This window comes from Columba livia, chromosome 28 (genome assembly GCF_036013475.1).
Source record: "Columba livia isolate bColLiv1 breed racing homer chromosome 28, bColLiv1.pat.W.v2, whole genome shotgun sequence".
NCBI classification, from domain to species: Eukaryota; Metazoa; Chordata; class Aves; order Columbiformes; family Columbidae; genus Columba; species Columba livia.
In genome coordinates, this window is record NC_088629.1 from 2962606 (window position 1) to 3033299 (window position 70694).

The 70694-nt window shown below is 52.4% G+C and overlaps 1 protein-coding gene across 2 annotated transcripts; it reads right to left on the reverse strand.

The window, feature by feature from the left end:
- Window positions 1-30148: 30148 nt before the first annotated feature.
- LOC102096521 (cytochrome P450 2G1-like) lies at window positions 30149-35638 on the reverse strand. Of its 2 annotated transcripts, none has more exons than XM_065042954.1 (9): window positions 35444-35638; window positions 34606-34768; window positions 34233-34382; window positions 33724-33884; window positions 32929-33105; window positions 32373-32514; window positions 32099-32286; window positions 31280-31421; window positions 30149-31211 (listed from the first exon to the last, which is right to left on the reverse strand). In XM_065042954.1, exons 1-9 carry the CDS (start codon window positions 35621-35623, stop codon window positions 31030-31032), a joined length of 1485 nt encoding a protein of 494 aa, XP_064899026.1. In that variant the 5' UTR covers window positions 35624-35638; the 3' UTR covers window positions 30149-31029. The 2 variants fall into 2 exon arrangements, with proteins under 2 accessions (XP_064899026.1, XP_064899027.1); XM_065042955.1 differs by lacking the exon at window positions 35444-35638 and adding an exon at window positions 35108-35132.
- Between the last annotated feature and the right edge of the window lie 35056 nt (window positions 35639-70694).

Sequence of the window (70694 nt, forward strand, 5' to 3'; positions counted from 1 at the left end):
GTTATAGTTCCTTTTATGTTTAGATTAGAGACAGTGATTGGGTAGCGTTACCAGTTAGGGAGAAAGGTTAGAGTTAGCGTTTGATGTTAGCGTTAGATTATGGGTTGGGCGTATTGTTAGGTTAGGGTTTGGATTTCTATTTATGTGATGTTAGTTTTAGGGTTAGAGTTAGGGCTTTGTCTTAAATTTTAGGATTAGGTTTAGGATTAGTATTTAAGTTTACATTTAGGCTTAAGTTTTAGGATTTGGTTTAGGGTAATGGTTGGATTAGGGTTAGTGTTAGGGGTACTGGAGCTGTCTTACGGGTAGAGTTAAGTTTTTGGGTTAGATTTAGGGGTTGGGTTAGATTAAGGTTTAGAGTTAGAATCAGGGTTAGGGCATTGAGTTAGTTTTAGAGTTAGGGTTAGAGTTTGGTCTTAGATTTAGCCTTTGGTTTAGGATTACAGTAAGTGATTGGACTAACATTAAAGGTTTAGATTTAGGGATAGGTGTTAGAGGTAGTGTTAGGGTTATTATTAGGGTTTGTTTAGGATTAGGTTTAGGGTTTATGGTTAGGGATGTGATTAGTGGTAAAGGTTAGTATTAGGGTTAGTGTTAGAGGTAAGGATTAAGGTTAGGGGTTAGGGAATAGTGTGGGGTTAGTGTTATGGGTTGGGGATACGGAGTAGTGAAAGTGGTTGGGAGTAGGTTTAGGTACTAGGGTTAGATTTAGGGTTAGGGTTTGGATTTACATTTGGGTTTGGTTAGTGTTCAGGTTAGAGTTAGGGTTAGTGGTTAGTTTTAGATTTACAGTTAGGGTTAGGTTTAGGGTTAGGGTTAGGGTTAGAATTGGGGTAAGGTCTTGGGGTTACAGTTAGATTAGTTTTAGGTTAGTGTTAGGGTTGGTGGTAGGGGTTTATTTAGGGTTAGGGGTTAGGGAGTAGCGTTATTCTAAGTGGTTAGGATTACTGTAAGGGGGTAGGGTTAGGGGTGGGGATAGGGTTAAGGTTAGAATGATGGGTTAGGGATGCAGTTAGGGTTTGGGATTGGGAGTAGAGTTAGGTTTCGGGACAGGGGTTTGGGGTTCAGATTAGATTCAGGGTTAGGGTTTAGGATAAGGATTAGGCTTTTGGTAAGTGTTGTGTTAGTGTTACCGGTTGGGGATATGGAGTAGTGGAAGTGGTTAGGAGTAGGTTTAGGTACTAGGGTTAGATTTAGGTTTAGGGTTTGGATTTACATTTTGGGTTTGGTTGGAGTTAGGGTTAGTGGTTAGTTTTAGATTTACAGTTCGGGTTAGGTTTAGGGGCCAGGGAGTTGTGTCAGTGGAAGTGGTTAAGGTTAGGGGTTAGTTTTAGGATTTAGGGTCTGAGTTAGGGTTAAGTTTCAGATTAGATTTAGGGTTAGGGTTAGATTAGAGTTAGGGGATGGTGTTTCCAGTTAGACTTATGGTTAGGGGTTTGGATGAGGTTTACAGTCAGGATTAGATTAGTGTTAGGATATAGTTAGTGTTAGGGCTAAGGATTAGGTTTCAGAGATAGGGAATAGTGTTAGTGTAAGCAGTTAGGGTTAGGTTTTAATATTAGGGTTGAAGGGTAGGACTAGGGTTAGGGTTAGAGTTAGGCTTATGGGTAAGTATTAGAGTTAGGTTAGGTTTAGAAGAGGGTTAGAATGTAGGGTTGTAGTTAGTGTTAGGGGTTAGTTTTATGTTTTGGGTTAGAGTTAGGATTACGTTTTAGCTTTAGATTTAGGTTAGAGTTAGGGATGGGGTTAGCATTAGGGTTAGGGTTAGCGTTAGGCAGTAGTGATAGTGGAATGGTCAGAGTTAGGTTTTAGATTTCTATTGGAGATGGAGGTTGGGTTGGCATTAAGGGTTGCAGTTCTGGTTAGTGGTTGGGGTAGTGTTAGTTTAAGTCGTTAGGATTAATGTAAGGGGTTAGGTTTAGGGGTTAGGGGTCGGGATAGCTTTAGGGTTAGGATAATGGGTTAGGGTTTGAATTAGGGTTAGTTTAGGGTTAGAGTCAGTCGTAAGAGTTGCAGGTTATGATTTCAGGTTAGGGCTTGGTTTAGTGTAGTGTTTGGTTTAAGGCTGGTGTTAGTATGATGGGTTAGGGTTAGTTTTAGGGTTAGGCTAGGGTTATGGGTTAGGGTTAGAGATTGCATTAGGGTAAGATTTCAGTGGTTAGAGTTAGGGTAAGGGTAGAGTTAGGGTTAGGGAGGATTTGGTTTAGGTTAGATTTTGGGCAAGAGGTAGGGTTAGGGTGGTGGTTGGGTTAATGTTATGGTTAGTTTTAGGTGAATGCTAGGTGTAGGGTAAGTTTTAAGTGCAGGGGTTAGGATTAGGGTTAGGGTGAGGGATGGATAAGTGTTAGGGTTAGGGCTTAGGGAGTGGTGTCAGTGGAAGTGGTTATAGGGTTGGGGTTTAGCTCAGGGTCCCAGGGGGATTTGTGAGGTACCAAGGCCTGGATGAAGAGCTCCCTTCTTGGTCGCGCACATCCAAAAAGACAGGGCCACGTCTGTGACTTATCTGCCTGGCGCTGTCCCACCAGCAGTGGCAGATGCATCCTGGAGAGGAGTGGAGCTGCCAGGCACTGTCAGAGGATCTCCCTGAGGTGCCACTCGCTGCCCACCCAGACTCACACCCTGTCCCTGGCTGTGACAGATACACCAGCTACAAGCTCTGGACACAGGACACAACAGTCCAACAGCAAAGACCATCTCTCCTGTCCTGAAAGACTCTTATGACCCCTGGAGCCCAAAGCCATGGACCACATGAACTCATTGGACATTTCAGAGGTGTGGCCTATAGACTGAGGAATGAGATCTGTGTGTATATCCAGAGATAGGAAAGTGCTGTTGATTAACTGGAATGTATTGGAGAGTGTGGGACCCGGGCACAACACAGATGGTACAGAATAAGGGGGGGCACTGTCCTGGTTTCAGCTGGGAGAGAGTTAATTTTCTTCCTAGTAGCTGGTAGAGTGCGGTGTGTTGGATTTAATCTGAGAAGAATGTTGCTAGCACAGGGATGTTTTGGTCGTTGCTAAGCCATGTTTATCCCAAACCAAGGACTTTTCAGCAAGGAGGCTGGAGATGCACAAGAAGCTGGGAGGGGCACAGGCAGGACAGCTGGCCCAAGTGGCCAAAGGGATGTTCCACACCGTATGATGTCATGCTTGGTGTGTAAACTAGAGAAAAGTTATCTGGGGGACCGCTGTTTGGGATCTGGCTGGGTGTCGCTCGATGGGTTGTGAGCAATTGCATTGTGCGTGACTTGGTTTATATCTCCTGTTATTATTATTACCATTTTTGCAATTACTACTATTACTACTGCCATCGTTATTATTATAATTACTATTACTATAATTATTTTATTTATTATCATTATTATATTATATTTGGTGTAGCTGTTGTAGCTATTGTAGCTGTTGTAGCTATTGTAGCTATTGTAGCTATTGCTATTGTTGCTATTGTTATTGTTTTGCCTTTCTGTCTCATTAAACTGTCTTCATTTTAACCCAAGATGTTTCTTTCTTGCCTGATTCCCTCTCCCATCCCACTGGGCTGGAGGGAGTAAGAGAAGGGCTGTGTGTGATGTTCAGCTGCCTGCTGCGTTAAACAAAACAGTCCTGGTAAAAGGAGTGATCATGCAAGGTGTCCCAGAGGAAGAGGTGAACCTGAGGAGGGCACAGGGTAACAAGGGCCCTTCAATGCCAGGACAGGCTGTGAGGAGCCAGCATGCCAAAAGATGTCAGACTGGAGGATGTTTCAGGACACCATCTTGGTTCAGCCCTCCCCTGCCCTTGGTGCCATGAGAGACACCCCATGGTCCTGCCCAGCCTTGTCCTGGGCTCCTGAGCCAGCTGGGAAGATGGCAAGGGCTCAGCAGCAGTGATCCTCATCCAGCTGGCTCTGTTTCCCAGCCCAACCAGCGTGGCCAGAGCGGAGTCAGCCCATGGCCCCAGGGCACCACAGCCCCTCGCTCTGCAGAGCAGCATCGCCAGCTCAGGGCCCTGTGGGGAGCACAGGGAGGGAACCAGGACCAGCCGGCCAGGCCAGGCTGGACACCCTCACCTGGGGAAAGGGATGTCCCTGGAGAAGAGCAAGGGAGCATTTCTGTGCCTGAAGGGAGGAATCCAGGAGGAAGAGAAACCTCTTTCTGCAGACACTCCTTTGGGTCAGGCTGCTCTGTTGCTGGAGCAGGACTCTTGTTCTGGTCTGGGGAGAGGGGCAGGGACTGATGGACACAGCTCATCTGTGGTGGGGATCTGCTGGAGTTGAACCTGCTTTTCCTGTCTGTCCACACCTCCTCAGGAGACACTCTGCATCGGTATCCATGGGGGAATTCTGCTATCACATCTTCAAAGTGCTCACTGCCGAAACAGTGTCATCCTCACCAACTTCTTTGTCATCCTCACTCACACAAGATAAATCAACCCATGTCATTGAGCAGCTCCATATATCTGAGCTGATCCTTCACACAGGGGGATCCCTCTGTCCTAGACTCTCTCCAGCAGACCCTGTATCCTTCAGCTGAAACACCACAGCTCAGCAAGCTGTCCCACCTCACCTCATATCATCCAAAAATGTCACAGTGCTTTGACAAGACATGGGGCACCTCCTGGCAGTGGATGTTTGGAAGCTTGTTCAGTGCTACACCACCTGGGTTTCCACCATCTAGAGGGACACAGATAGCCTCTGTGATAGCCCTCTTGTAGAGCCAGACCTAATGAACAGCATTTTAAACAATACCTCAGAGTCTGAGTGCATTTCTTTCTGGGTTCATACCAGACCAGCATCAACTGGGGAAAAACACTCTCCCAGCACTCTTGGATGCAAACCCTCTGGTCCCAAGGGCTGGTAAGGCTGCAGTTTGCTCATGAAACCCCTGGACTGATCCCCATCCACCACAGTTGTTGTCCTCCAGAGTCCTGGCAGAAAGCACAAAGGCCTGGAAGGCTTTGCTGGTGACAACTGATGCAAAGACATGGAGACATCTCAGGTCTACCTACACCTTGTCCTACTAAATTCAGTAGTAGTCTCACAGTATTTAGGATTATCCTTTAGCTGTTTCTGAAGTAGCAACAGCTTATCTTGATGACCTTCCATTCCTTTTGGAGTTTTACTTGTGTTTTGATGTGAACCATTGCTGTGCCTGGAGGATGCTGTCCTTGAAAACTAAATGTATCCAGGCATATTGTGAAAGTATTTGGTCTTTTTGTTGATTGTATCATCAAGAGACTGAGTGAAGATCCCTGTGTGATGTGCTGCTTGTCCATGCAATGCCTGACGCTGTTGGGTAGAGAAGAGACCAACCTTGCTTTTCTGATGACATCTGATGACTGATGTCCCTGGGAAAGTAATGGAACAGCTTATCCTCGGTGCCATCTCAAGGCATATCAAGGATAAGAGGGTTATTAGGGGCAGTCAGCATGGCTTTACCAAGTCATGCTTGACCAATCTTATAGCCTTTTAGGAGAATGTAACAAGGTGGATGGATGATGGCAGAGCGGTGGATGTGGTCTACCTTGACTTCAGAAAAGCCTTTGACACAGTCTCCCACAGCATCCTCACAGCTAAGTTCAGGAGGTGCGGTCTAGACAATAGAGTAGTGAGGTGGGTTGCAAACTGGCTTAAGGAGAGAAGCCAGAGAGTGGTAGTCAATGGTGCGGAGTCTAGTTGGAGGCCAGTATCTAGTGCAGTGCCTCAGGGGTCAGTACTGGGGCCAATATTATTCAATATATTCATTAACGATTTAGACGAGGGAATAGAGTGTACTATCAGCAGGTTTGCTGATGACACTAAGCTGGGAGGAGTGGCTGACACGCCAGAAGGCTGTGCTGCCATCCAGCGGGACCTGGACGGGCTGGAGAGTTGGGCGGGAAATAACCTGATAAAATTTAACAAGGACAAGTGTAGAGTCCTGCATCTGGGCAGGAACAACCCCAGGTTCCAGTATAGGTTGGGAAATTACATGTTAGAGAGCAGTGTAGGGGAAAGGGACCTGGGGGTCCTGGTGGACAACAGGATGACCATGAGCCAGCACTGGGCCCTTGTGGCCAGGAAGGCCAATGGCATCCTGGGGTGTATTACAAGGCAGGTGGCTAGTAGATCGAGAGGTCCTCCTTCCCCTCTACTCCGCCCTGGTGAGACCCCATCTGGAATATTGTGTCCAGTTGTGGCCCCTCAGTTCCAGCAGGACAGGGAACTGCTGGAGAGGGTCCAGCGTAGGGCAACAAGGATGATTAAGGGATTGGAGCACCTCCCTTATGAAGAAAGGCTGAGGGAGCTGGGTCTCTTTAGTTTGGAGAAGAGGAGACTGAGGGGGGACCTCATTAATGTTTATATATATATAAAGGGTGAGTGCCATGAGGATGGAGCCAGGCTCTTCTCGGTGGCAAACAATGATAGGACAAGGGGTAGTGGTATCAAGCTGGAACACAAGAGGTTCCGCTTAAATTTGAGAAGAAACTTCTTCTCAGTGAGGGTGACAGAGCACTGGAACAGGCTGCCCAGGGGGGTTGTGGAGTCTCCTTCTCTGGAAACATTCCAACCCGCCTGGACATGTTCCTGTGCGACCTCACCTGGGCGTTCCTGCTCCAGCAGGGGGATTGGACTAGATGATTTTTTGAGGTCCCTTCCAATCCCAAACATACTGTGATACTGTGGTTACTGGGAGCACTGCAGGGGTTAGTGGGAGGGTTTCTGGGAGCACTGGAGGGGTTAGTGGGTGTTACTGGGAGCACTGGAGGGTTACTGGGAGCACTAGAGGGGTTAATGGGAGCATTACTGCGAGCACTGGAGGCATCAGTGGGAGGTTTATTGGGAGCACTGGAGTGGTTAGTGGGGGTTACTGGGAGTACTTGAGGGGTTAGTGGGGGTTACTGGGAGCACTGGTGGGTTACTGGGAGCACTGGAGGGCTTAGTGGGAGCATTACTGGGAGCACTGGAGGGGTCAGTGGGAAAGTTACTGGGAGCACTGGAGGGGTCAGTGGGAGGGTTACTGGGAGCACTGGAAGGGTCAGTGGGAGCATTACTGGGAGCACTGGAGGGGTTACTGGGAGCACTGGAGGGGTTAGTGGGAGTGTTATTGGGAGCACTGGAGGGGTTAGTGGGGGTTACTGGGAGCACTGGAGGGGTCAGTGGGAGGGTTACTGGGAGCACTGGAGGGGTCAGTGGGAGGGTTACTGGGAGCACTGGGAGCATTAGGGTGATACTGCTGTGGGTGTCCATCACAACCCACCAACTCAGGGTGAGGACGTTGCCGAGGCCTCTCCAGGAGCTGAGAGCGGCCTCAGTCACAGGCCCTGCTTGTCGTGGGGGTTTGAACTCCCCTGATGTTTCTGGAAGGACGACTCAGCCAGACACAGTCAAGGAGGTTCAGCAAGTGCATCCATGGGAACTTCCTGATGCAAAGGGTGGAGGAGCCGACCAGGAGAGGAGCTGTTGAACCTCATCCTCACTAACAAGGAGGGGCTGGTTGAGGCGGTAAAGGTTGAGGGCTGCCTCGGCTGTAGTGACCGTGAGATTTTGGAGTTCAGGATCTTGTGTGGCAGGAGCAGGATAGCAAGCAGAATTGCAACCTGGATTTCAGCAGGGAAAACTTTGGCCTTTTCAGGCAATTGCTGGGGGAAATCCCGTGGGCAAGGCTGCTTGAAGGAAAATCCATACATCCATGGGTCCGGATGGGATGCACCCGCGGGTGCTGAGGGAGCTGGCTGATGTCATTGCTGGGCCGCTCTCCATCGTCTTTGCTAAGTTGTGGCAAATGGGAGAGGTGCCTGAGGACTGGAGGGAAGCGAATGTCACTGCAGTCTTCAAAAAGGGCAAGAAGGAGGACCCGGGGAACTCTAGACCGGTCAGCCTCACCTCCATTCCTGGGAAACTGATAGAATGACTTCTCCCTGGTGCCATCTCAAGGCATATCACGGATAAGAGGGTCATTAGGAGTAGTCAACATGGCTTCACCAAGGGGAAGTCGTGCTTGACCAACCTCATTGACTGTTATGAAGACATAATGAGGTGGATACATGATGACAAAACAGTGGATATGGTCTACCTTGACTTCAGTAAAGCCTTTGACACAGTCTCCCACAGCATCCTCACAGCTAAACTGAGGGAGTGTGGTCTGGATGAGTGGGTAGTAAGGTGGACTGTGAACTGGCTGAAGGGAAGAAGCCAGAGAGTCGTGGTCAATGCGGCAGAGTTCAGTTGAGGCCTGGATCTAGTGCAGTGCCTCAGGGGGCAGTGCTGGGGCCAGTACTATTCAATAAATTCATCAGTGACTTGGATGAGGAAATAGAGTGGTTGTCAGCAAGTTTGCTGAAGACACCAAGCTGGGAGGAGTGGCTGACACTGGAAGCTGTGCTGCCATCCCGAGACCTGGACAGGCTGGAGAGTTGGGCGGGGAAAATGTAATGAAATAGAACAAGGGCAAGTGTAGAGTCTTACATCTGGGCAAGAAGAACCCCAGATTCCAGTATAAGTTGGGGAAGGACCTGTTGGAGAGCAGTGTAGGGGAAAGGGACCAGGGGGGCCTGGGCACAACAGGATGACCATGAGCCAGCACTGGGCCCTTGTGGCCAGGAAGGCCAATGGTACCTGGGGTGGATTAGAAGGGGGTGGTCAGTAGGTCAGAGAGGTTCTCCTGCCCCGCTGCTCTGCCCTGGGGAGACCACACCTGGAATATTCTCATACCAATTTATTTTTTACTAGCAAGAATACAATGCTGGCAAGAAGTATCTCTGCAGAGCAGACACAACTAACATTACTGATTACTTGAGGTTGTCTCAAAGGATGTGCCCCTGGAGCCTGAGAGACACCTGGAGGAGCCCAGAGGGGACAGAGAAAGGGACATCAAGGGCTGCTCCTGTGCTGCTGAGCTGGGCTGGGCTCCTGGGACACAGGGAGCTCATGGCAGCGGCAGCGCTGCAGAGAGACAGCTCTGCCAGGAGCAGCTCCTCTGCACACACAGCAGGGCTGAGGGCTCTGCCTGCAGCACCGAGGGCACAGGAGCCAGGCACAGAGAGGGAAACGCAGCCTGGGGTGGGAGAATGCTGAGAGTTCACTGGAAATGAAATCCTCTCAGATATGAAGCCTGTGTCTGCAGGGCATTGCATCTGCAAATCATGGTAGGATCTCAGAAAGCTGTCACATTGCAGAGCCTGTGAGAGATGTAAGTACAGCTCTCAGAGATTCTCTGATCAGAGGGGAGGATTTGCTGCAGAGCAGGGATTGCCTTCTGCACTGTCAGAGTGACAAGACGTGAATGCTGGGTTCTCCCCAGGGTGGCTGTGGGGTGTAAATGTAAATGTGCAGGCAGGGGTGCCCAGGGCTGTCCTGCAGAGCAGGGTCCCTGCACCCCAGGGCTGTGCCGGGCAGGGACTCTGCCGCCTGCCAGGGTCAGCGCTCAGCCTGCCCGGGGAGATCCCAACAACACTGAGGGGAGAAGCTGTGGGGGGAAGGAGCGACCCCCGGTAGGGCAGGGTCCTTCTGCTGCTGGGTTCTCCGTGGGTCGGGGCTGCTTGCAGCTCCAGCTCATTCCAGAATATTGACAAGAGGAGGTTTCAAGGAGAAGAAGAAGACAGAGAGTACTACAAATATAAGGAACTTCCCTGAGTCTGTGTTTTCAGTCTCCTACGCTGGGGAATGGGTGGTGATTAAGGCCATTCTTAATTTTAAATAAATACTTGAGACACATGAACTGCAGTAGGTCTTCAAAAGAATCCTGACATGCCTTGCCTCTCCTCTGCCTATGCAGAAACAGCATCACCTTTGCTGGACACCTTACACTTAATCTGTAATCTGTTTTCCAGCCTGCAAACAGGAAGATGCCCCCAGGCAGTGCCCTGTGAACAGGCAGGATCTGCAGGGCCAGGGGGAGGGCACAGAGGGTGGGATGGTCTGTGAGCACTGACAGGGAAGAGACATGGACAGGGAAAGACCTCCCACGGGAGAATCTCCAGGCAGCAAGGAAATGATCAGAAATGAGAGGAAACCAAACCCGGAATTGTTATGGGAGGGAGAACAGAGAAAAGTCCCTGTGACCCCCTGCAGTGCAGATCCCTCCTGTGACCAGCCCCCTGGCCTCCTGTCCCACCCAGCAAAGCCTCTGCCCTCAGGGCCAGGGGCTCCAAGGCATGAAGCAGCTCCTGTGCAGCCAGAGCTCCAGTTCCTCTGCAGAGCACAGGGGCTGAGAGCAGCTGCCCAGCAGTGTTGGTGTCTGGGAGGTGGCTGCACAGCTGGGGAAGGGTGACGCTGTCTGAGTGCCCGGCTGCCTCTGCCCTGGCCTCTCTCACACCAACCCTCACCGCATTTTCCTTCTTGCTCCCCTGCTCTGGGTCACTGCTGTTGGGATCTTGTTCTTGCTGTCAGGCTCTCTGGGGATGGCAGTTTCAGCTGCAGAGTCACAGCCTGATCTTGTGGGTCCTTTCACAGAATCACAGAATCACAGAATCGACTGGGTTGGAAAAGACCTCAGAGATCATCGAGTCCAACCCTTGGTCCAACTCTAGTCCGTTTACTAGATCAGGGCACTAAGTGCCATGTCCAATCTCAGTTTAAAATCCTCTAGGGACGGCGAGTCCACTACCTCCCTGGGCAGCCATTCCAATGCCTGATCACTCTCTCTGTAAAGAATTTCTTTCTAATATCCAGCCTAAATTTCCCCTGGTAGAGTTTAAGCCCATGCCCCCTTGTCCTATTGCTAACTGCCTGGGAGAAGAGACCAATCCCCACCTGGCTATAACTTCCCTTCAGGTAGTTATAGAGAGTGATGAGGTCACCTCTAAGCCTCCTCTTCTCTAGACTAAACAACCCCAGCTCCCTCAGCCTCTCCTCATAGGTCTTATGTTCAAGTCCCTTCACCAGTCGTGTTGCTCTTCTCTGGACCCGCTCCAGCACTTCAATGTCTTTCCTGAACTGAGGGGCCCAGAACTGAACACAATACTCCAGGTGTGGCCTCCCCAATGCAGAGCACAGGGGAAGGATCACTGCCCTTGTCCTGCTGACCACGCTGTTTTTGATACAGGACAGGATACCGTTGGCCTTCTTGGCCACCTGGGCACACTGTTGGCTCATGTTGAGCTTCCTGTCAATTAGCACCCCCAGGTCCCTTTCTGTCTGACTGCTCTCCAGCCACTCTGTGCCCAGCCTGTAGCGCTGCAGGGGGTTGTTGTGACCAAAGTGCAGCACCTGGCATTTGGCCTTATTGAATTTCATCCCATTGGAATCAGCCCATTTTTCCAGTCTATCCAGATCCCTCTGCAGAGCCCTCCTGCCTTCCAGCAGGTCGACACTCCCTCCCAGCTTGGTGTCATCAGCAAATTTGCTGATGATGGTCTCAATCCCCTCATCTAAATCATCAATAAAGATGTTAAACAGGACTGCAGCTGTGTCCATGGGCACACGTGTCCCAGCTTTGCTCTGACCTGTGGGCTGTGGGCAATGCAGTCTGTGGGGCTGGGGAACGAGCCGTGTGTGTCTTGGACTAAACGTGGGGTGCTGAGACCTTAGGGAAGGGGAAGACATGTCATGGTCTGAGGTGGATCCCTCTGCTCTCAGCAGTGCCTGGTGGCTTTTCAGGGTAACATGGGAGTGTGATCACCCTCCATCTCATAAAGTGCCAGCCCAGAGCAGCTGGAGCAAGACAGAGGGACAGAGCAGCTGCCCTCACTCTGCACTGACCCACAGGCATCCTCTGGTCTCGCAGGACTCGCTCTGTTCCCCCTGAGTGCAGCAGAAATGCTGAGGGTTTCTGACACCCAAGAACACTCCCCAGGGTGGGAGGGCAGAAGGAGCTGTAGAAACACCAAACCTCTCAAAGTCAGTTTCTCAGGCCTGGGGGTACAGATGCTGACAGTCCCTTCTGCACCAGGAGCGGTTCCAGCTGACAAAGCTGAACCCCAGGACTGGCCCCTGCCCACCCGATCACACAGGGCCAGGCTGAGTCCTCAGGAGCCCCTGGGCAGAGACCCTGCTCTTCATTGCACACTTATCAAGCACCGACGAGGGCTCAGCCAGGACGTTCTCCTGGAAAAAGAAAAGTGTCTCTTTGTGGGAGAGTCTGTGGAAAATGGCTTTGGTTTTTCCCAGAGAAGTCTCATCTAAACCATCACTGTCTTTCCTCCTTGCACAGGTCCTCATGCCCACAGGCAGCAAATGTCCAACAGCAGCTCCATCACCCAGTTCCTCCTCCTGCCGTTCACAGACACACGGGAGCTGCAGCTCTTGCACTTCTGGCTCTTCCGGGGCATCTACCTGGCTGCCCTCCTGGGCAACGGCCTCATCATCACCACCATAGCCTGGGACCAGCACCTCCACACCCCCATGTACTTCTTCCTGCTCAACCTCACCCTCCTCGACCTGGGCTGCGTCTCCACCACTGTCCCCAAATACATGGCCAACTCTTTATGGGATAACTGGGCCATCACCTACACAGGATGCGCTGCGCGGACCTTTTTGTTTCTCTTTTTCGTTTCAGCAGAGTATTTTCTTATCTCAGTCATGTCCTACGACCACTACGTTGCCATCTGCAAACCCCTGCACTACGGGACCCTCCTGGGCAGCAGAGCTTGTGTCCACATGGCAGCAGCTGCCTGGGCCACTTGGTTTCTCCATGCTCTGCTGCACACGGCCAATACATTTTCACTGCCCCTGTGCAAGGGCAATGCCCTGGGCCAGTTCTTCTGTGAAATCCCCCAGATCCTCAAGCTCTCCTGCTCACACTCCTACCTCAGGGAACTTGGGCTTCTTGTGGTCAGTGCCTGTTTAGCTTTTATTTGTTTTGTGTTCATTGTGGTGTCCTATGTGCAGATCTTCAGGGCCGTGCTGAGGATCCCCTCTGAGCAGGGACGCCACAAAGCCTTTTCCACCTGCCTTCCTCACCTGGCCGTGGTCTCCCACTAAGTCATCACTGGCATGTTTGCCCACCTGAAGCCCCCGTCCATCTCCTCTCCTTCCATGGACCTGCTGGTGTCTGTTCTGCTGGTGTCTCTTTGGTTCCTCCAGCAGTGAACCCCCTCATCTACAGCATGAGGAACCAGGAGGTCAAGGATGTTGTGTGGAAACTCATATCTTAGTGTTTTCTGAAGCAATAAACTGCCCATCTGCTTCTGCATTGGAGTTTTAATGTAAATAATTACAGGCTCAGCCTGTCATCTGGATTTTCTGTTGTTGTTGGCTGTTTTTTAATTGAGATAATGTTGTCATCCCCTTTCTTAATTCTCTGTCTGCTTTTCTTTTATAACTACTGGCTGTGTAAATGAGGAGCTGTGCTCTCCTTGTCTTTAAACAGAATAAAGGGCTCTTTTTTACTCTTTTTCACTATATCCTTCCTGCAAGGCCTTTTTGGAGCTGCAGGGACAGTACCTGTGTACATGGGAGGAGGGAAAAGAGTCCATCATGGCAGCACTGCCAGGGAGCAGCAGCGTTTGTTCTTCCAGAGCTGTTCTGGTTCCACTGCCACACTCTCCTTCTCATCCTTGTGTTGGTGCAAGGCCTGAGTGCTCTGGCAGCTTGGTCACCGTCCTGCCGTGTGTCAGTGCTGTGAGCGCAGGCAGGGACAGGCAATGGGCACTGCTGTGACAGAGCTGGCCTCACAACAGTACTTTTATAAAGAAAAGTGATCTTCTTAGGGCAGTGCCTAAAGGTTTAGGTCTTCTTGCAAAGATTCTCCCAAGAACATGCCCAAGAAAGTGTCCCATAGACGAAACACCGGTGTACAGGTGAACAGTGTGTGTGTGCGGGGCTGGCACACAGCAGTGTCCTCTCACAGCCAGGCTCCTGCCAGAGACCTGCAGGACCAGCAGAGCAGGGGCTGGGCTGTGCCTCTGTGCACTGGACACCCCACAGAAGCTGCCCCAGGGCATCGTCATGAACTGCCCCTCTTAACCACCATTTCTAGCTCTGGCCTCTCACCCCCACTCACAGAGGTTGCTCTTCCCTCCATGGAGGGACACTGAATGAGCAGGTCAGAAATCCATGTTTGCATTGTACAGATGAGATGTGAGCACGCACATCATGAATGTGAGGTGGGATGTATCCAAGAGAGCACAAACAACATCAGCTCTTCCTGGGAGCTCCATGATGGCCTGTGGGACAGACAGTGTCTTGAGGTCACTTCATGTTGGCAGAAACATCCTATGGGAAACAGCCTGAATGCAGCACTGGGTTGTGCTTCCTTGAACTCAGGTCCCCATGTCCATTCCTAATGACGTGGGACATCTCAGCTGAGTGCGGAGCAGGGTGACACACCACAGGCCTGAGGTGCCTCCCATCCTTTGGAAGTGGCAACAGGAGGCCAGAGGGTAACCAAGGCTATGGCCTCTATGTGCAACAGGGAAAGATTCTGTCTCTGAACACCCCTGGGTGCAGAAGGAGTTCACGAGGCCAGCTCAGGCATGGATGCCTGATCTACCCTGACATTTCTGTGTGTGACTCCAGGAACAAATCTCAGTGGCTCAGTGAGATTCATCTCAGCTGCTGGAATGGCTCATTGCAAGTGCTCCTGTCTGCTCCGTCACCCTTGCCCATGATCCTGGGCTGTGCTCTCAAAAGTACCGGAGCACTCAGAGAGGTTCTGGGATCTTTGGAAAAGGCAGACATACAACCCAACTTCAAGAAGGGCTCTTTATTAAAATCCAGTTGTTTTCCTCAAGAAGAGCTGCTCCTCCATCTGGTTTAGCGCCAGCAGCACAGGGCTCGCAGGGTCCATCGAGATCTTGGCCGCTTCCATGAAGAGCAGACAATGACAATAGTCTGAGTTGCCAGGGAGCAGATGGAGGGTTCGCTGTCCTCCTCCAAGGGCTGAATGGCTGCAACAGAAAGAAGCAGAACCCAGATGAGCTCCTATGTCTGCAGAGACCCCCAGGCATCCCCTCCCAACCACGCTCCCTACTCACCTCTGCAGATCTCAGACAGACTCTCCTTGCTTGGGTCCCTCAGGTGCCGCACAGCCAGCCCTGGGCACAGAGCTCCATCAGCCCCTGCTCCCTCCCCTCATCAGGGCTGAGCCCAGGGGAGAGCAGGAGCTGAGATGGTGGGACTGAGCAAGGCAGCCACCGAGGCCACCTGCGTGGGCAGGGCTGGGAGGGGAGGCCAAGGCCCTGCACGGTGCAGCCGGGGCTCTGGCAGCCACAGGGCTGCTCCTTGTGCCAGGGCAGTGGCGTGGACTGAGGCCAGGCTGCCGAAAGAGGGACCCGGGGGCTGTGACTCACCGATGAACCTCAAGGCGGCCTCTCGCAAGCTGGCCTGAGCATCCCCCAGGTACAGCAGGCTCTGACTCAAGTATTCAGCCCTGCTCCTGTCCTGCTCCAGCTGGAGAGAGCACAAGGGTGTGAGCATGTCACTGTTCCTCCCCACTTGGCTGGATCAGTCTCTCCTCCCAGCAACCCATGTTCCCCTTCCCCTCTGGCCATTCCCGTGTTCCAGCCAGGAGCCCTGTGGGGCTGAGAGAGCGACACAGGCTGAGGAGTCCCAGGGGTGCTGAGAGCCCTCCCTCCTGCGAGGTGCGGGGAGGGCAATGGGACAGAGACAAGAGTCCTTGGGGGCTCTGTTCTTGAGGACAGGGAACAAGGATGCAGCTCGGGGCTGCAGCAGAGCAGGGGAGGCACATCTGCAGAGCCCACAGCACAGACATGTGGGGCAGCCCCCGTCCAGCCTGGGCCCTGGGCCTTGGGGGTTGTCCTCACCAAGCACTCTCCAATCCTCCATTTCTGCTGTGCCTGCACCAGATCTTTGAGCTGTTTCCACTTGAGGAGCTCTGCTGCACCGAGGAGGGCTTCCCTGGCAACCTACGGAACAGCAGAAGCTGGGAGATGGCACCACGGTTGGAGAAGGAGACCTGGCGTCACCCTGCTCTGGGCTTTGTTTCTGGGGTGATTCTGCCCTCAGGGAGCGGGGACATGCCCTGGCCCAAACACCCAGGGGTCTCTTCCCTGCATCACTGCTCGGCTTTGAAATCTGTACCTTGGCCACTCTCTGCACTTGGTCACTCATGTGGAAGAAGAGTGGGAGCAGGCCACATCGCACCGTGATCTTCGTCTTGCTCTTGTCATTCCCCACCACCACCTTCATCAGGTCTCTGAAGAGGCTGATGGAGCTCTCTCTCAGCTGGCTCAGCTCCTGGGAGGGAGCAGCACAGTAGGACCTGAGCACCAGCAGCTCTCTGCCCACGGGGAGCAGAAGCTCCTGCATGGCTGATGGGAGGGGAGACGCTCCAGGGTGGCATTCTGCACACTGGAGTTGTGGGCCAGATCTGCAGCCCTGGGTCCATGAAAGGCCACTCGTGAGACTTGCTCAGGCAGTGCCTGTGCCTCAAAGTGCTCTTCCAGCCAGCCAGCACCCCCAGCAGCCTCAGCACCTAGGTGGGGAGGAGCTGTGGGAGCAGCGGGCAGGGAGAAGCTGGGCTGGGCTGCAGAACACAGAAACCATCCCACAAGAGCCCGGAGGAGAACACAGAGGAGAAGCCGCTGCTCCACATGGCTGGGCTGAAGGGCAGCTGTCATTGCCCAGTGCCCACCCGCGGGGCTCAGGCTTATACATCAGCCTTACGTCATCAAAGAAGGGCAGGAGAAATTCTGCCAGCCGCACAGCGATGGGACTGGCCTTCTCCCTCTCCAGCTGAGCCATCACATTTCTGAAGACCACCAGAGCCTTGATCTTGATAGCCTTATTGCCGTACTGCAGGACCCACATCAGGTCTGGCAGCATGACCTTCATTTTTCTGGCCTATATGAAGAAGAGAGTTTCCGTCTTGGGACCAGGTCGATGCCTGGAGAGCTCCCCAGGCAGCCCCCAGACCCCACCATGGCAGGAAGGGCCTTTGGAGCAGGCACCCCAGCACCTGACTGCCCGCAAGGCCAAGCCCAAACCCACTGCCCCGGCCCTTGGCTGCCAACATGGCTGCCCTTGGCGACACCCCACTCACCATCTCTCCTCTCTGTGACAGTGTCATCATGGCCCTGAGCAACAGGGAGAGCACTGCTGGCCTTCGTTGCCTCAGAAACCTCATGACTAGGTACATTGGAGCAAACTCCTCATCTTGCAGGTCACTGCTGGCCAGTATCTGAAAGCAAGCCAGCAGTGAGCGACCGGCAGAGCTGCCGGGGCTCCTGGCACCGTGCAGCTCCTGGGGCACCAGGAGCTTTTTCCAGTAACTCACAGCCAAGCGAAGGATGGCGGTGTCCACCCAGTGTGTATATAAGACCCTATAGTGCCGGTCCTGAAGTTGCATGAGCAGCTCCTTCAACACGTTCTGCAGGGTGTGGGGCACGGAGAACATCACCTCCCACAGTGCCAGGGCAGTGCTGCAAGAGAGCGCTCTGTCAGCAGGGCAGCCTGGGCCACAGTAGCGTGTCCAGCTCCGCGCTGCAGGATGCTTGGGATGCCCTGGGCAGCAGCAGAGGCTGAGCTGGTGCTCCCATGGGGCTGGCAGGAGCGCAGTGGGGGGCTCTGGGCTGGCTTGCTCAGCTGTGGCTGCTGCGGGCCTGGCTGACCCCCAGCGCTGGAAAGCGTGGTGGGATGGAGGGTCCTGCTCCTCGGGGGTGTCCTGCAGGATTCCTTGGCGCTGGCAGCCAGAGCATCTCTGGGCCCCTCTCCCCACAGGGAACAAGCCCTCATGGCTTTTGGGGCCAGTACCTGTCTCCTGGTGGTGCGATTGTCAGCAGCGTCGACACCACCTCCCCAGGGCACTTGTCAGCCATCCAGACAATTAGGGACATCACACTCCGCCGGGCTGGTGCCGTGTTGATGCACCGCAGGGCTTTGTGGATGCAGCTTGTGATCTTTGGCACCTGGAGGAGACACAGGTGAGGATGGTGCTGCCATTGGAGTGCAGCCCTTTCCTCAGATGTCCTTCCCATCCCTCTCTGCCGCCTTCAGGTGGCTTCACTTTACTGGGATTTGAGAGGAAGAGATGGAGGGAGGGAGGAACAAGGCCTGACAGGGCTGAATGGCAGGACAATCCAGCCAAAGGCCACTTACATCCACCAGCCAGAAATCACAGTTTCTCTTGACCATGCCCAGCATGTTTCTGGCCGCCACCTTGTCAAAGGTGCTGGAGTCGCTCATCGCCTCGATGAACACCAGGACCATGTCTGTCCTCTCGGAAGGCTGGAGGTATTCTTCAAAGAGCTAAGGGAGGAAGGGAGGCAGCGAAACCAAGTCACACTGAGTGCCCCGGTGCTGCTGCGTAGCCGGGCAGTGCCAGCAGCCCTGCAGAGACGCCCGGCGGTGCTGCGGCAGTGCCCGCAGCAAAGCTGGCAGCAGGGGAGGCAGTGACTGCATGGGAAGATGAGAAGAGAGGCCCGGGGAGAGGGAGGAGGGTTGGGGTCCTGGGCACAGGCTGCTGGTCCTGCTGTGAACCAGGGCTTGCTGGTGGCCAGCAGGACTGGGGCTGCTGCTGGGACACTGGAGAGCAGCCCTCGCACTGTCCCTGCTCGGGGACAGCAGGAACCCTCTCAGCAGGGACAGGGAGGCCACGCCAGCCCCCTGATTGTGGAGGCCTTTGCTCTCACAAGTCCCCTGCTGATGCCACCAACAAGAGCGCCAGCAGGAGCTCTTTACCATGATGTTGGGTTTTAGCCAGTCCTCAGAGGAGCTGTCAGGATCTTCCAAGTGGGGCTGTTGTGCTTGATTCCTCCTGCCTAAACAGCGGGGAAACAGAGAGAACTCAGCAAAGCACAGCAGCTTTGTCAGCAAGCTTCCCAAAGCACCCTGAGATCTGCCCTCGTGATGGCAGGGCATAAGTGGTCAAGGAGAATTCTGGAGGGCATCAGGAGCAGCTTCTTGCTACAAGCACTGGAAGCTCTAGCCAGGAGGACTCAGAGACAGACCTGCTCTTCACTGGCAGGAAAGCCATAGCTTTGGGTTACGGCAATCAGCCGTATGTTTGGGTCTGGGAAGCACCGAACAGTGGGCTTCAGGATCCCGAAAGGAGGGAGGAAGGAGAGCAGCAGAGAACAGTTCCCAAACTTTGGGAAAGCGCTCAGCTGCTGCAGCAAAATGGCAGCTGGGATGCTATGGGAAGCAGCTGGGAAGGACAAAGGAGGTGAGGAACAGGAGCAGACCCATTGGGAGATGTCTGTGTGTAGAGGGATCGAGCCCAACACAACTTCTCTTACTGTTTTGTCCAGCCAAGAAGACAGCGAGGTGCTGCACTGCATCTCGAGCCAGAGTTCTTGTCTCTTCCCAGGAATACTGGAAAAGGAGGAGATGCCCCAGCAGCTGTCCCAGCTCTGGGATCTGGATGTCTCTATGGCTGACAGGGCCGTGTATGTCTGTCCTACAGCGGCACCAGGCCTGGGCGAGGGAGACAGAACAGCAGGAGGGTTGAGGGCAGGCGGCTGTGCCAAAGCCCTGAATCCAAGCGCGTGTCCAGGGCTCCATGGGGAGGCAGGATTGTCCAGGGCCGTGCCGGTCACAGCTCCCAAAGCAGCTGGGTGGGCAACAGCCCCGCGTGGGGAGAGCTGCAGGCTGCTCTGGGGTGCAGGGATGGGCAGACGCTCTGGCCAGAGGGTGCCTGGCTCCTTACCCCCAGTGTGGGATTCTCAGCCAACATGAAGCTCAGCCCCTCAATCCTCCCCATGGCCCTCTGCCGCACATGTTCTCTCTCGGAGCTGCTCAGAGTCAAGAGCATCTGGGGAGAGAGAAGCTGCTGGTGAGCCCTGGGAGCAGCCACCGCTCCAGCAGAAGCAGCACCGCTCAACTCCTGTGCTGGACTGGCCCGCTCCATTAAGGGTTCCCCAGGACTCGACCAAAGCCTGTAGCGAGGCTCTTGCCCTGGGGTCCCTGGCAGGCTTGGGGCACATGCCCCAGGCCAGCCCTGTGGCCAGGCAGGAAGGCAGATGCCACCCTCTGCGGCCACTGTGCTGCGGAAGAGCCTGGAGGGCAGCCCCTGGTTCCCCGGGGAGGTGGGCACCCTCCCGGCAGCGCTCTCTGCACGGCACAGGGTGGGACTGTCACCTCCAGAGTGGACACCCCGTCCCCAGGGTGAGGAACAGCCCTTGTGAAGCCCACTCTTCACACATCCCAGACCTGGAAGATATTCTGCAGCAGGTCGCTGACTCTGGAGGCACGAGAGTTCAGGAGCAACGCCTGCAGCATGTTGTCCATGGACCGCATGGTCTGCAAGAACACAACGGGTTGTGGTCCTGTTTCCTGCCATCCCTCTCACTCCCAGGAGACTGATGTGAACTCCCAGCACGGAGGGATGACTCCTGCCCTGCTGCGCTGTGCCTGGGAGAGACCCAGGGGCAAACAATCTGCTCAGGGCAGAGCAGCCTGCGAAACTGGACGTGGCCGAGCCCACAGGCAGGGGACGAAGGGATGAGGGTGGGACAGCAGAGCTGAGACCCTGCCCTGCCTTGGATCTCTGGTCATATCGCAGCACGGGGTGGTACGGGAGCAGACAGAGGGACCAGGGGCTCCTGTAGCTCACACAGCACTTACTTCTAAGTAGAGGTAACGGTCGATGTCCTCCACTTCTGGTGGAAGCAAGAAGACACTGGAGAAGCAGGCTTGGAGTAGCCTTGTCTCTTTGCCCTCCAGCACCCTCTCCACTGCGCTGCAAAGAGAGAGAACAGCCAGTCGCACGCTGGTACCTGGAGCAGCACCTCGAGGCCTCGTGCAGGCGTCCCCGGGAGGGATGGGCAGGTACCTCAGTTCGGCAATGGCACGCATGGCGATCTGCCGCAGCGCCGTGCGCAGTTGGTCCCTGGGCTCCTCTTCCAGCAGCACCTGCCAAGCACAGCCGGGATGGGACCTGCAGCTGCCAGCACCCAGCGCCGCCAGCCCCCGGCCCTGCCCAGCGCTGTCCTCACAGGGTGCCGGTGCCGGAGTCCTCGACCCCTTCCCCAGCGCTGCCGGGTATCCCCTCACCTCGATATTCTCCGCCAGCTTGTATCTCTGGCAGAAGACATCTAGGCCCCTTGGCGAGTGGTGGCGCCTGCTGGTGTCGCACAGGTCACGGATGTCCATGAGAAACCCGATCTTGTGGCTCTCCTCCTGGCAGCCAGGGAGCAGAGAGGCCAACAGGGAGCGTGAGATGGGGACATGTGGCCAGCGGCACCGCAGCATGGGGGTGCAGTGCCCATTAGAGACCTGGGAGCAGCAGCTCTGCCCAGCCAGCACCCTCCAGCACCCGCAGCAGAGCCCCTGTCAGCAGACGCCGGCACAGCCGCCTTTAAAGCGGCCGCTGTTACCTTTTCTGGGCTGCCGAGAAAGGACACGATGGAGTCCATGTATCCGCTTAGAAATGTGTTCACAGGTAACGCATCGGCATCTAATAAAGGGGGAGAGCAGGGAGGGCTGCAGAGAGGGTTTGCAGGCAGGACAGAGCAGAAGGAGCTCTGCCCCCCGTCCAGCCGCACGCTCACTGCCCCAGCACAGTCTCCCCGTGTGTGTCAGGGCTGCAGGGTGCCTGGCAGACAGGCTGTGATGCTGGAGCCAGGCAGGACGGGGAAAGCGCCCAGTGCAGCGGGTGAGGAACTCGCTTCAGACGGGCAGGAAAGGTCCCCGTCCCGCAGCACGGCTGCCTCCTGCCCGCCCAGCTGCCTCTCGCTGCCCGTGCCCTGCAGCAGGAGCTGGGTCCCCTCTGCCCGCAGAGGCTGTGCTGGCGCCAGCTCCCAGCTCAGAGCAGCCCTGGGCTTCAGGCAGCATAATCACCACCCATGGAACCCCCTGCCAGCGTGTGGGGAACCGTGACCCTGGTGTCGAGCGGGGAGCGATCGCTGGGCCCCACCCTGCCCAGACAACCAGGGCCCCTCACTCATCGATCTGTGGTGGCTGCGCCACATCCAGCTGGTTGGGCTGCGGTGGAGATGTGACCTCCTGGGGAGCCCCAACCTCCTCCTGCCAGGCCACCCTGGGGCGGCTGGGGGGTCTCTCCTGCCAGGCCAGCCTAGGTCGGATGGGGGGTCTTCCTGCCATTTTTCAGACAAAGGGAAGGACGAAAAATGGGGAAGGCAGACACTTTGTCAAAATGCCTCGGTATTGCAGCTCTGCCAGAGGCAGCGGTGAAGGGTGTGCGATGCGCCCGTGTGCTCCTCGTCGGGGAAAGACGTGAGCTCAGGAGCTCCTTGCTCCAAGTCTGCCGGGGGCAGCTAGAGCTGGGCTGTGGTTGGACTCGATGATCGTAAGGGTCACTTCCAACCAAGAAGATTCTCTGGTTCTCTGACAGACGTGCGCTACGCTCGGGGCTCTCGCCAGCTCCGTGCTCGCACCCTGTCCTGTCACCGTCCTGTCGGACAGTGTGGGCTGGGGCTGCAGCTGCACCGATCACATGCGGGGCAGTGGGTGTCACCAAGTGAGGTCACAAAGGGCCCCACTGTGACCGTGTGCCTGGGTGGGGAGGGTCAGGAGGTCCCCTTGGGAGGCTCAGGCCAGCTCAGCCCTGGGCACATGGCTGCTAAATTTCCATCCCAGTTTCTAAAAGTTCCCCCCCCATTGCTCTGAGCACAGTCTTGAACAGTCTGCTGCACCGCTCCATTTTCCCAGCGGCCGGTGCATGGTGGGGATGTCACAGACACACTCAGTGCCATCTCCTTGCTCCAGGCATCTCTGAGGATGTTGCGGAAAGGAGTCCCGTTGTCTGGCTCAGTTCTCTCTGGGCTGCCAGGGGTGGCAGATGCACTCGATCCCCCAGTCACCCCCGGCCAAACCCACAGCACTTGGGTCCAGGCTCTGGAGGAGGGAAGGGCCTGAGCCGTACCCAGGCCAAGAACTCCTGCCAGGAGACCCACAGGGAAGCAGAAGAGCAGATGAACGCCAGGAACTTGTGGGTGTACAAGTCTCAGACACTTTTACTACTGTGTGCGATGTGACTATGAGTCTATCACTTCATTCCATAAATACGACAGCGTGGATGAGCCACTATGAGCTCTCCCTGCTAAATAAGTGAGCGTGAACGGTTATCAGGTAGGCAAGAATCCTGACAGTTTGCTTCGTGAACGGGTACAGGCACCTGGAGAGACGGTCAGCAGCATTCGGCTTGGCATATTTCCCCATGCAGTAAATAACAGAGTGAACCTGCCGCTGAATTCTTGAAGTTGCACTTGTCTTTAAGAAATCTAAACGCTGTTCTGCAGCGAGCAGAACCCTCAGTTACTCCCCATGGTGTCCCATGTTGCCACAGAACTTGCTTTTCAAGGCCCAGGACGGTGTTGCGGGCAGTGCCGTGGGGCACGGTGCATGTTTCCAGCCATCCGGCGGTGGTTTCCACCATTGTAAGCACAGAGCTCTCGCCGTGGTGAGATTGTGGCTCTGTGATATAGACACTTCAGTCATCGCCCCCATACCACACAGGCCTTAACCGCTTAGCTTGCTTGATCATAGCACATGTTTCACAATGGTGGATAACCTGTTAAGTCCATGGTCAAGTCCACCCCTCGACCACGAGCCCATCTATGTGTTGCATCCCTTCCTCGATGACCTGGGGCATCGTGGGCCCAATGGGCCACCAATAAATCACCTTCATCTTTCCAGGGCAAATCTATCTCAGCCACTTTAACCTGGGCAGCTCGATCCCCCCGCTGGTTGTTCGATCGGGTTCTTCACTGGACCGACTCCCGGGCACATGGCTTCTCCGTGGCAAACTCTCACAGGCAGGTTCTCCAGCCGGGCAGCAATGTCTCCACGATTCAGCAGCCCAGATGGGTTGGGCTCTGCACAGCCAGCGGCTCCGCGTCCATTGCTGGGACCAGCGCCACGGGGCATTTCCCACCAGCCATGAAAGAGCAGAGATGGAGCTTCTTAGACACTGCGGCCTCTTCAGCCCCTGTCGCGATGGTGGTGCTGGGTCTGGGATTTCTCCCTGGCTCCTTGTATCAAATGATTGGTCAGACTTCTTGTCAATCATCCATGTGCTGCACTCCCACCAGGCGTGATTGGTGCAGCCAGCACAGCCCACCCCTCAACGCTGACAAGCTGGTCAACTCTCACCACCTTTCCTGCAGGCCTCAAAGCTTGATTGGCTGGTTACCTATCAGTCACATGACTCACTCTGCCTCCTCAAACATGATTGGCTGTCCTGGGTCCTCTGACTCCCCATAGATTTCTGGTTGGTTGTTGCCAGGCAACGAGCTCCACCTAAAAATGAAACTGTGGGCCCTGAACAAAGGCCGTGGGTTATAAAAGACACGTTGGGACCCTAAACATGAGGATTTGGCCCCAAGAAGGAGTCTCTGGGCACTCAAAGGGACGGGCAGATGCTACAGATGGCGCTTTGGGCCTGAACACGAGGGGACCCTCTTGGTTCCCACCTGAGCTGGGTTTGGTGCTCGTGACCCCACGGAACAGACACCTGTGCTGTCCGGAGTGGCCACGGAACAGACGGAGCCCAAAGCCATGGGCTCCATGGGCTCAACGGGTTGTTGTGACATTTCATGGACGTTTCACAGGGGCGGCCCATGGACTGATGGCAACTGTCTGTGTGTGACATCAAAGGGCGGGAAGGGGAGCGGTGGTTGGTGAGGACGTGTTGGATCGTGTGGGACCTGAGCCTGACGTCCATGGGGTGGAACAAGGGGTGCAGAAAGGGCCGTCGTGTTGAACCCCAGCCAGTAACTGAGCCCCACGCAGCCGCTTGCTCCCTCCCCGCAGCGGGATGGGGGAGTGAACTGGAACAGTAACAGAACACTCATGGGTTGAGTTAAAAAAAGTTTAATAATTGGAATTTTAAAAAATAGATGAATTTTTTTAAAATTGAAATCAAAATAAGCAATAATAAAAATTATACCTATGATAATGGAAAGGAAAATACCAAAGAGAAAGGATCATAGAATCGTATAATGTCTTGAGTTGGAAGGGACCCACAGGATCATTAGTCCAACTCCTGTCCCTGCACAGGACACCCCACAGGTCACACCGTGTGTCTGAGGATGTTGTCCAGTCTCTTCTTGAACACGGTCAGCTTGGGGCCGTGACACCTCCCTGGGGAGCCTGTTCAGTGTCCAACACCTCTGGGGGAAGAACCTTTTCCTCATGTCCAACTGACCCTCCCCTGGCACATCTTCTGCCATTCCTTGGGTTCTGTCACTGTCACAGAAAGAAGAGCTCAACCCTGCCCCTCCTGCTCCTGCTGAGGAACCTGCAGCCCCATAAGCTCTGCGCTCAGTCTCCTCCAGGCTAAACAAACCCAGGGACTTCAGCCGCTCCCCATAGGCTACCCGCCACACCTTTTGCCAACTTCATAGCCTCCTCTGGACACTCTCCAGTAGCTTTATCTCCTTTTTTTTTCCTGCGTCCCCAGCCCTGCACACAGTGAATGCTCCAGGTGAGGCTGCCCCAGCGCAGAGCAGAGTGGGACAATCCCCCCCTGCCCGGCTGGCCACCCTGTGCGGGATGCACCGGGACACGGGTCCCTCTTGGCTGCCAGAGACACTATTGGCTCACGTTCAACTTGCTGTTGACCAGAACCCCCGATCCCTCTTCGCAGAGCTGCTCTCCAGAACCTTGTCCCCCAGTCTGTCTGTACAGCCAGGGTTGCCGTGTCCCAATTGCAAAATCCAGCACTTGCTCTTTTTGAAATTTATGCGGTTGGTGATTGCCCAGTTCTCCAATTTGTCCAGATCCCTCTGCAGGTTTACTGTGCCCTCCAGAGTGTCAACAGCTCCTCCAATTTTGTGTCATCAGCAAACTTGCTAAGCAATCCCTCAAGTCCTGAGTCTAAGTCATTTACAAAGACATTGAAGAGTGCTGGCCATAAATGGATTGCTGTGGAACCTGCTAGTGACTGGTCACCACCCCGACATGACCCCATTTACTAGAACCCTTTGAGCCCAGCCTGTCAGCCAATTGCTCACCCACTGTGCTGTGTGTTTACCCAGCTGTGTGCAGGACATCTTGTCTATTGGGGGACTGTGTGAGACACTATCAAAGTTTTACTGAAATCCAAAACGACCACGTCAAGGCTTCCCTTGTCCAACTAGGTGGGTAACCTTATCCTGGAACAAAATTAAGTTTGTTAAGCAGGACTTTCCCCTCACGAACCTGTGCTGGCTGGGATCAATGCCTGAGCAGTTCAACAAGGGCAAGTGCAGGGTCCTGCACCTGGGGAGGAATAACCCCTGGCACCACTGAGGGTTGGAGTAGACCTGCTGGAAGGCAGCTCTGCAGAGAAGGACTTGGGAGTTCTGGTGGACAACAGGTTGACCACGAATCAACAATGTGCCGTGTGACCAAGAGGCCAATGGTACATGGCGTGCATTAAGAGGAGTGTGACCAGCAGGTCAGGGAGGTGAATCTTTCCCTCCTGCTCTGCCCTGGTGAGGCCGCATCTGCAGTTCTGGGTCCAGTTCTGGGCTCCCCAGTTTAAGAAGGACAAGGGCTAGGCCTATGAAGATGATGAGGTGTCAGGAGCATTTTTCTGATGAGGAGACACTGAGAGAGCTGGGGCTGTTCAGCTGGAGAAGAGAAGCTGAGAGGGATGTGATCAATGGAATCAATATCTCAGGGTGGGTGTCTGTCAGAAGATGGACCAGACTCTGTTCAGTGGTGCCCAACGCCAGGGTGCGGGGCAACGGGCACAGATTGAAGCACAGGAGAGTCCATCTGAACATGAGGAGAAACGTCTTTGCTGGGAGGTGCCAGAGCCTGGCCCAGGCTGCCCAGAGTGGGTGTGAAGTCTCCTCTGAGACATTCAAACCCACCTGGACCGACCCTGTGTGATCTGCTCTGTGACCCTGTGTTAGCAGAGCTTGGGCTGGGGAATCTACAGAGGTCCTGCAACCCAACCAGGCTGGGGTTCTATGATCCTGTGACACTGAGTCTGGTCCCACAGAGACAGGGTGTCCAGAACTTGGGGAAAGGGGGCACAACTGGGGGAGGGGTGAAGAGAGGAAGCAGGACCAGGATCTGGGGCTGCTCAGCCCTAGTGCAGCCCCATGGGCACCGTGTCCGAACTGGGACTGGCCAAGACAGAGCCACCACTTGCTCCCATCAGCCTCCACCAGCACAAGGCGGGAGGGCAGCCAGTCTCCTCGCTGGGGTGACGCTGCCCCGGATTGGTCCCCTGGGCTGTCATTCTGCCCTGTTTGGGACCCGCCCTTCCATGAGGGCAGCCTCTGATTGGCCCCAGGTGCTCAGGCTGCTGTGCTGCAGTGCCCGCCCCTCACCTGAGGTATGGTCTCTGATTGGCTCCCTGGGCTGTCACTCTGCCCAGCTATGTTGCCCCTCCATGTCATGGCCTCAACACAGGAGGATGCGACGGTGGGAGGCACCAAATGGATCTTCAGTGTTCGAGGATTTTCTCCTGATCTTGTGCTGACCACTGGCATTGGGACACGCGTGATCAGCTTGTGTTTCGGTACTTTTGGCGGCTGCTTCTTCGTGGAAACGGCTTCAGGAGCTGATGGAGTAAAAAGATTCTCAACCTCACGGCTAAATTGGAATGAACCTTCCTGGGCTCTCCTCAGGCAAACAGCGCTTCCAGCACTGCCGTTAGCACAAGGATGTTGCTGAGGTCCAGGGGCACCGCACAAGAGAAAAACATGTTTTTCACTTGAAACACTCCATCTAGAAGATGAATATCGGGAATAAAATGCCCTCAAGTAAATAATCGGTGGCAATGGGAAAACCCTGAGACACTTTCCCTTTAGGAACTCAGCTCCCAGAGAAGGTGTGTGTTTGGTTTTTTTCCTCTTGATTCTGCAAGTATTGCATTAAAAGGCTGCACCAGACACATCTATCTCCACATGCTGCTCTGAATCACATCAATAGTCAAACCCGCTGTATTTGCTCCCTAGAACAAAGTAAACACCTGGATTTCACTCTCTTTCCCAAAAAAGAGATTGTAGAAATTTACATTTACACATCCTAGGATAGAAAGAAGGGCAAGAGGAATAGGAGAAGCATTCCAGACAATGGGGAAAAAAAAATGAAAAACATTCCATAAAGAAACACACGTTGTCATCCACCTGTATTTAATAACAGAATAATAAATGCTCAGTGTCGATGTTTGCAACACTAGACGCACAATGTGGCATTCTCTGTACTGATTGAAATCTTTCTTCTAAATGGTATTACTACAGAAGTAAAACTATGATGAACTTGTATGAAACCTTTTTTTTTAATCAGAGTGTGCTCATTTTACTGTATTTCCTCTGACAAGCTGTTCAACTGGCTGTATGCAAGAGATTCCAAGATTATTTCTTGAGGAACCAGTGAGAAAGCTATTGGCATCTACAATCAAAATGTAGAAATTAACAGGCAGAAACAATATTATCTTTAGTAGAAAACTACTGTTTGTTTGCAACATTTCTCCATTAGATGTCAAACAAGCACTTTGAGTTCCATGCGCCACCTCCCCACTTCCCCCCCAAATACGCTTTATGAAACTTAGGAAGCGTTATTTCAGCTGGACTTCTCTCAAGTTGACATGATCTCGCGTGTCAGCTCAGCTCTGCACATTCTAAGGGGATAACAGCACAAAGTGTTACGATGAAGTTTGTGCTCTGTGTTTTCTCAGTATTTCACGTGACTTAGGAATATTAGGATGCTCCTGAATAACAAATACATGATAGGTGAGAAAGTCTAGATGGAACAAACACAACTCACTTTTCAAGCAACACATTTGTTTGGTCAACAGCAGCTGAACATGAGCCAGCGTGTGTCCAGGTAGCCAAGAAGCCACCAGCATCCTGGCTTGTATCAGCACTGGTGTGACCAGCAGTTTCAGGGCAGTGACTGTCCCTGTGCTGGGACCTGGGGAGGCCAAACCTCAAATCCTGGGGGCAGTTTTGGGCCCCTCACGCCAAGAAAGGCCTTGAGGTGCTGGAGCGAGTTGAGAGAAGGGAACGGAGCTGGTGAGGGGCTGGAGCACAAGTGTGATGGAGCGGCTGAGGGACCTGGGGGGTTCAGCTGGAGAACAGGAGCTGAGGGGAGACCTTCTGATCTCTGAACTGCCTGAAAGGAGCTTGGAGCCAGGGGGGTCGGGCTCTGCTCCCCAGGAACAAGCGCCAGGAGCAGAGGAAACGGCCTCAAGTTGCGCCAGGGGAGGTTGAGGGTGGATTTAGGAACAATTTCTTCCCCAAAGGGCTGTGGGGCATTGGAACAGGCTGCCCAGGGCAGTGCTGGAGTCACCAGCCCTGGAGGGCTGGACAGACGGACATGAGGTTCTCAGGACATGGGGCAGCCCCAGGGCTGGGTTAATGGTTGGACTTGGTGATCCTGGGGATTTCTTCCAACTGAAAGGATTCTGTGATCCTTTGGTCAGTCATTAACCCTGCCCCCCATCGTTAACTGGGGTAAACAATGGTTAACCAGAAATTGAAACGCAAGGGCAAAGGACATTGTGCAATTAGCAGCACAATTGTCAATAATTAAACACAGTGACGTCAATAATTGATGATTAAGCATGTCTGCTGATCGATTGCCACTAATTAAGCACACCTTGCAATTAATCAGAACTGATGCAGGCAGTAATTAACGATGAAGCATGTTGGGCGATCCATAATCAGTGATGTGTAGAAAATTAATGAGCACTAATGAAGAGCATCAGGCAATTAACAGTTGATGACAAAGCTCATAATGCAGTTATTGATTGTTAATTGAGAATGTTGTGGAATTAATGATTAATAATGATTAATCACTGTGTGTGTTGGATGATTAATAATCCAGGACATTGTGCAATCAAGCATCAAGGATTAATTGGGGTTGATTAATGAGGACAGAGCTAATGAGTCGGATGAAGCCAAGGGGGAACAGGGTGAGGACACACTGGGTTTCAGGGGTACGTTCTGCATACACTCAGGGCTTTGCACGTTCACTTGGGGCTTTGCACACTCATTTGGGGATTTCCGTGCTCTGTGCACGCTCACTCAGGGCTTTGCATGTATCTGCACACTCAGCTTGGGGATTTGCACAGCTCTGCATGGCTTTGCACACTCACTGGGGCTTTGCACAACTGCACACTCCCTGCACGCTTGCTCAGGTATTTGCACAGCTCTGTATGCTTGGCTGGGGGCTTTGCACGGCTGTGCACCGCTCTGCATGGCTTTGCACTCTCGTTGCACGTTCCCTGCACACTTGCTCAGGGCCTTGCACATTCCTTCAGGGTTTTGCACAGCTCTGCACCCCACTGGGTTCTTGGGGAAGGCAGGTTCTGTGCCCCCCACCCCATGTCCCCCCAGAATGATGATCAGGGTCCCCTGTGTCCCCCCGGCAATGACACAGATGCTGAGTTCACGAGAGACTTTATGGGGGGCTCAATGCTTGGAGGGGGTCCTGATGCCGGGGGGGGTTCCCAATGCGGGGGGATGGGTCCCAGTACCAGAGCGCGTTCCCGGTACTAGGGGTCCTGGTGCCAGGAGGGTTTCCTGCTGTGTGTCGGGCGGGGGGGGGGGTGTCCCAATGGTGGAGAGGGGTTTTCAGTGCTGGGATGGAGTTCCAAATGTCAGGGGTCCTACTGCTGGAGGGTCCCGATGCTGGGGGATCCCAGTGCCGGGGGGTTCTCAGTGCTGGGGGAGGGTCCTGGTGCAAGAGGGATTCCTGGTGCTCGGGAGGTCCCTGTGCCAGGGGACCTGGGTGCCAGTGGGGTCCCAGTGCTGGGGGTGTTTGCAATGCTCGGGGGATGTCCTGGTTCCAGGGGAGGTCAAGGTCCCACGGGGTGGTTCCCAGTGCTGAGGGTTTCTGTACTATGAGGTCCTGGTGCTGGGGTGGTCTGAATGCTGAAGGGGCATTCCAATGCTGTGGGGGTCCTAGTACTGGGAGGAAGTTCCTGGTGCAAGGGGGGTCCTGGTGCCCAGGGGAGTTCCTAATGCTGGGGGGGTCCCAGTGCTGCAAGGGGCTCATGGTGCTGGAGGAATCCTGGTACCTGGGTGGTGTCCCAATGCTGGGGGGGTCCTGATGCAGGGGTTCTCAATGCTGGGGGGGGTCCCAGTACCAGGAAGGGTTCCCAGTACTGCGGGGCTCCCTGTACCAGGGGGTCCTGGTGCTGGGGGGTTCCCAATAACAGGGGGATTTCCCAGTCCCGGAGGGGGTCTCAGTATGTGTGGGGGGCAGTCTGGGTGCTGGGGGGAGGATGTTCCTGGTCTGGGGAGGTCTCGGTGTGGGAGGGGGTCAGCGCGGCACCATGCGCAGCTGGTAGACGGGGGGGGTTTTGGTGAAGCCGAACACCAGTGGTTTCAGCGACAGCTGTTCTGGGGGCTGCAGTGGCTGCAGTCGCAGGTTCTGCAGGATGGTGCAGAGGAACAGGAACAGCTCCATCCTTGCCAGACCCTCACCCAGGCACAGCCGCTTCCCTGCAGGGACACAAGGGGGTCATAGAGAGCCAGGGGTGCAGGGCCCTCACCCTCAGTGCCGGGACTACCTGAGGAGAAGGGGACAAAGGCATCATTGCGCTTGAAGCGGCCACTCTCATCCAGGAAATTCGTGGGGTCGAAGGCGTTGGGGTGTTTGAAGACGGAGGGGTCATGCAGGACGGAGCTGAGCAGTGGGTACACGTCGGTGTCCTGGGGGAGTCAGAGGGGACACGCGGTGGGTGGGGGACACAGGGCAGTGTGCAGCAAGTGTGCACAGGGAAGCATGTGTGCAGCAAACGTGCATAGAGAAGCACGCGTGCAGCAAGTGTGCGTGGGGCAGCATGCAAAGGGAAACGTGCATGCAGCAGGAATGCATGGAGAAGCATGCATACAGCAAATGTGCATGGAGCAGCATAAATGCAGCAGCAGGCATGGAGCAGCACTCATGCACAGGTGTGCACAGGGCAGTGTGCACAGAGATGCACATGTGCAGCAAGTGAGCATGGAGCAGGGTGCACGGGGAAGCGTGCCTGCAGCAAGTGTGCATGGAGCATGCAGCACACTTGCATGGAACTGTGCAAATGGGGCAGCATGCACAGAACAGCACATGTGCAGCAAGTGTACATGAAGCCGTGTTAGCGGGGGATGAGCACAGGACAGTGCAAACAAGGCAGAGTGTATGAAGAAGCAAGTGTGCACGGGGCACGCAGCAGGTGTGCGGGGAGCCGTGCAAACGAGGCAGGGTGCACAAGGAAGCATACATGCAGCAAGGGCGCATGGGGCAGTGCAAACATGGAAGTGTGCAGAGAGCACTTTGTAAAAGGCAGTGTGCACAGAGAATGGTGCATCCAGAATCGTGCACAGAGAATTGTGCACACCACCAGCACCTTGGGGATGAAGTAGCCACGGAAGACGATGTCGCGGGTGACACGGTGGGGGACGTTGAGGGGGATGAGGTCGCTGCAGCGCTGGATCTCGTGGATCACGGCATCCGTGTACGGCATCCGGCCCCGGTCCTCCAGAGTGGGCGCCCGATCGCGGCCGATCACCTGGTCGATCTCCTCGTGCACCTTCTCTGCAGTGCCGAGCAGGACAGGGGGGTCAGGGAGTGACAGGGCCCCCATGGGTGAGTTGGGGCTGGGTGGGATGCGCCCCGCTCACCCTGCACGTGCGGGTACTTCATGAGCATGAGGAAGCCGTAGCGTAGGGTGGAGCTGACGGTCTCGGTGCCAGCAAAGAAAAGGTTGAGGGTGGTGAGTTCCAGGTTCTCCAGCGTGAACTCCGAGGAGGGGTTTGACTTTTCCTGGGGGGACACACATACATGGAATGTGGAGGTGCAGGGAGTGCCCCATAGTGCACAGGAGCACCCCAGGTTTTGCACGAGTGAGCTGGGTGCGCATGAACACCTCTGGGTGCAGGGCATCAGCCCAGGGTGCTCAGGGGATGTGGGTGAGCAGGAGCACTCTGTGTGCAAAGGAGCATCCCATGGTGCACGTGACCCCCTCTGGGTTGCAGGTGCCTCCCCCGGCGTGCAGGAGATCACCCCAGGCACACACCCCAGGCACACACCCCAGGCACACCCCAGGAGCACCCCAGGGTGGAGGGGATCTCCCCGTGTGCACAGGAGCATCTGAAGTTTTGCACAAGTAAACTGGGTGCAAAGGGGCCCCGCCGAGGTGCAGGTGACCCCCCCTCCCAGGGGGTTGGTGCCCCCCACCTTCTCCATGTGCTGCAGGAAGCAGTCGATGAAGTCGCGGGGGGCCCCGGGCTGCAGCGAGGCCGCATTGTCCCGCACCCTCCGGGCGATGAAGCTGCGCATCCGCCCCAGCATCATGGGGATGCGCCGGTGCGGGCCCGGCATATACTGCATCAGCGTCTCTTGCATGTCGAACACCTGGTCGGGGGGAGATGGATGTCACTTGCCCCACAGACACCACCCTGCACCCCAGGAAGCTGCCAGGCCCCCCCCAGCCACTCCTTGAATCCTGCCTGTCCCACCTGCACCCAGGGACTGGGAGGTCCAGAAACTCTTGATCATCATTGCACCCCCCAACCGCCCCCATTACACCTCCCTGTAGTCTCCCCACTGCACCACCGTGACACAGTCCCCCCCGCACTCCCTGGACACCCCCCAGCCACTCCTTGCACCCCTTGAGGTCCTAGCTGCCCCAGGGGTGCTGAGCTCCCAAAAAGTCATTGCACCCGCTGACACCTCCACCTATTGCACCCCCTGCAATGCACCCCTATCACACCTCCAGAACCCCCCAGCCACACTTTGCATCCCCCAGGTCTCACCTGCAACCAGGGTACTGAGCTCCCAAAACCCATTGTTCATCATCAAATCTCCCCTGACCCCCACCACCCAGCTCACGCACCCCCTGACCCCACATGCACCCAGAAACTGGGTGCTCCCGGAAACTCTGGTTCATCATCGCACACCCTGGACCCCCCAATTCACTGCCCCACTTCCGCCATTGCAGCCCCGTCATCACCCCCCATTGCAGCACCCCACCTGCGCCCAGGGGGTGCTCATCTCCCGGAAACTCTCGTTCATGAGCCGCAGCAGCTCCAGGAACTCGCTGTCGCGATAGTCGAAGCGGTTCCCGAACACGATGGAGCAGATGATGTTGGACACAGCGCAGCTCAGCAGGTACGTGGGGTCAAATGGCTTCTCTGGGGGAAATGGGTATTTTGGGGAGGCGGTCAGCACCCAAGGTTGACCCCCCACCCACTCAGACCTCCCCAAACCCCCTCAGCCCCACTCCATAACCTGAGTGCAGCTCAGCAGGTACAGGGGAGTTGAAGAGGGGGCAGGAGGATTTTTTGGGGGTGTCAGCACCCAGGGGTGTGCTCCACCCTCGTCACCCCACTGACCTCCCTCCAATCCCCCTGAGCCCCCCTACCCCAGGTGAAGCCCAGTGGGTACGTGGGGGTCAAAGCACTTCTCGGGGACAGCGGGTGCTGTTCTTGGGGAGTGTCAGCACCCAGGGGGGTGTCCCCCCCACCCTGACCCCCCCATACCCCGGGTGTCTCGCAGCTCCTTCAGCAGCGCTTGCGCCTCCTCCTGGATGCGGCTCTCGATGCTTTTCCGGCCCATCCCGAAGTCCCTCAGCACTGAGAGCGAGAAGCGGCGCAGCTGCCGCCAGCGCTCCCCGTTGGCGAAAACCACCCCTGGGGGGGACACGGGGGGGTCAGCACCGTTGGGGAAACAGCATCCTGGGGAGGGGACATGGGGGGGCCGGCACCCATGGTGGGGGGACAGGGGAGTCAGCACCCATAGGGGGTGGGTAGCACCCTTGGGTGGGTCAGCAGCCTGCACGGGGAGAATATCACGGGGGTCCAACCACTGTCAGTGTGCCACCATTGAGGTCCCACCCCCAGCGTCCCCACGCACCGTGGCCATGGAAGGTGCTCTCCATGGTGGGCAGGCGCCCACGCCCAGCGAAGGCCTCGGCGTTGTCCACCAGCGCCTCGCGCACTGCAGCGTGTCCACAGAGCACCAGCACCCGACGGGTCCCCAGCCACACCATGAACACAGGGCCATACTTCTCACTGAGCTGGGGACACCACAGACACTCGTGTCACCCACCGTGTCACCCACCGTGTCACCCACCCACCCACTGCGTCCCCTGCCACACTGTGAACATCGGCCTGTAGTTCTCACAGAGCTGGGGGGACACCAGGGGACACCTGTGTCACTCACCCACCTGCTGTGCCCCCAGCCATACCAGCAACATGGGGCTGTACGTCTGGCTGAGCTGAGGGGACACCGGGTGACACCCAAACCCCCCTGCTCCCCTCCCCTTGAGCAGCCCCTCCAGGGTCCTGGTTGGGGACAGCTGCAGCAGGTCCCCATGTCCCTGCCATGTCCCCCCATGTTCCCATGATGTCTCCACCTTGAGCAGCCCCTCCAGAGTCTAGGTTGGGGACAGCTGCAGCAGGTTCCCATGTTCCCCCACATCCCCCCATGTCTCATCATGTCCCCCCATGTCCTCATCTTGAGCAGCCCCTCCAGGGTCCTGGCTGGGGACAGCTGCAGCAGGTCCCCATGTCCCTGCCATGTCCCCCCATGTCCCCATGATGTCCCCACCTTGAGCAGCCCCTCTAGGATCCGGGTCGGGGACAGCTGCAGCAGGTGCCCATGTCCCCCCATGTCCTCACCTTGAGCAGCCCCTCCAGGGTCCAGGTTGGGGACAGCTGCAGCAGGTGCCCATGTACCCCCATGTCCTCACCTTGAGCAGCCCCTCCAGGGTCCTGGTTGGGGACAGCTGCAGCAGGTTTCCCAGCAGTGGCAGCGCGGGAGGCCCGGGGGGCAGTGGGTGCCCCCCCTGCCGCCCCTTCCCCAGCAGCAGCAGCAGCAGGAGGAGGAGGAGGAAGAGCAGGAGGAAGCTGAGGGACCCGACCAGCTCCATGGTGACACTTCTGTCACCGTGTCACCTGCTGACGTTGCTATTTATGCACTGATTGCAGAAGAAGGGACAGGCCCAGCAGGGCCACCATCCCATGGTGACTGGTGCTGTCCCTGTGGGTGGCACCAAGGGTGGACCCGTATGTGTCCCCATGGGTGTCCCTGTGCCTGGCCCTGTGCATGTCCCCAAGCTCTGGTGTGTGTCCCTGTGGCCCTGTGCATGTCCCTGTGCCCTGGTCTGTCTCCCCATGCATGTCTCCAAGCTGTGGTGTGTGTCACATGCATGTCCCTGTGCTCCTCATGCATGTCTCCAAGCCCTGGTGGGTGTCCCCATGCACATCCCCAGGCCCTGCTGTATGTCCCTGTGCCCTCTTCCATGTCCCCAAGCTCTGGTGTGTGTGTCCTTGCATATCCCCATCCATGTCCCCAGGCCCTGGTGTGTCCCCCCGCACATGTCCCCATGCTCTGTGCGTGTCCCTGTGCCCTGGTTTTTGTCCCCATGTATGTCCCAAGCCCTGGTGTCTGTACCCCTGCCCTCATCCATGTCCCCAAGCCCATGGGGCAACAGGAATGTGTCACAGTGGGGCGTGGGGACGCAGCCCCCACCTGCACCCTCTGCCCAGCAGTGGGGTCCCCCCCAGTGACACCAGGAGGCTGCAGTGAGGCATGGCCTGGCCTGGCCACAGCAGGGCTGGTGGGTGCTGATGGCCCAATGCCAAGTCAAGGCTGCCATCATCATCACCGTCACAGCACCATGACCATTCAACTGCTGCTGGACCCACTCGGGGACCCCCAGAACTCACAGCACCCCATAGCACCCCATGGGGACCCTATGGACACCCCACAGCACCCACAGCACCCTATGACATCCACAGCACCCCATGGACACCCCACAGTCCCACAGCACCCACAGCTGTGGACACTCCAGGGCTGGGAGCAGGGGGTGCCCAGGGGAAGGTGTGGGTTGGAGGATTGGAAGTGGTGGCCAGGGGGAATAGAACCTCTGTCCCTGTCCCCTTCCCTGTCCTGGTGCTGGCAGGGGGAGGTGACAGGATCACTGTCCCTGTGCTAGGGAGGGGCAGCAGGGAAACAATCACTGTCCCCATTGCAGAGGTGGCAGTGGCCACGGTGGGGATGACACGGTCACTGTCCCCAGATCCACCCCCCTGGCCTGGGGCCTGTGGTGTCACTAACAGCGTGGCCAATTCCCACCAGGGAGGGGACAGTGATGTGACACCCAGGGCAGGGACACCCCCTGGCCCCGGAGTGGCCTCCACAGCAGCTGGGGGGGGCCTGTCCCAACCCTGTCCCCACCTCATGTCTGCACCCTCTGTTCCCACCCCCTGTCCCTGCCCTGTGTCCCCCCCCGCCTCCACCCATGTCCCCACCCTGTGTCACCAGCATAGTTCCCTGTCCTAGCCCCAAGTGGCCAACCAGTGTCCCCACTGGGTGTTGAACTGGGTGCTGGGGGGGGCACTGGGTCCTGAACTGGGTGCTGGGGGTGCAATCTGGGTGCACCAGCCATGTGCCAATGCTGGTGCACGCCTTGGTGCTGTGGCCTCGCATGAGGTCCATTGGTGGCAGACGGGGCCCGTCAGTGTCGCACGGGTGTGCTGGCACAGCACAGGGTGTGCGAGGCTTGCAAAAGGTGCATGAGCCTCGCACGAGGCATTTTAGCATTGCATAGAGCGTGTCAGTGTTGCATGGGCTGTGCAAAACTTGCACGCAGCACGTTGGCATCACACAGGGCACACAGGACTTGCACAGGGTGTGTTGATGTTGCACAGGTTTGTGCAGACCTTGCACGGCGCACACTGGCTTTGGACAGGCTGTGCGAGCTTCACACCAAGTATACAAGCCTTGGATGAGGTACATTGGTATTGCACGAGACATGCAAGCCTTGCGTGGGGTGCATGAGCCTTGCACAGGGTATGCTGATGTTGCACGGAGTGTGCAGACCTTACACAGGGTGCACTGGCCTCGCATGAGGCATTCTGGCCTTTCCAAGCAATTGCTAGAGAAAATCCCATGGGCAAGGCTGCTTGAAGGTAAAGGGGCCCGAGATAGTTGGTTAATATTCAGGGATTTCTTCTACCAAGCTCAAGATCAGAGCATCCCCACACGTAGGAAGTCAAGGAAGGGAGCCAGGAGACCTGCGTGGCTTGACAGGGAACTGCTGGGCAAGCTCAAGTGGAAGAGGAGAGTTTGTAGATCATGGAAGGAGGGGCTGGCCACTTGGGGAGAATATCAAGCTGTTGTCAGGGGATGTAGGGAGGCAACTAGGAAAGCTAAGGCCTCCTTAGAATTACAGCTGGCACGAGGGGTCAAGGACAACAGGAAGAGCTTTTTCAAATACGTGGCAGATAAAACTAACGGCAGAGGCAACGTAGGCCCTTTGAGGAAAGAGGTGGGTGCCCTGGTGGCAGAAGATACAGAGAAGGCAGAATTACTGAATGCCTTCTTTGTCTCTGTCTACTCTGCCGGAGGCTGTCCTGGTGAGCCCTGTACCCCTGAGACCCCCGATGAAGCCAGGTCAATGGAGGAGTTTGCTTTAGTTGATGAGGACTGGGTTAGGGAGCAATTAAATAGTCTGGACAGCCATAAATCCATGGGTCGAGATGGGATGCATGCGCGTGTGCTGAGGGAGCTGGCTGAAGTCATTGCTGGACCGCTCTCCATCATCTTTGCTAAGTCTTGGGAAACGGGAGAGGTGCCCGAGGATTGGAGGAAAGCAAATGTCACTGCAGTCTTCAAAAAGGGCAAGAAGGAGGACCCGGGTAATTATAGACTGGTCAACCTCACCTCTGTCCCTGGGAAAGTAATGGAACAGCTTCTCCTTGGTGCCATCTCAGGACATATCAAGGATAAGAGGGTTATTAGGGGCAGCCAGCATGGCTTTACCAAGGGTAAGTCGTGCTTGACCAACCTCATAGCCTTTTATGAAAACGTAACAAGGTGGATGGACGATGGCAGAGCGGTGGATGTGGTCTACCTTGACTTCAGTAAAGCCTTTGACACAGTCTCCCACAGCATCCTCACAGCTAAGTTGAGGAGGTGTGGTCTAGCCAATAGAGTAGTGAGGTGGGTTGCAAACTGGCTTAAGGAGAGAAGCCAGAGAGTGGTAGTCAATGGTGCAGAGTCTAGTTGGAGGCCAGTATCTAGTGGAGTGCCTCAGGGGTCAGTGCTGGGGCCAATATTATTCAATATATTCATTAATGATTTAGACGAGGGAATAGAGTGTACTATCAGCAAGTTTGCTGATGACACCAAGCTGGGAGGTGTGGCTGACATGCCAGAAAGCTGTGCTGCCATCCAGCGGGACCTGGACAGGCTGGAGAGTTGGGCGGGGAATAACCTAATGAAATTTAACAAGGGAAAGTATAGAGTTCTGCATCTGGGCAGGAACAACCCCAGGTTCCAGTATAGGTTGGGAAATTACATATTAGAGAGCAGTGTAGAGGAAAGGGACCTGGGGGTCCTGGGGACAGCAGGGTGACCATGAGCCAGCACTGTGCCCTTGTGGCTAGGAAGGCCAATGGCATCCTGGGGTATATTAGAAGTGGGGTGGCTAGTAGATCGAGAGAGGTCCTCCTTCCCCTCTACTTTGCCCTGGTGAGACCACATCTGGAATATTGTGTCCAGTTCTGGGCCCCTCAGTTCCAGAAGGACAGGGAACTGCTGGAGAGGGTCCAGCGTAGGGCAACGAAGATGATTAAGGGATTGGAGCACCTCACTTATGAAGAAAGGCTGAGGGAGTTGGGGCTCTTTAGTTTAAAGAAGAGGAGACTGAGGGGGGACTGCAGAGAAAAGTCCCAGCAGAGATCCAGACCCGAGCGGACGGAGGAAGAAATGCGGCCGACCCAATATGAGTGATAAAGCATACTTCAACTTTATTGCCCGAGATAGCGTGCATTTATACCAAATACCATAATTATGCATACTTGTCTCTATCTAATAGGCTAAGCACATTTACTTACTCCACCTACTTGGGTTTAGCTAGCTATGCGCATCCCACATTCTTCTGACTCTTATCTCTTCAAAAATATCCTGACCCTGCCTTAGTTAGTACTTTTCCGTTCCCCCCTTTCCCACGGCCTAATAGACAAGCTAACTAAGGCCTACTTATGTCAACTAAAATGGGCTCTGCTCGTACAGTTGCTTGGTGGACTCATGTCTGTTCTCCTTGAGCCAATCCCCGACATCGGACCTCATTAATGTTTATAAATATATAAAGGGTGAGTACCATGAGGATGGAGCCAGGCTCTTCTCGGTGGCAAACAATGATAGGACAAGGGGTAATGGGATCAAGCTGGAACACAAGAGGTTCCGCTTAAATTTGAGAAGAAACTTCTTCTCAGTAAGGGTGACAGAGCACTGGCTGCCCAGGGGGGTTGTGGAGTCTCCTTCTCTGGAGACATTCAAAACCCGCCTGGACATGTTCCTGTGCGACCTCACTTAAGTGTTCCTGCTCCAGCAGGGGGATTGGACTAGATGATCTTTTCATGTCCCTTCTAATCACAAACATACTGTGATACTGTGATCTGGGATATTATATGTATGGTGCTGTATCTGGGATACTGTATCTGGGATATTATATCTATGGTGCCGTATCTGGGATGCCGTATCTGGGTTTCCCTATCTGGGATGCCGTATCTGGGTTTCCCTATCCAGGATGCCGTATCTGGGTTTCCCTATCCGAGATGCTGTTTCCAGGATGCTGTTTCCAGGATGCTGTTTCCAGGATGCTGTATCTAGGATGCTGTATTTAGGATGTTGAATCTGAGATTTGGTTTTTGGGACGCCGTATCTAGGACGCCGTATCTAGGACGCCGTATCTGAGATGTGGTATCCGGGATGCTGTATCCGGGATGCTGTATCTAGGGTGATATATGTAGGATGCTGTATTTGGGATGCTGTATCTAGAATGCTCTATTTGGGATTCTCTGTCCGGGGTGATGTATCCGGGGTGATGTATCCGGGGTGATGTATCCGGGGTGATGTATGTAGCATGCTGTATTTGGGATGCTGTATCTGGGATACTGTATCTAGGGTGCTGTATCTGGGATGCTATATCTAGGTGGCTGTATCTAGGATGCTGTATTTGGGATGCTCTATCTAGGATGCTGTATTTGGGATGCTCTATCTAGGATGCTGTATCTGGGATACTGTATCTAGGGTGCTGTATCTGGGATGCTATATCTAGGATGATATATTTGGGATGTTGTACCTAGGATGCTGTATCTGGGATACTGTATCTGGGATATTTTATCTAGGGTGCTGTATCTGGGATGCTATATTTAGTGTGCTGTATCCGGGGTGCTGTATCCGGGGTGCTGTATCCGGGGTGCTGTATCCGGGATGCTATATCTAGGTGGCTGTATCTGGGATACTGTATCTAGGGTGCTGTATTTAGGATGCTATATTTAGGGAGCTGTATCTAGGATGCTGTATCTGGGGTACTCTATCTAGGATGCTGTATCCTGGATGCTTTATCTGGGATATTGTATCTAGGATGCTGTATCTTGGATGCTGTATCTGGGATGTTATATCTAGGATTCTGTATCTGGCGTGTTGTATCTGGCGTGCTGTATCTGGCGTGCTGTATCTGGGATGCTGTATCTGGGATGCTCTATATAGGACGCCGTCTCCGGGATGTTGTATCTAGGATGCTATATCTAGAGTGCTGTATCTAGGATGCTGTATGTTGGATACTGTATCTGGGATATTATATCTAGGGTGCTGTAACTAGGATGCTGTATCTTGGATGCTGTATCAGGGATACTCTATCTATGATGCTGTATCTTCGATGCTGTATCTCGGATATTGTATCTAAGATGCCGTATCTAGGATGATACATTTAGGACTTTGTGTCCGGGATGCTGTATCCGGGGTGATGTATCCGGGGTGATGTATCCGGGGTACTGTATCCGGGGTGCTGTATCTGGCATGCTGTATCTGGCATGCTGTATCTGGCATGCTGTATCTGGGATGCCAACTCCAGGGTGCTGTTTCTAGCGTGCTGTATCTGGGATGCCAACTCCAGGGTGCTGTTTCTAGCGTGCTGTATCTGGGATACTGTATCTACAATGCTGTATGTAGGATGCTGTATCTGGGATGCTGTGTCTAGGATGCTGAATCTCAGACGTGGTATTTGGGATTCCGTATCTGGGATGCTGTATCTAGCATGATGTATCCGGGTTGCTGTATGTAGGATTCCGTGTCCAGGATGCTGTATATAGGATGCTGTATCTGGTATGCTGTATCGGGGATACTGTATCACTGAGAAAATTGAACAGCTGTCTGATTTGCCTGGTCTTTCAGATGATCCTTCTGTTGTAGGACTGCTGATGGTTGACAATCAGCAGGTGCCAATTGCTACCACGACGGTGCATCGCTGGCAATATCGCACCAACTGAGACTCTTTGTTTCCTATCCAGAAGGTGATCTGTCAATTGGAAAGCCAGGGTGTGATCAGTAAGACTTGTTCACCTTTTAACAGGCCAGTCTGGCCAGTGCATAAGTCTAGTGATGAGTGGAGGCTAACTGTAGACTATCGTGGCCTGAATGAAGTTACACCACCACTGAGTGCTGCTGTGCCTGACATGCTAGAACTGCAATTTGAACTGGAGTCAAAGGCAGCCAAGTGGGATGCTACAATTGACATTGCTAATGCATTTTTCTCTATTCCTGTAGCAGCAGAGTGCAGGCCGCAGTTTGCTTTCACCTGGAGAGGCATCCAGTACACGTGGAATCGCTTGCCCCAGGGGTGGAAACACAGTCCTACCATCTGCCATGGACTGATCCAGACCACGCTGGAGCAAGGTAAAGCTCCAGAACAATTTCAGTATATTGATGACATCATCATATGGGGCGACACAGCGAAAGAAGTCTTCGAAAAAGGTGAGAGAATAATTCAGATTCTTTTGGATGCTGGTTTTGCCATAAAACGAAGCAAGGTCAAGGGACCTGCGTGAGAGATCCATTTTTTAGGAATAAAAGGGCAAAATGGCCCTTGTCAGATCCCAATGGATGTGTTCAACAAAATTGCAGCAATGTGTCCACCTACTAATAAACAGGAGACACAGACTTTCTTGGGCGTTGTAGGTTTTTGGAGAATGCATATTCCTGACTACAGCCAGATTGTGAGCCCTCTCTATCGAGTGACTCGAAAAAAGAACCAATTTGAGTGGGGCCCTGAACAACGACAAGCCTTTGAACAAATTAAGGATGAGATAACTCATGCGGTGGCCCTTGGACCAGTTCGGACTGGACTAGATGTTAAAAACGTGCTCTACACCGCAGCCGGAGATAATGGACTTACCTGGAGCCTCTGGCAGAAAGCACCAGGAGAAACCCGAGGTCGACCCTTAGGTTTATGGAGTCGAGGATACAATGGAGCTGGGTGTGGCAGCCGAGCGCCCCCTAGGGGAGTGGGACCCTGTCAGCCCTGAGCCTGTCACTGGGCTTTCCTCCTCGTCTGAAGATGAATGTGCTAGAAACTATAAAGCAAAAAAATGTCCTGCAGCCTAGCCTTGCCTTGCCTGTCCTTGCCTGTCCTTGCCTTGCCTTATTTCCTTCTCATCCTGTTCTCTGTCCCATGCTCTCCCACTAACCCCTCGCCTGGCTGCATGTCTCTTCTTTCCTCTCTTCTTTCCTTTTCTCTCACTCTCCTGCTTCCTGCCTCTTTTCTTTCAATTCCTCCATCTCACTCCTGCAGCCCAACACTCCTTTTTATTCTTCCTTCCCTTTCTCCTGCTCCCTTCGCTTTCTCCCTCTGTCCCATATCTTTCTTCCCGACTTGTCTGTTGGAGACTTTGGGCCACTTTGGCCCCAAGTCTGGGGATGGTTTGACCAGTTTTCAGAGGCCTGGCTGGTGACAGGAGGGACAGCAGGCAGTGACAGACCCCGGGGCTGACAGGCTCCCCCTCCCCTAGGGGACGCTCGGCTGCCACACCCAGCTGACGTTGAACCTTTATCACAATGCCCGCTACCGTGGCGAGGATGCGGTGACTCTGCAGGTGACAGGGACACTGCAGGACTTGGTGTCAGCTCAGCAATTTCTCAGTTCCCCAAAGAAGTGCAATTCTGCAGATTGCTGCCTTTGCTCTTGAAAGGATGTCATCAGGTGGGTGTTTTGGTGTGATACACTGAAAACCAGAGCAGAAATGGTGAAATATTCCCATGCTTTATCTAGGATGCTGTATCTGGGATGCTGAGTCGAGGATGCTGTATCTGGGATGCTGTATCTGGGATGCTGTTTCTTTGATGCTGTATCTGGGTTGCTGTAACTGGGATGCTGTATCTAGGATGGTGTGTCTGGGTTCCTGTATCTAGGATGCTGCATGTGGGATGCTGCATGTGGGATGCTGTTTCTAGGATCCTGTGTCTTAGTAGCCAGACTAGGCCGCGGTAGAGGCTGCTGATTGCAGCAGAACTGGCAAGGACATGCAACCTTGTAATAACTTTGAGGAGGAGGACTATGCAAATATGACCTTTAGCACTTAAGGCAATCAAGAAGTGACTAGTTGGCATACTTATTGTTGTTTGTATAAATATGTGTACCCTGGACCAATGAAGTAAACTATGCTCTATCACTGACATTGAGTCGTCTCAGCTTGTTCCTCTGCCGCTCGCAAGGTTTGGTTTGGAAGACATCAGATTTGGAACGTTAAGGAAGCTGTAACTCCCTTAGTGTTTCCTTCTCCCCGCAGTCGCATTTCTGGTTCTGTCCGTCGAGTTGTGCTCCTCTCCCGCACCAAGTGCTGATCGTGGGGCTCAGCGTGGGGGGGGGTGCAGGGAGGGCGGGGTTGTCCGTGGGCTTCAATAAGTTTTGTCTGGGGTTTTTCAATCGCCTCTGTTGACACGTTGTATAAAAACTGATTGCTGCAGTGCTAATGAATGAACAGGAGGATGAGCAACAGACTGCAGAAACTGTTTGGGTTTTGCTTTATTGAAAAATTATTATTTAACTCAAAAAGGAATAAGATCTTGCAGTGGTCTTCTAATACCTAGTGACAGCTTTTAAATGTACTGGTTTGGAACTTTGAGATGATTTTTGATATGCAGTGGCTGTTCCATTGTGGAATAGTGCAGGAGTAAACTCTTGCATTTCAGCATTCCTGGTAGATCTGCAGCTTGATAAAGACCTCAGGCTGTTTGGTTTAATCAGATTTTTGTAGATCCCACCTTCACTGTTCAAAGCACCAGCTGCCAATGTGTTTTCTGGTGTTGTCACTTCTTTCTGAGCAAAGATGCAGAGGTAGCAGCTCTACTGGTGTTGTCTGTTTGATTGAAACATGGGATGCTGTATCTTTGATGCTGTATCTGGGTTCCTGTATCTGGGAAGCTGTATCTGGGATGCTGCATGTGGGATGCTGCATGTGGGATGCTGCATGTGGGATGCTGCATGTGGGATGCTGTTTCTAGGATCCTGTGTCTTAGTAGCCAGACTAGGCCGCGGTAGAGGCTGCTGATTGCAGCAGAACTGGCAAGGACATGCGACCTTGTTAGAGAATTGTAATAACTTTGAGGAGGAGGACTATGCAAATATGACCTTTAGCGCTTAAGGCAATCAAGAAGTGACTAGTTGGCATACTTATTGTTATTTGTATAAATATGTGTACCCTGGACCAATGAAGTAAACTATGCTCTATCACTGACATTGAGTCGTCTCAGCGAAAGCCACGCTTGGTTGGGCAGGGAGCTCCCGGGGTATTGCCTAGGCAGCCGTCCGTCAGACAGAGGGAAATCTCTGCGGGCTCGGCATCTGGTCTGGTCTGGTTATTTGTGCCGCAGGCTCGGCACCTGGTCTGGTTTGGTAATTTGTGTGCACCTGGTCTGGTTATTTGTGCTGCTCAGCACCTGGTCTGTAGTTCTGGTGGTTTAATCTGTATTTACTGTTGAAACCGGTGATTTGATCCGTGTTTACTGTTGTCCTGGTAAAGTTACCTGTGTTATCTTTCTGTGTTAGTTATCTGTATCCTTCTGTGTTGATATGTCCAATTCAAATGTATCGCAGTCAAATTGCTTACTGAAACATTAGAAGGAGGCTGGGTTTGGACAGTTTATGCATAAAAAGAAGTGTAATTGTGATCTGTTTGCATATTTGAACTCAGTATTTGGTTTGCGTGTCTGAGCTCAGTATTTTAGTTTGTATGTTTATATTTGGTACCAAAAGAATTTGTTTGGGGAAATAATTACAAAATAAGAACCGGTTCCGTTACTAAAGTGCCGCCTTGCTCCCCCTTCAGATGCATCTGTACACATGAAAGTAAACTGAGTTAGCTGTATTGCAGTTAGTGTTGTTCTGTGGATAGACTGATTTGGATCTAAAATTAATGTCGGGGATTGATGCTTAATATGCTGTTTATGGACATCTGTAAGAAGTTACAAAAGGTAGGAGCTGAGGGATGTAACTATTGTTCAGCTAATTGGAATTACATATAAAGTTTATAATCGCAGGAATTAAATGAAGAGAGAAAAAGAGCAAAAGGAGCCCAAACCTGTGCCCGGCAGCTTCTCCTTGATAAATTGCGGAGAAAAAAAAAAAAAAGGTGAAAAGCTGACTGTCTGCTAAAGCGGTGGGAAAGGTGGGGGGAGCGGCGGCTGCTAGAGCTGAGGCTGCAGCTCCTCTCCTCCGGGCTCGCCGCCCACCGGGGATGAAGCGGGGGGGGGGGGGATCATCAAACGTAATAGCACCCCTGCGGCAGGCAGTAGGTGTGGCGGGGAACCAGTCTATGTAAAAGTTCCGTTTTCGCCAGGGGATTTAGTAATCTGGAAGCAATCGGCTGGTCCTTATCGGGAAAATCCAGATAAGGTTGCAATAATTAAGATGATAATTAAAATGCAGAATCCTGATTGGGATGATTTACAAGTGATTTTGGATACATTAATGGACCCTACAGAAAAAGATATGGTTATACAGGTTGCGAGGGATAAAGTGAGAGAAGATATTCGGAATAGGAAAGTAGAGGCTAACGTTGATGAGAACTTTCCAAAAGAAGATCCCCGATGGAATTATAATACAGGAGGCGGGTTATGTCATCTCCGGAGGTATCAGGATTGGTTATTGATTGGCGTTCAAACTGCTATGCTGAAGCAAATGAATTGGTCAAAATTGTATAATGTGATGCAGGAAAAGAATGACTCTCCCTCGGCCTTTTTAGAAAGATTAAAAGAAGCTGCCAAAACCGGGATGTAAAATTTTTTGGTAGACACAGGGGCTACTTAGTCTGTACTGAATTCCTTACAGGGGACGGTAGGTCACAGAGTTACAACAATTGTTAGTGCCACAGGGAAGGAGGAAGTACGGCCATTCCTACAACCCTTGGATTTGTGTTTTGGAGAAAAGGAACTAAGCCACAAGTTCTTATATGTTCCAGACTGTCCAGTTTCCCTTTTAGGATGGGATTTATTGACCAAATTGGGTGCCGTAATAACATTTGAGGATGGAAACCTGGTAATGAAAATTTCAGAATCTAAGGTAGGACAAATTCTGTTATTAAAAGAAAACCTGGTAGTGAAAATACCGCAAGCAGTGGAGGAGGCTGTGATTCCTATGGTATGGGAGAATGACATACCTGGGAAATCAAAAACAGCCCAGCCTGTAAAAGTGGAACTGAAGGAAGATGCCAAGGCAGTACAGTTGAGGCAGTACCCACTGAAACTAGAAGCTAGGTTAGGAATAGTACCTCTAATTGAAAATTTCTTGAAATATGGTATTCTAGAGGACTGTGAATCAGAATATAATACTCCAATTTTTCCAGTAAAGAAACCTGATGGTAGTTATTGATTAGTCCAAAATTTGCGGGCTGTAAACCAGATCACTAAGGACATTTATCCGGTAGTTGCAAATCCATATACCTTGTTAACATCTGTGAAAGAGAAATATAAATGGTTTACTGTACTTGATTTAAAAGATGTCTTCTTCTGCATACCCCTTGACCATGAAAGCAAAAAAGCTATTTGCCTTTGAATGGGAAAATCCACACAATGGGAGGAAACCTCAGTTAACTTGGACACGCCTTCCACAAGGGTTCAAGAATAGCCCAACCATCTTTGGAAATCAACTAGCCAAGGAACTCGAGGAATGGACTACAAAAGGTCATATCATGATCCCTCGACAATGGTATTTGTTGCTACAATATGTAGATGATATTCTGATTGCGACTGAGACACGAGAACTCTGCATCCAGGTAACAATTGAAATATTGAACCAATTGGGAATGAACGGGTACAAAAGTATCGAAAAATAAAGCTCAGATTGCATCCGAGACTGTGATCTATTTAGGATGCGAGCTCTCTCAAGGACAGCGAAGGCTAAACCTGAACAGGATACGTGCTATTTATGCTATTTGTGCTATTCCAGAACCACAAAACTTACATGAGTTGAGATCTTTTTTAGGAATGACAGGACGGTGCAGACTCTGGATTATGGACTATGGGTTGATCGCCAAACCTTTGTATGAAGCACAAGGGAATAAAACGTTCAAGTGGGGAAAGCCACAACGTGAGGCCTTCCAAAAGCTAAAACAGGCTTTGATGCAGGCACCTGCTTTGGGCCTGCCGGACTTGAGCAAAGACTCCCAGTTGTTTGTACACGAGCGACAAAGACTTGCCTTGGGAGTATTAACCCAACGACTAGGATCCTGGAAAAGACCTGTTGGCTATTTTTCCAAACAGCTAGATCCGGTAAGTGCTGGGTGGCCGGCATGCTTACAGGTGGTAGCTGCTACAGTAATGCTGATCCAGGAGGTCTGAAAATTAACTATGGAAAAAAGGATAGAAGTGTTTGTATCCCATATGGTGACAACAGTATGGGAACAAAAGGGGTGCCATTGGCTTTCCCCAAGCAGAATGATGAAATACCAGGTAATTCTGACAGAACAAGATGATGTTGTTCTAAAAACTACTAACCTAATGAATCCTGCTGAGTTTTTGGGTGCAGGTACTGAAGAAGGAGATCTGGAACATGATTATGTGGAAGTCATCGAATACACCCATGCAAGTCGTCCTGATTTGAGAGACACCCCGCTGGCAGAAACTGACTGGGAACTCTTTACTGATGGCAGTAGCTTTGTGGAAAGTGGAGTACGGTATGCAGGATATGCGATCACTACTGTCAAGACAGTAATTGAGGCCAAACCCTTACCACCAAACACCTCAGCACAAAAAGCGGAATTAATCGCCTTAACCAGGGCATTGGAACTCAGCGAGAACAAGAAAGTTAACATATGGACTGACTCAAAATATGCTTTTGGAGTTGTTCATGTGCATGGAGCCCTTTGGAAAGAGCGGGGACTGCTCTCTTCACAAGGAACAAACATTAAATACCAGAAGGAAATACTGAACTTGATTAATGCCATTCAGAAACCATCGCAAGTTGCTGTAATGCACTGTAAAGCTCATCAAAGTGGAACATCAAAAATTATTGGGGGAAATCGGCTTGCTGATCAAACAGCTCGGTCGGTGGCACGGCAAGTGAGAACAATGGTGGGTCTTGTCTCCCAGAAGGTAAGAGCAATTGATTTATTACCTTCAGAGCCACCTAAATATTCCATAGAAGATGAAAAACTGGCAAGTCTAGTAAGAGCCAGCAAGAATAATTCTGGGTGGTATGTAACCACCAATGGACAAGTTGTGGTGCCAACCACAATTATGAGAGGAATACTTCAGACGGAACACCAGAAGTGTCACTGGGGTGCAGAAGCATTGGTAACTTATCTAAGAAAACAAATTATCTTGGTCCAGGTGTTAACAATGGCAAAGTCTATTACAGCTAAGTGTGAAATTTGCTTGAAAAATAATCCTCTAGTAAAAAGAAAAATAGAAATGGGGAAAATTAAGACAGGCATGCAACCCGGGGATTATTGGCAAGTAGATTACGCGGAACTCCCCAGAACTCGTGGATATAGATATCTACTCGTTGTGGTAGATACCTTTTCTGGATGGCCAGAAGCCTTCCCTCGTCGCACCAACCAAGTAAAAGAAACTGTGAAATGGTTATTAAAAGAAATAATCCCTAGATTTGAGGTACCAGTAGGAATATCATCCGATAGGGGGCCCCATTTTGTGGCACAACTGGTAAAGGAGGGTAGCAGATGTTTAGGGATTCAGTGGGATCTGCATACTCCCTGGAGGCCCCAGTCCAGTGGACAGGTAGAGAAAATGAACCAAACTCTAAAAAGACAACTTAGTACGGTCTGTCAGGAGGCAAAGATTCAATGGCCGCAGGCCTTACCAATAGCATTGATGCGTATCAGGATAAAACCTAAGAGCGGAATGTCAGTAAGTCCGTACGAAATTCTGTATGGCAAATGCTATGAAGCACCAAACCCAAATCCAGAGGTCCACATAAAGGGTAATCAGGACTTGTACAATTATGTGCTGTCTCTTGGCAGGACACTGAATGGACTCCGATCTGCATTAGTGTGGAATCGACCACTGGCACTTGAAAATCCAGTACATAATATAGAACCTGGGGACACTGTGTATGTGAAAAACTGGAACGAAGAGCCTTTGAGAGAACGTTGGGACGGACCCTACCAAGTACTCTTGACCACGTTTACTGCAGTTAAAGTTGCCGGAGTAGACTCCTGGATACATTACACCCGTGTGAAGAAGGTTCTAAGAGCATGGTCATCACATATCCTAGGTCCAACCACATTCAAGATTACATCGTAATAATGCCTGGTTTGCATTATCAAGCTTTGCTTTTGGTTATACCCCGAGTTTTTGTGCTTTTGAAAATTGGAGAGAGAAGTGCCACTCTATTCCACAAGGCCCCTGATAGACAGTGGGAAAGCTCGCCCGATGCATGGAAAAATTATAAATGCAAAAATGAGACTATTCATATGGAATTGCAAATTAGGCCACGAAGAGCAGTAGATAGTAATGAAAGTACCCAGATACCACAGGTAGTACAAAGTGTACAAAATCAGGCACAGAACCTAATGATAGGATTAATCTGAGACTTTGTTGGAACACAAAATATCAGTAGCATCACTGCCTGCCTTCCCATATCAAAATCAGCTGAGGACCCAGTACAGTGGGGAATAATCGCTACTACCTTACCATAAATAAACAGAACTGGTGAGATAGCATGTGAATCCCACACTAGAATAGAAGAAGTCCCAACTGAACAAGGGATAAGAGAACGACAAAAATGGAAAATGCCAGGACACAGGGCAGATTGTTTAAAATTACCTAAAGCAAGGTAGCAGTGATTACAGGCTGCATTTGTCGGAAACAATTAGACTCAGAGGCAGCCTTTAAAATTGGCATTGATAAAGACAAAATTGACTGTAAACGAGTTATAGGCAGTATGGGACATTTAGTTTGGGCCTTAAGTGATGGGACCTGGACTACACATTTGCCAATGGGAGGACCAAGTAGAGGAATTACTTTGGGGTTGCCAACATATGTCCCATTTGGAAAAGCTCTTGATTGTTAACACCGGGCCGTCCCGGGCGGGCGCCGGAGCCCTCGGTCCCGGGCCGTCCCGGGCAGGCGCAGCCCGAGCGCTCCCGGCCCCGCTGCCGCTGACCCGCCGGGGCCGGGGCCGCGCTGCGGGCGGACAGCGCCGCTCTGCGGCCGCCGGCGGCTCCGGGCCGGGAGGGGGGGCGGGGCCCGGTGGCGGGCGCGGTCGGGATTGGCTCCTGCGCGGGATGGGCGGGGCCACGCTGCAGAAGCGCGCGGGCCGAGGAGCGCGTGCTGCCGGTGCGGCGGCGGGAGCAGCGCGCGAGGAGCGGCGGGGCCGGCGGTGAGCGAGGGGCGGGCGGACAGCGGGGAGACTGGACGGGGCCGCCCCGGTCCCGGCTGAGGGGGGAGGCTGGAGGGGGAGGGACGGGCTGGGTTCGGCAGGAGGAAGGCGAGGGGCAGCCCGCCGCAAGAGCGCGGTCCCGGGCCGGGCCGAGAAAGGGGCGAGGGGGAACCACGCGGGCGGCTGTGAGGGAAGGGAGCCCCGGGCTGAGCGCTGCGCGGGGCTCGGGCGGGGCCGTGGGGCGGAGGGGGGAGCCCGTGGTGCCGCAGGGCAGAGGGAGGAAAGCGAGCGGGAGGGGGCGCGAGGGGCGGGGGCGGCGCTGCCGCGGGGAGGGGCCGGGAACGGGGGGAGCGGCGGGAGCGGCGGAGGAGCCTGAGGGCGGGACGGCGCGGAAGGAGCTTGGGCGGGAAAGGCTGAGGGAGCTCAGGGAGGGGGTGACATCGGGGAGGCTTTGGCGGGAAAGGCTGAGGGACCTCAGGGAGGAGATGGCGTCGGGGAGGCTGCAGTGGGCAATGCTGAGGTAGCTCAGGACGGGATGGCACTCAGGTGTGGTTTCAAAGGGAAATGCTGAGGTACCTTGAGGAATGGACGCTGGGCTGGGAACTATGAACACATCAGATTGGTTCAGAGAGTGTTCATGACAGAAATTTGTGCAGTGAAGTATTCCAGCAAAGAGAGGGAGAAGAGCCAAACTTAGATCAGGCCTCCTAGGACGCCTGCAGGTTTGGGGACAGGGATGACGAGGTTGTTAATCCGGTCCTAACTGTTTCTTCCTCTGTCCCTCTCTTGCAGCACCTGACTGAATGGAGGAGCAAGTGGACGGGAAGTTCCTGCGCCACACACGGATCACATTTGTTACTCTCGCCCTCAGAGACCCGGAGATCCAAACCGTTCGCATGGTGCCTTGAAGCAGCCTGTGCTCATGCGCTTCTCCCAGGGAGAAGGCGGAATGGCAGTGACTGGCCACGTTAAGCCACAGGGTGCACACTCTGCAGCTGTCAAGCCCAGCTCTGCGTCAGCTCACACCTGCGATTTTGCGCTGCACACGCGGATTTGAGTTGTCGCTGGTTGTTGCAGCGTTTGGCTTTGGTGAGGACAGCGTGTGTTTGTCAGCAGTTGGTGTAGGTGGAATCTTGAGCAGAAAGCGATATTTCCGTGCCAGAACTGGTTGGTGTTTGCATGGTATTGTGGCGGTTGTTCCCGCAGGCGTTGAGTGCTGGAGTGTTATTGCAGGATGAGGGGATTTTGGAGCTTGTCTGTGAGATGCACCAGAGGCAGCAGCTGAAAGCGAAAGGCTGAGATTTGGAGGGTTTGTGGGTGGGTTTTGGGCGGTTGTCAGTTGAAGAGTTGGCTGTTTGCAGGTGAGGTGTAGGGCAGAGGGTGAAGCTGACTTTGCCTGGGCGGCGCAACTGGCTGGGTGTGCAGAGCTGAGGAGAGCGGGCTGCTGCGGGTGACCCTAAAGCTGGAGAACCAGCCGGCAGCTCCAGAGGCTCCCGCTGCCGGGCAGGGCCGTGCAGGCCAGTGCCCTGGGGCACAGCGACGTGACCCTCCGCAAGTACCAAAGAGCAGGTGAGGGCCGTGGGCATTTGTACTGAGCTGTGACATCTCTAACCTGTGACATTGGGGTCCAGCAAGTACCAAAGAGCAGGTGAGGACCGTGGGCATTTGTACTGAGCTGTGACATCTCTAATCCGTGACACTGGGGTCCAGCAAGTACCAAAGAGCAGGTGAGGACCATGGGCATTTGTACTGAGCTGTGACATCTCTAACCCGTGGAACTGGGGTCCAGCAAGTACCAAAGAGCAGGCGAGGACCGTGGGCATTTGTACTGAGCTGTGACATCTCTAACCCGTGACATTGGGGTCCAGCAAGTACCAAAGAGCAGGTGAGGGCCGTGGGCATTTGTACTGAGCTGTGACATCTCTAACCCGTGACATTGGGGTCCAGCCTGAGCAGGGCACGTGCGGAAGCTGCGCTGCAGGGAGGGCAGAGCTGAGGGGAAGGGCTGTGTGAGGGGCTGGTGCCAAGGCAAGGTGGGCTCGCTGTGGGGTGTGGGGAGGTGTCAGCCCCGGACTCAGCCCCTGTCTGACTGTAGTGCCCTTGGGCTGGTGTAGCTCAGTCCTCCGTGTGTTTCTCTCCAGGTGGAGCAGCGTGCAAAGGAAAAGCAAGGAAGGAGGTGAACCCGTGAGGAAGAGTGATGGATAAAGAGGGTTGGAGCGCACCTGCCAGTCAAGAGGGATCAAGAAAGAAGACACCGATGGTGGAACCGCAGGTCAGGAGAGCTCAAGGAGGGAGAAAGGTGACTGTGTCCGTATGGGTTTTTCTAGCTCACACACCAATGATAACAGTTTGGATAAGAAAAGAAATGTATGCAAAACCAATAATGAAAGGCAGAGAATGTTTATATGCTATGTATTGGGTAGACCTGAAGGTATATTTCTTCCTACAATGAAGGAGAATTCATAATGTTAATTAACTGAAGATGTGAATTTCCAGATTGCACTGGCAACATACGCAGGGAACATATGAGTTTATTACCCTCAACATAAACTGTGGGCTGAAATTGGTAATTTACCGTTGTACGGCAAACGCTGCTGTCAGCAACGACCGGTAAGCGACAAGACTGTATTTACTGCTGCCTCTGGTCGCTCACGTAAAGTTGTAATGACGTGGCTAAACTCAGATACCCAGTGCTGCAAACACAAGGTAGAAAAAGAGACCAAGAGTTAAACAAGTTCTTGAGCTGACAGCTGTTAGGATCGCTTTGAGGTGTTCTGTAACAAACCTTTGAATGTGGTAACTGGCTCATATTATGCAGCTGGCATACTTAATGACCTGGAAGCTTCTTTTCTTAAGGAAGAGGATAATCCTCTGTTGATGGCTGAATTGAGAATGCTATGGTTTCTAATAAATCATAGACATCATGGTTATTACGCAATACACACCTGCTCTTGCAGCGGCCCTTCCAGGACCATTTGCGGAAGGCAATAGGAGGGCCGATGCACAAGCTGTGCTGCTTACTGTGCCTGAAGCCTTGCAGCAAGCTAAATTATCACATCAATTCTTTCACCAGAGTGCAAAGTCGTTAAAACGACAATTTCAAATTACGGTGGATCAGGCCAGGAGTGTTCTTATGTCCTGCCCTGATTGCCAACAGAGAGGGTGTTAATCCAGGAGGGATTACTGCCAGTGAAGTACGGCCAGTGTTAAAGAGTCTCTTTGCTGACTTTTTGGTATCATTTTCTGGCGACGAGGATGGGATGATCTGCCTGACCTCCCGTGGACCCCAGGATCTTTGGGACCTTGTGCCGGCACCGGGGAATTCCCGGAAGGGACCACAGATCCTCGGACCAGCTCGGGACGCAGGTAAAACCCCATCAATGAGATAAGGCGCTTTCATTGTCTGGTTGGGTTGGCACGCTGCCTGCGCGAGACGTGGGTGACACCAGCGCGTTGGGTCTGCGCATTCGCGTCTGCGCATTTTGGTAAACTGGGGAACTTAGAAAAAGAAAGAAAGAAAAAATTAAAGAGAAAAATGAGAAAACAATAAATGAAAGAGAAAAACAAGGGAACAGTAATTTGATAAATGTACCTTTAGTGATTTTGCTGTTTGTGCCTTAGCATTTGTATAATTGTTTGTGTCTTTAGTGGTTTGTTGTTGTTGTTGTTACTTGTGTCTTGGGTGATTTTATAGTCCAGTACTTACAGTTCACCAATTGTCTGTTATTGTGATTGTGAAGTAGGTAGTGGACAATCGGCAGGAGGGGTTTGGGAGAAATCCCCCCGGGCTGTATTTTCTGACGTTGGAAAAGGATCGTTTGCTGTTCAACAGGGAGTCAACCAGGGAGAATCTGATTGAATATTGTAATTAATGGCGGCCACTGTAAATAACATTAATATGCTGCACAGGTCTAGGTGGGTATACTTTGAGATGTGTAGTATAGTAATGTGCTTCATGTAGTACATAGTAAGATATATATTTTAAATCCTATATTGCCTATTACATAAGGCATATTACACAATACATAATGTTACATATGCATTGTCTTTATCCCCTTCAGATCCACTTGTTTTGAAAAAGGATAATCAGGGAAAGAAATGGAAACCAGTAAAAGGTTTTTGAAGAACAGCTATTGGTGTAGAATACACAGAGAACATGAGATCAAAATTGTCCCTCAGTCAGTCCAGGGTGGACGATTTAGACTGTATTTACCGTTGTAAAAACTAAGCTTTCCCCCCTTAATTTTTGTCACGTGTTGTAATTAGAATTAATAGAGATATTGGAGCCCGTCCTAGCTAAACTGGAAAAAAGACAGCAGCCATGTGTATTTTTAACTAAAGATTAAATCAAGTCTGCTAGCTCATTATCTTTAAGTGTTTTCCTGTGATCACCTCCCTCCCAAGGTTTTGTGTCTGTTGTATCAAGGCCTGACACCCACGGCCACAGTGGATGAATCACCATGGGCACAACACCAGGAACCTGCCTGTTTGTGTCCAGGATATCCACTCCAGCAGACACGTTTTAGTAAAAGAGCACATCATGAAACTGAAAAACCATCTAATTGTGTCATTATACACAATCACTGCTCTTTTTTCTACTTTATAGCCGTTGTAGGTTTTTAAAATTAAACAGTTTGAAAAGGGTTTCTGTTTTGGCTCTGCACACGGAGCCTGATTTTCCTTCTCTAGGGCCTTTCACCAGGTTCACTGCCCTCGTGTGATCATTGCGCTGCACGTGGGCAAAATCAGCCGTGCCCTGTGTTTCTCCTGTAAAATAGTAAGAACGCTAATATAATTGTGCCAGGAACTGCCTTCACAGGGAATATTTTAAGGAACCCACTGCTAATGTATTTTTAATTGGTACTTGCGTTACAGATTAGATGCAACAAAAATCCATAATTTCTTTTATCCTTTGCTATACAGGAAGTGGTTGAACTTTTCTATAGCAGATTCAATCACTTGTTGTAAAGCAATGAAATAAATAACTTAGGCATTTTCTATGGATAAACAACATTTAATCCAATTCCTTAATTGTATTCCTTAAACATGTGTTCATTAGAGCATAAGCAAAACAGCGCTGGGTGTGCAGGGGATTTGCTCCACCCAACACGCACACCTTGAAACAATAAGAGGTGTGCTTAAATACAGTAAGGTGTTACATATTCACAATGACCCCAGGAATGCCTGTACATATTCGTAACCTTTCCCAATTCTTATTAAAATGCGTCTCAGAGAACCAGTTCCATAGTCTCCTCCTTGTCCCTCCCCTGTTGCACCTGCGCAGGGTCTCTATGGGTCTCTATGGTCCCTGTGGGTGTCTCTGGGTCACTATGGTCTCTGTGGTCTCTATGGGTCTCCCAAGTTGCCAAGTCAACTGAAACCAGACTGGCGCCCCTTTTGCTGTAAATCTTGGCTGTCTTGTCTCCTCAAGGTTACAGCTGGTGCTGTAAAACTTCTGATCTCGGCATTTGATGAGATTCTGTTTTTTCTTAACGCAACTGGTTACATGTGGCTCTAAACTAGATACTTGTTATGTGGCTTCAAGTGTTAGTTCGTTAGTAGGCCCTTATTATGTGGTTGGTTAACCCTGAAAATGTTAGCTCCCTCTATCAATATAACCTCATAAACAAGTTACATAGAACTTAACCACCTTTTCCTTTTTCCAGGTTCAGAGCCCAAGCCTCATTTGGTTGTATCTGTAAATATCAAACATCTCAGCACGAATCACAACTGCATTTCTCACAGACAGAAGTGCCTGAACTCCACAGCTTGCCTGGCAGTGCAGAGCAGGAAGTGTGGTGAGTCCTGGGCCCTTGGGGACATTTCACCCTGTTTTGTGTCCCAGTCCCTCCCTGCTCCCTCCTCTTTCCTACTGTGCCCTTCTTCCTCTTCATCTCTTCTCCCTCTGTCCCTCTGCTGCTTCCTCACCTATTCCTCCACCCTTCTGAATCTCTGTGCAGGGTTTCTCGTATCTCACTCTCTGTTTCCACCCCTCTGTGTTCTCACCATCCCTGGTTTCTCTTTGTCGTCATTCTGGTCTGTTGCTCTGTCCTGCTCCGTGCCCCATCATTTCTCACGGTATCCCTCTGTCCTGCTCCCTGCGCCTATTCCTGCCCCTCTTCTTTTTTACTCCCTCTCCATCTTGCTGCCCACCCCAGGATTTTTTCCCAATCTCTATCGTACACCCAACTCTTATTGTTGTTTGTCTCTCCTGCTCCCTCTCTGTCTCTCTGCATGTCTTCCCTTTCCCTGCTGCTTCTTTCTCCATCTCTGTCCAGATTACTGCCCCTTTTCCTTCTTGATGTCTTTCTGTCCCGTTTGTCTTTCTGTCTTCCTTGCCTGTTCCCGGCCCCATCCCTTCTCACTATATCTCCCCTGTCCAGCTGGCTCTGCCTTTTACTTGTCTTCTCTTCCTCTTTCCTGCTCCTCAGCCCTCTTTTCCTCTTCCTCCAGCTCATTGCTGCATGTTTTCCTTTTCCAGTCTCTTCATTTTGATCTGAACTTTGCTTTGTTTCTCAGTCCCTTTGTTCTGTTCCCTGCCTTTCTTTTTGTCTCTCCATCTGTACATCCCCCTCCCTGTCTTTCTCTACCCCCTTGCTGCTTCTCCTCCTCCCCACTCCCCATCCCTCTGTCCTGCTCCTCAGCCCTGCTGTTTCTTCCTCCTTGTCTCATCACGGCTCCTTGTCCCTTTTTGCCTTGATCTCTCCATCTCTCCATCCTTTTCCCTGTGTGTTTCTTTCTCTCTGGGCTCCTCTGTCTTCTCTCTTGTCTCATTTGTCTCTTTCTAGTCCTCTGTCCTTCTCCCCAGCAGCTTCAACTGAATGACCAGGTGTCCGTTCACTCTGGTGTTTCCTCATCCCTGCCCTGGGGAAGATCTGTGTCTGTAGGGCTGGGGATCATTTAGGAGCTGGTCTCCTTGTGCAGACGGCAGAGCCGGGTGCAGTTGTGGCAGAGGTTGTTCTCAGCTGCTGCTCTGTGCAGCTTGGTTCAAGAGGCAGCTGGGGGCTTCTTTGGAAGGGAGGTTTCTTGTTCTGTGCTTACTGCTCCTTGGGACCCTGCACAGGAGCGCTGTTGGGGTCTGCAGGGACGGGTGGGACCTGCTGTGACTCCTGGTGAATGTGAACTCAACTTGTCCTGATGGCCTCGAATGAAACCAGACTGACTGTAGATGGTTTTCTTCCCAGATCACGTTCCAACCTTCGTGCTCAGTGCTAAAGAACAAGAGACCTTGTGCTCTTTTCCAGATGTCAGTGCCCGCAAATCAGCTGAGAACATCCTGCCTTAGGTAACAGGCAGGTGATCTGTGATCAGGGCTGTGGACTTGAATGGCCGTGCTTTCATGAACGTTTTCTGGTCTTGCCATTTCACAGCTCTTCCTTCTCCTGGAAATTTAAGACGGCGTTTCTTATCCTGAGGTTCAGACGGGAGATGGGCTTAGTGTTGAACGGCTGATATAATGTGCTCCCTGAGGAGCACATCTTGCTTTTTTGTTGTTATTTTCCAACACAGTCTGAACTTTGGTCAGCAAGAGAAAGAGTGGTGACAGAGTCTGTTATCTGAGAGTAATGTGTTCCTGTACCTTTCCCGTCGTTCTGTGGTGAAGGATTCCTTCCCTTGCAGAGAGGACTGCGAGACCCGCTCCTGCCAGGTTGGACTTTGCCTCCAAACGTGGCGCAGCCTCTTCCATGGTGACATCAGCCACTGCCATTGACGTCACAAAGCAGCATCAGCGCTGAGGTCGGCACAGCAGGGTATAAGACCAGGGGTCTCCCTGCGCCTCGGCCACTCTTGATCTTGAGGGAACTGAGATCGCAGAGTTTTTGGCTCACTCCTGAGCAAGCGAGATGCTTGTTACCTGCACCTCAGCAGGTACCCAGAGACACCCAGAGATGGCTGAACGTCTGAACTGGTATGTTGGGAATATTTTCTGCTCCCTTCCCCAGGTATGTTTTCTACCTCCTCAGCTGGGGTGGGTGGATGGTGGGCAGGAGAGGAACACGAGGGCAGCCTGAGAGCTGGGTCTGGAGCTGCTGGAAGGCAGCAGCCATCTTTCAGTCTCTTCATGAAATTGAGGGCTTGGCCCAGAAGCCTTTGATCTCTGCAGAATGAGGGACAGGTCCATTTTGGATGGGACAGAGAGAGTCCCAGGGGTGGCCCAGACACAGCCTGCCGCAGTAATTGTGCGAGCTCAGCTCAGTTCTGTATTGTGCTCTGCAGGGTGGGTTCTGTCCCTGAGCCTGCTTGGTTTTCCTCTCCACGGGGACCAGAAGGACACCAGCGTGTCCTCTGTTGGCCGTGGGTCTGACTTGTGTTCCTGACAGAGGAGGTTTCCTTGGGAAACCTGGTCAGCTCCTCACCAGGGCTCTGCCTCAGAAAAGGGGCTCAAAGTCCTCAAAGGGGTTCAAGGAGTTCTCTAGGAGAACAAAAGGGATTGTTTATTCCTGATGAGTGTCGCTGTGAGCCTGTTGAGAGCCTCCTGGAACAGGCAGGAGGAATTTCCCCCTTGCAGAGCGGTGTGTGCTGTGTCTTGGCAGATCAGGCTCAGGGCAGCAGGGCCCAGACACCGGAGTTTCTTTGGTGCTTCCTTGGTTGCCCGTTGCTTGCCAGCGCACATTGACATTCACCGCTCCCTTCCTCTTTCCAGTCTGCATTTGTCTGCCGTTCTGCCAAGAGAAGGGCCAGAGATAACCCGGCTGCTAAAGAAACGCTGTGAGAGGGGAGACACACACCCCTGGCAACTGTTGGACTGTAGGGGCACAGGCTGAACCTTCTCTTGAGAGGGTGGACAACAGGATCAGCACAAGTGTCCATTGAATGGTGGGCGGGAGAAACAGGCGTTTGTTATGTCTTTCCATTTCTAGAGAACCCCTCTCCAGCCCCACAGACACGAAGTGTGGACAGAAGTCCTTTTGCAACTCCTGCTCTTAGTCTGGAGTCAATTTTGAGCCCTTTGTCCCTAAGGAAACAATCTTTGTCGTGACAAATCCCCCACTGATGCAGCTGGTGACACCTCCAGCAGTGACTGGAGCTGGTGCAGGACCAAGCCAATGCACACGGCAGGAACGCCAGGCTCAAGGGCTGAGTCCCTGTTGCTGCTCTCCAGTCTGCTGCTGATCTGCACAGGAAACACCAGCTTCACCAGCCTTTTCTTTATCTGCTCTGCAGGAAGACGAAGGCACTGAAGGCATCGACACTGCTGCTGCTTCTCCGTCTCTTCTCTTGCGGTGAGTCTCTGCAGAGCTCCGACCTGAGGACGGTGCTTTAGGAGGTACTCGGGGCTCCATCCTGCCCTGTTCCGCTTCCCCTGCTGTGAGCAGAGGAGCTCAGCCAAGAGCAGAAAGTCCCCACAGAGCTGTGCCAGTCCCTGCTCCAGCGGGACGGGTGTGGGTGAGGAAGGGCTGAGTTGCCTTCCCCAGGAGGGCTGAGCCAGTTCTCTTCAGCCCAGGGAGAGGCCGTGGCTGAGCTCTCCTGCCCCAGGGGCTGAGAATCTTCTGCAGGACAAGGAGCACAGTCCAGGGCAGGGAACGTCCATCTATTGCAGAGCCCGTACGCCATGATGGCCACTGTCAAAGGCAACAAGAGGAGAGACAACTATGACACTTGGGAGAGACACAGAAAGGGGAGCAGGCAGCCCAAGGCATAGCCCAGCCTTAGACCAGGTTCTAAGCTCTGGTTTGTGTCTGACAGGTGTTTACCACATGGTGCGACTTGGTGCCTTAACCCCCTGGAGCACTGCAGACCTGAGCGAAACCCTGCCCCTGCCAGACCAGCTCTGTAAGCTCCAGGAACAGCTTTATCTGCGCTGGAGCACTAAGGATGTCACTGAGCGGGCTCTGCAGGAAGGCGTGAAGCAGGCAAAGCTCCCAGGCGTTACCGGACGGGTAAGGGCACAAGGCAGAAGGGTCTGCTCAAGGGTTTTATCCTCCATCCACACATATGCTACTTCATTCCCTGTCACAGCTAACAGGCTGGTGCTGCTGGAACAAGTGCTGTCATGGCCACGCTTCCTTTTCCTGTTGCTCCACATGTCCTTATGGGGGAGAGAGAGCGTGACAGGAATGACAGCTGTCTGAGTCGGACCTTCCTCTCCATCCAGATCTCGGGTCCTCCTCAAGGGAGGACTGGAAAGAACGGTCTCAGAGGTCTGTGGGACAGGATTTGGCTGGCCTCGGCAAAACTCCCAGCACTTGTCGGTTGGTGAGGGAAGATGTGCTGGAGCTTGTTGGTCGCAGGCCATGGGAAGGATGAAGGCAGGAACCTTACTTGGAGGGAATGGAGAGTGCTGACTCTATGTTGGTAGGGTTGTAAAGCAGTTGTCCTGTAGGAGAGGGACTCTTGTTCTTGCATGGGGAAGATTGCTTGAGTTGGGGTGGTAACTGTTTGAGAAGGTGTCTTGGCATTAGCCAATCTGTAAATGTCTAGTGTACAGTGTAGACCAATCACCTGTAACAAGGTAACAGAAACACCAATCAGCTTGAAGCACGTTGCTGAGGAAAAGTATAAATGTATGTGAAGTACACTAATAAAGAGGACATTTTGTTTGCATCAAACTGCGTCCCATCTCTCAATCGCGGCAGAGGTCCAGAGTTAAGCCAGGCCTATCTCATGCCCAGAAGGCTTGTCTGTCCATGCTGCCTGGCCTGGGGCCTCTCCAGAGGAAAAGCCCCTTCCCGCAGCTCCAGCATTCAGAGCACTGGAGTGAGCAGCGCCCCCTTTCTGATCCCGACAATCAGAGCAGAGCAAACCTGGGAGGCTTCCAGGCAATGTGGGCGTTCCCTCCATCTGAAACGGGCCGTGTCCTCATTCACCTTGGCTGGCCTTGCATGGGGAGCTGCTTGCCCCGGTCCTTCTCCTTCTAACAGGCGCTCTCCTTTGTGTTCCTTCCCAGGCTGTTCACGAGATCATCAATCAAGCTTTGGAGAAGCTGGAAGAAATGCAGGTCCCGATGCCGGATTACGCCCTGAAATCAGCAGGTGCCGTGACATTGTACAAACAAACCAGTTCCAAGGCGCTTCCTGTCCAGATTGACAAGATGGGCATTGGAACATGCCCAGGGGTAGGAGAGAAGGGGCGAGAAGTCACGGGTCACCTCGTGCCCTAAAAGTGCCCCCACTGACAGAGCCTGTAATGGGCCAGACCCCATGGGAAGAACAGAGAGCCTGGTTCACATTCTTGCCTATTTCCACGGCCAAATACGACAGTTTGATGACTCCCTGCCGTGTGTTCCAGAGGGGTCGTGCCAGCAAGACAAAGGGGAACCCACTGTAGGACATGGATGACAACTGAGAAACCTTTTTCAAGTCAACAGTGCAATATTCCTCGTGACACTGCCTGGTGATCACGCTCATGTTTGAATTTCCAGGGGCAGCCGTCATTCAGTCCAGGACTTTTCCATCCCTCCGGACTGCCAAAGCAAAGGTGTTCTGGTACTCCCTGCCGGTGATGGATTACATGAGGTCTCCTGAGCTGATTCTGGAGGTAGGAGCACCAAGAAGCAGTAACACAAAGGCTGGGAGAATGAACTACACATGCTGCTCCGAGTATCCTACCCACCTGTCTTCGCTCCTTGAAACTTCTTCCGCCCCCTTCCCGCATGGACCTGTTTTCCTCCTGTGTCTCCCTGCTGAGTGTTTCTTGTCCTTTCAGCCAGACAATCATCCTGGCAACTGCTGGCCCTTCCCAGGGAGTCAGGGACACGTCTTCATCAAGCTGTCCATGCCAGTCATTCCGAGAGCTGTCACCATGGCCCATGTCTCAGGGACAGCGTTCCATGGAGAAAGCATCTCCGGAGCACCCAAGGACTTTGCTGTCTATGTAAGTGATTTCTCTGGAGTTGGGGGCAGGCTGTTGCACAGCATTGCTAAGCAGCGGGTGAATATGGGTCAAAGAGTCCAGTGGCCTGAAGCTTCCTCCTGTCTCTCAGAACAAACAGGCTCCTTGGATTTGCTTCCTTCCCATTGCATTCCTCTTTTATTCAATGTACCACTCAAAAAAAAAAAATCTCCTGGGGCAAGATGCTACTCCAGAAGCCACAGGGAAAAGGAGCTGGACAGTGCGTGGTCCTAAACCACCTTGTCTTCCAATCCCGGTGGCATTTGTGATCCTCAGGTCACCTCCCTCTCACTGGGAGCATCTGCTCCTTTTCTGACAGGTAGCCTGGACTCATTGAGTGGGCAAGTGTGACATGCTGCCCACCTGCAGCTTCTCGTCTTGTCCTTGTGCTCATGGTCCTTGGACTACATAGCTAAAATAACCCTGTACTTCACTGGCTGAACTTCAGTCTTCCATAGTGCACCAGACGCTCTATTTTCTCCACCCATCTTTCTGTAGGGTTCCAAGGAAGAACACGAGGAGCAGGGAACGTTCCTGGGACAGTTCACTTTCCTGGCGACGTGGAATCCAAGTCAGACCTTCCAGCTGAAGGTATGGAGACACAGAGGGAGGAGAACTGCAGGAGAGGAGGAGAAACACGGTTGGATGGGGAGAGGCTTCCCTGACACAGGGTACAGGCAGTCCTGTCCTTGAGCGAGTGCCACGCTGCCTTTCTTCTGCTTTAACTTCCTGGTGGTGGATGGCTGGACTGCCGTCTTCTCATTCACTTTGTGTTTAAACTTCAGTGCTTAGAAGTGCCACAGTTGAAGCTGGAATCAGCTTGACTGTCTGGACCCCAAGTGCACACAAGCGGCCACATCCTGTAGGATGCAGGACTGCTGGTCTGCCAGTTAAGAGACCAGAAATACTGGACTTCCTGAGGATTCTGTTGGTGCTGGCAGTGAGTAGTGACAGGGAGGCCATTCTGTTTCCATGGCTTTCTAGAGAAGGCAATGAGATGTTATACTGACCCCAGCACTGGGTCTTCTGAATGTGGAAGCCTGTGCCCCAAAGCAGGTGAGAACTTTCCAGTGTATTTGCTGAGGCATCTGGTAGCTGCTTCTTCCTTTGCTGTTCTCGTGGCCCAATGGGGTAGAGCAGGATAAGAACGTCTGGAACATGACAGCTCAAAAGCCCCCGTGGGGCAGTAGGAAGGAAGCTGCTGATCGAGGCTGTGTCAATTCCTGCATCCGGGATGCTGTATCTACGATCCTGAATCTGAGATGCGCTATTTGGGATGCTGTATCCGGGATGCTGTATCCGGGATGCTGTATCTAGGATGCTCTACCTAGTATGCTGTATCTGGGATATTGTATCTAGGATGCTGTATCTAGGATGATGCATTTAGGATGTTATATCTAGGATTCTGTTTCTGGGATGCTGTATCCGGGATGCTGTATCTAGGATGCTCTACCTAGTATGCTGTATCTGGGATATTGTATCTAGGATGCTGTATCTAGGATGATGCATTTAGGATGTTATATCTAGGATGCTGTATCCGGGATGCTGTATCCGGGATGCTGTATCCGGGATGCTGTATCCGGGATGATGTATCTAGGATGATGTATCTAGGATGATGTATCTAGGGTGCTGTATATAGGATGCTGTATCTAGGATGGTGTATCCGGGATGCTGAATCTGGGATGCTGTTTCGAGGATGCTGTACCTGGGATGCTGTATCTAGGATGCTGTATAGGGGATGCTGTATCTGGGATAATGTATCTGAGATGCTGTATCCGGGATGCTGTATCTGTGATGTTCTATCAGGGACCCTGTAGCTAGGATGCTGTATCTGGCATACTGTATCTCGGATGCAGTATCTAGGGTTCCCTATCGGGATGCTGTGTCTGGGATGCTGTGTCTGGGATGCTGTATCCGGGATGCTGGATCTGTGATGTTCTATCTGGGATCCTGTAGCTAGGATGCTGTATCTGGGATACTGTATCTCGGATGCTGTATCTGGGTTTCCCTATCTGGGATGCTGATTCCGGGATGCTGATTCCGGGATGCTGATTCCGGGATGCTGATTCCGGGATGCTGTATCCTGGATGCTGTATCTAGGATGCTGTATCCTGGATGCTGTATCTGAGATGCGGTATTTGGGATTCCGTATCTGCGATGCTGTATCAGGGATGCTTTATCTGGGATGGTGTATCCTGGATGCTGTATCTAGGATGATGTATCTAGGATGCTGTATTTGGGATGCTGTTACTAGGATGCTGTATCAATGATGCTCTATCCGGGATACTGTATCAAGGATGGTGTATCCGGGATGCTGTTTCGAGGATGCTGTTTCAGGGATGCTGTATCTAGGATGCTGTATCGGGGATGTTATATCTAGGGTGCTGTATCTGGGATGCTATATCTAGGGTGCTGTATCTAGGATGCTGTATCTGGGATGCTCTATCTGCGATGTCGTATCTAGGATGCCGTATCTAGGATGCTATATCTGTGATATTCTATCCGGGATCCTGTAGCTAGGATACTATATCTGGGATACTGTATCTCAGATGCTGTATCTGGGTTTCCTTATCCGGGATGCTGTATCGGGCATGCTGTATCCGGGATGCTGTATCCTGGATGCTAATTCTGGGATGCTGTATCTAGGATGCTGTATCCCGGACGCTGTAACCAGGATGCTGTATGCGGGATGCTGTATCTCGGATGCTGTATCTCGGATGCTGTATCTGGGATGCTGTATCCTGGATGCTGTATCTAGGATAGTGTATATTGGATGCTGTATCCGGGATGCTGTATCCGGGATGCTGTATCCGGGATGCTGTATCCGGGATGCTGTATTCTGGATGCTGTCTCCTGGACGCTCTATCTGGGATGCTGTATCTTGGACGCTGTATCTGGGACGCTGTATCTGCGATGTCGTATCTAGGATGCCGTATTTGGATGCTATATGTGTGCTATTCTATCTGGCATGCTGTATCTGGCATGCTGTATCTGGCATGCTGTATCTGGCATGCTGTATCTGGCATGCTGTATCTGGGATATTATATTTATGGTGCCGTATCTGGGATGCCGTATCTGGGATGCCGTATCTGGGATATTATATTTATGGTGCTGTACCTGGGTTGCTGTACCTGGGTTGCTGTACCTGGGTTGCTGTACCTGGGTTGCTGTACCTGGGGGGCTGTATCTGGGGGGCTGTATCTGGGGGGCTGTATCTGGGGGGCTGTATCCTGGATGCTGTATCCGGGGTGCTGTATCAAGGTTGCTGTATCTGGGATGGTATAACTAGGGTGCTGTAACTGGCGTGCTATATCTGGGATATTGTATTTGCGATATGTATCTAGGATGCTGTATAGGGGATGCTGTATGTATGATGCTGTATCTAGTATGCTGTATCTAGGATGCTGAATCTGAGATGTGGTATTTGGGATTCCGTATCTGGAATGTGATATCTAGCATGTTGTGTCTGGGATGCTATATCTAGGATTCTGTATCCAGGATACTGGATCTTGGATGATGTACGTAGTATGCTGTATCCAGGATGCTGTATCGGGCGTACTGTATCTAGGATGCTGTATCTTGGATGCTGAATCTGTGATATTGTATATAGGGTGCTGTATCTAGGATGATGCTTTTAGGATGTTATATCTAGGATACTGTTTCTGGGATGCTGTATCTGGCGTGCTGTATTTAGGATGCTTTATCTCAGGTGCTGTAGCTAGGATACTGAATCTAGGATGCTGTATCCGGGAATCTGTATTTGGGATGCTGTATCTAGGATGCTGTATCTGGGATATTATATTTAGGTTGCTCTATCTAGGATGCTGTATCTAGGATGCTTTATCGGGCGTACTGTATCTAGGATGCTGTATCTGGGATGCTGTATCTAGGATGATGTACATAGGGTGCTATTTATAGGATGCTGTATCTAGAATGCTTTATCTAGGATGCTGAATCCTGGATGCTAAATCCGGGAGGCTGTATTTGGATGCTGTATCTGGCATGCTGTATCTAGGATGTTGAATCTGAGATGTGGTATTTGGGATTCCGTATCCGGGATGCTGTATCTTACATGATACATCCGGGATGCTGTATCTAGGATTCTGTATCCAGGATACTGTATATTGGATGCTGTATCTGGGATGCTGTATCCTGGATGCTGTATCTAGGTTGATGTATCTAGGATGCTGTATTTGGGATGCTGTATGTAGGATGCTGTATCTAGCATGCCGTATGTAGGATGCTTAATCAGAGATTTGATATTTGGGATGCTGTATCCGGGATGCTGTATCCGAGATGCTGTATCCGGGATGCTGTATCCAGGATACAGTATCTGGGATGCTGTATCTGAGATGCTGTATCCGGGATGCTGTGTCCAGGATGCTGTATCTGGGATTCTCTATCTCGGATGCTGTATCTGGGTTTACTTATCTGGGATGCTGTATCTGGGATGCTGTATCTGGGATGCTGTATCTGGGATGCTGTATCTGGGATGTTGTATCTGGGATGCTACATCTAGGGTGCTGTATCAAGGATGCTGTGTCTGGGATGCTGGTTTTGCGATTCCGTACCTGGGGGACTGTACCTACCATGATGTATCCAGGATGCTGCATCTAGGATTCTCTATCTCGGATGCTGTATCTGGGTTTCCTTATCCAGGATGCTGTATCCTGGATGCTGATTCTGGGATGCTGGATCTAGGGTGCTGTATCCGGGACACTGTAACCAGGATGCAGTATCCGAGATGCTGTATCCGGGATGCTGTATCTAGGATTGTGTATGTAGCATGCTGTATCTAGGATGCTGTATCTGGGATTCTGTATCTGGGACGCTGTATCCTGGATGCTGTATCTAGGATACTGTATAGTGGATGTTGTATCCTGGATTCAGTATCTGAGATGAGGTATTTGGGATTCCGTATCTGGAATGCTGTATCTAGCATGATGTATCCGGGATGCTGTATCCGAGATGGTTTTTCTGAGATGCTGTGTCCAGGACGCTGTATCCTGGACGCTGTATCCTGGACGCTGTATCCTGGACGCTGTATCTGGGATGCTATATCTAGGGTGCTGTATCTGGGATGCTGTATCTGGCATGATGTATCTGGGATACTCTATCTGGGATATTATATTTATGGTGCTGTATCTGGGATGCCGTATCTGGGATGCCGTATCTGGGATGCCGTATCTGGGATGCCGTATCTGGGATGCTGTATTCTGGGATGCTGTATTCTGGGATGCTGTATTCTGGGATGCTGTATTCTGGGATGCTGTATTCTGGATGCTGTATCTGGGATGCTGTATCTGTGATGCTGTATCAAGGAAGCTGTATCTGGGATGGTATATCTAGGGTGCTGTATCTGGGATATTGTATCTGGGATATTGTATCTAGGATGCTGTATTTCGGATGCTGTATGTATGATGCTGTATCTAGTATGCTGTATCTGAGATATGATATTTGGGATGCTGTATCCGGGATGCTGTATCCGGGATGCTGTATCCGGGATGCTGTATCCGGGATGCTGTATCTGGGATGCTGTATCTGGGATACTGTATCTGGCATATTATATTTAGGTTGCTTTATCTAGGATGCTGTATCTGGCGTGCTGTATTTAGGATGCTGTATCTCGGGTGCTGTAGCTAGGATACTGAATCTAGGATGCTGTATCCGGGAATCTGTATTTGCGATGCTGTATCTAGGATGCTGTATCTGGGATGCTGTATCTAAGTTGATGTATCTAAGATAATGTATATAGGGTACTGTTTATAGGATGCTGTATCTAGGATGCTGAATCCCAGATGCTAAATCCGGGATGCTGTATCTTGGATGCTGTATCTGGGATGCTGTATCTAAGGTGGTGAATCCGGAATGCTGTTTCGAGGATGCTGTATCTGGGATGCTGTATCTAGGATGTTGAATCTGAGATGTGGTATTTGGGATTCCGTATCCGGGATGCTGTATCTATGATGCTGTATCCAGCGTGCTGTATCCTGCATGCTGTATCTAGGATGATGTATCTAGGATGCTATATGTGGGATGCTGTATGTAGGATGCTATATCTAGGATGCTGAATCTGAGATTTGGGATTTGGTATTCCATATCCGGGATGCTGTATCCGGGATGCTGTATCCGGGATGCTGTATCCGGGATGCTGTATCCAGGATGCTGTATCCAGGATGCTGTGTCCTGGATGCTGTATCTTGGATGATGTATCTAGGATGCTGTATGTGGGATGCTGTATCTAGGATGCTCTATCTAGTATGCTGATTCTGGCGTGCTGATTCTGGCGTGCTGTATCTGGTGTCCTCTACCTAGGACGCTGTATCTAGGGTGCTGTATGTAGGATACTGTATCTAGGATGCTGCATTCGGGATGCTGTATGTGGGATGCTGTATCTGGGATGCTCTATCCGGGATACTGTATCTAGGATGCTGTATCTGGGATGCTGCATCTAAGATGATGTATCTAGGATGATGTATATAGGGTGCTGTATCTGGGATGCTGTATCTGGGATGCTGTATCTGGGATGCTGTATCTGGGATGCTGTATCTGGGATGCTGTATCTGGGATGCTGTATCTAGGATTCTGTATTCAAGATACTGTATCTAGGATGCTCTATCCAGGATGCTGTGTCCAGGATGCTGTGTCCTTGATGCTGTATCTAGGGTGATGTATTTGGGATGCTGTATATAGGATGCTGTATTTGGCATGCTTTATCTAGGATGCTGTATCTGGGATACTGTATCTTTGATATTGTATCTAGTGTGCTATATCTGGGATGCTGTATCTAGGGTGTTGTATCTTGGTTGCTGTATCCTGGATGCTGTATCTGGGATGGTGTATCCTGGATGCTGTATCTGGGATGCTGTATCTGGGATGCTGTATCTGGGATGCTGTATCTGGGATGCTGTATCTGGGATGCTGTATCTGGGATGCTGTATCTGGGATGCTGTATCTGGGATGCTGTATCTGGGATACTGTATTTGGGATATCATATCTATGGTGCCGTATCTGGGATGCCGTATCTGGGATGCCGTATCTGGGATGCCGTATCTGGGATGCCGTATCTTGGGTGCCGTATCTTGGGTGCTGTATCCGGGATGCTGTATCTGTGATGTTCTATCCCGGATCCTGTAGCTAGAATGCTGTATCTGGGATACTGTATCTCAGATGCTGTATCTGGATTTCCCTATCAGGGATGCTGTATCCGGGATGATGTATCCGGGATGCTGTATCCTGGATGCTGATTCTGGGATGCTGTATCTAGGATTCTGTATCCGGGATGCTGTAACCGGGATGGTGTATCCGAGATGCTGTTTCTGGAATGCTGTATCTATTATGCTGTATCTGGTTTATTCTATCTAGGGTGCTGTATCTCTGATGCTGTATCTGGGATGCTCTATCTAGGATGCTGTATTTGTGATGCTATATCTACGATGTTGTATCTGGGATGCTTTATAGAGGATGCTGTATCTGGATGCTG

What these genes read in the sequence shown, in the direction of transcription:
- LOC102096521 (XM_065042954.1), bottom strand. Translation starts at nt 35,623, where the DNA reads ATGGAGCTGGTCGGGTCCCTCAGCTTCCTCCTGCTCTTCCTCCTCCTC. An exon ending in CCCTGGAGGGGCTGCTCAAG is followed by an intron (nt 34,769 to 35,443) that starts GTGAGGACATGG and finishes TGGTGTCCCCAG; the next exon opens with CTCAGTGAGAAGTATGGCCC. An exon ending in CTTTGTCCCCTTCTCCTCAG is followed by an intron (nt 31,212 to 31,279) that starts GTAGTCCCGGCA and finishes GTGTCCCTGCAG; the next exon opens with GGAAGCGGCTGTGCCTGGGT.